This window comes from Cibotium barometz, chromosome 20, assembly GCF_041138505.1.
Source record: "Cibotium barometz isolate CiBa-2024 chromosome 20, ASM4113850v1, whole genome shotgun sequence".
Lineage (NCBI taxonomy): Eukaryota > Viridiplantae > Streptophyta > Polypodiopsida > Cyatheales > Cibotiaceae > Cibotium > Cibotium barometz.
The window spans coordinates 51,174,677-51,235,624 of NC_141065.1; the positions used below are offsets into that span (position 1 = coordinate 51,174,677).

Genomic DNA, 60,948 nt, shown 5'->3' on the forward strand with positions numbered 1-60,948 from the left:
GGTTTCTTCACGAAGGCCCATGCACAAAAATTGAGTTCTCTCCATCCCGTTATGCCTACGCTGATCCAAACATATCTACACTAAATCCAAAATGAAAAAAACAAACCTCCACCTTTGGATCACTAATGATTGGCTTTTTAATATAAACAATAACTATGCTTACACAAACTATAAACAATGACTTTTTAATGTAAACAATAACTATGCTTACACAAACTATAAATGTTAATTAAAAGATACCTACACTAAATCCAAAATAAAAATAAAAAATAAAAATTACAAAATAAACCTTCACTCTTGGATCACTTGTTGATGATTAGCAATGGTCATACAATAAGGTTCCTCACTTTGGTTCACACTTGAAGATTTTTTTTAGCAAAAAGTAGTCATTTTTCACTAAAAACTGGCTAATCTCACCCACTTGGCAAAGAAAATTGACATTGATCCCTTCTAATAGAACTTCACACTACTAGTCATGCACTACATATGGTTTGATCAAAAAACACTTAGCAAAGGAATTTGACATTGAGCTCTTCTAATGAAACATCACACTTTTAATCATACACTTAAACATATGGTCTAATAAAAAATCATAGTTTTTAAATGCCAAATTTTCTGCGTCACAAATATAGTATATAAGGTATGTCCCAAACTTGAACAAGTAGACAATATGATTATAAAATATAGTGTATATGGTATGTCCCAAACTTGAACAAGTAGACAATATGATTATAAAATATAGTGTATATGGTATGTCCCAAACTTGAACAGGTAGATAACATGCTCATAAAATGTTAATAACTTCCTTGTTTTAACTCCAATTCTATCTCCACTTTGTACATAAGAAAGGTATGTAATGATGATCATAAAATGTTATGGTGATTTGTGTGAGATTTGGTTTAGAATAGCTCTCTTTTTTGTTTTTGAATAGAATGCTTTTTGCTTAATTTTTAGATTAATTCGTTATTTTTGTTGTTGTTTTTGTGGTTTTTCATGTTCTTAGGACTTGCACATAGTTTGTATTAGGCTTAGTTTGTATTAGGCTTAGTTTGCATCCATTGCATCAAACAATGCAATAGAATGCAATTCTTAGTGAATGTTAGCTCTCTTTAGTTTAAACATTGTATTAGGCTTAGTTTGCATCCATTGCATCAAACAATGCAATAGAATGCAATTCTTAGTGAATGTTAGCTCTCTTTAGTTTAAACATAGATCTAAGATCATTAATTTTAGTTTAATTATGTGTTTTTTGTTGAAATTGTTTGGATTAGAGTGTCAGTAAGCATTAGGAGCAGCTTAATATTTTAAAAAATTTCTTAAAACCCTAAAAAAACCCATGAATTTGACTAATTTCTCTTAATGGATTGGTTTTTGTCATTATGGGTGATTAATCTTGTTCAAGAGGCCAAAAATTTAGAAAATGTGTTAATTGGGGTCTAACTAAATTGATCTTATGAGTAGTCAAAATTGAGGTTTTTGAGTGTTTTGAGAGCATGTAGATGTATCAAAACACCTAATCACTAAAGAACCACGAAAAATCGTAAAAAACAGCACGAAAACGATGACAAGCCATATTCGAGCTACTTTTTGAGGGTCTAAACGACAAAATCACGGACGACTCAAGGAAACAAAGTTGTAGTACTCTAAAAATACTAGAACTTCCTCACACAAAGTTTTTCAAAATTCTTTTTGGAACACCCTAAAAAATATGCTGCGAAACAGGGAAAAAATTCTTGGGAAAATTTTTCGTCTTGAGACAATGATGGAAAATAGGTTTTAGGACCTCCTCTTCCATATGGGAAGTTCCTAGCATACGTTTTTTCAAAAAAATATCTCTTAGAGGTCGTTCATGTGCCTATAGCGTGCCTAAGCTAATTGGGACGAACAGACACCTGTTTGACCTAACGAAGAGTACGCCAAGCCTCTTGAGGCTGTAACAGAGTGTGAGAGAATATAAAAAGCAAAAAGAAAGAAAAAAAAAAGAGCTCATTAAGGAGCGTTTAGGCACTCTAACATGACCACGATAGAGGGATTGCCAGGGATCACACAAGGACTGAATCCAATGGCTAACATCTTCGAGCCATTGAGATCTATGCCGCAAATTCATCTCCCAATGCCATTGCCCATGCCTATAACAAGCGTGTCATCGAGTTTTACAACCCCTAGCACCTTGATCCCACTGGGCTTTAGTCCCTTGTCTAACATCCCGCAACCCTATAAGAACCAACCCTTTCCTGGATGCCCACACCTTGGATATACTGACTAGTCTAGGAAGGCGAGTGGCCCAAGGACTCACTGAGTCTCTTCCAACAAGAGCACTCACATACGGCCTCAGGGACTCATACAGAAATACGACCGTACAAATTTTTAAAATTATGGGCAAATATGACGGAACAACAGACCTTGTTCAATTCATTCAAATGTTTGAACAGAGATGTGAAGCCTTTGGAAATCCCAACTGCCCACTAAGGTACATGCGTTGAACTTATGCTTATTAGAAGGAAAAGCTAGTCAATGGTTCATCATATTGATGAATGCGATCAAGACCAACTTCAAAACCTTGAAATCAGCCTTTATACAGGGTTTTTCTAGACAAGGTGATCGGTGGAGTGCAACAACAGAACTCTATTTGATTGAGCATCAACCAAATGAATTCATTAGAGATTTTATCCTTTGAATAAAACTCTTGGACTCACGTTGTGAGTCATGGGAAAAATGAAACGACGTTCAATTAAGGAGATGTTTCATGATGGACTTAAAGAATAATAGCTTACACAACTTGATCATTGTTTCCAATCCAGAAACATTCGATCAATGTTGTAAAGAAGCAATACGTTTAGATGTGACAACATGCTAGAAGATGATCATTCTACGAGGTGTTTCTCATCTAAACCAAATGAAGCAATGGTGACAAAAGAAAGATCGATCTCGGAATTGACATTCCCAGAATTTTATGCAACCTTGCTTAAAATCTTACAGCCCCAACATCTCTAAGAGAGGATAAAAACCTTCAAAACCAGACATCCTTAATGCCTCTAAAAGTGAGGAGCGAAATGCCTTGTGTTGAGTGCAATCACTACGACCATCCTAATCCTCATTGTGCATATAAGGCACCTGTTCTTCTATACTGCATGTATTGTAAAACCTTTGACCATGATAGTAAAAAGTGTATGGCTTCATCCACAATGGACTCAAAACCTCCATCTCTCGTGCACCAAACAAAAACAGTCCAAAGGGTAGAAACTGCTCAGGAAGCAGTTAATCGAACACTTTAGTGTTTCTATTCGTGGACCTCACAAGGTCGTAGACTACACAGTTTGGAATACTTCCATGCCCATAGTCACTGACACCGATCACATTGAAGACATTTGTGTGGGGAGAATGAACCAGCTTTGTTGATGGCTTCGATGTTCAATGGTCTTTGTTTCTCTGGAAGGAATAAGAAAAGCTAGTTAATGAATGAAGAGGTTAGTGGTGTATTGGGAATTCCTAACGGGGTGGGGGGGGTTTTTTTGCAAATGATTGTATTTTTATACTGTGTGAGCCCCTTTTTTTTGCTCACTTTGTTTTTGACAATCATCGGCAAGGTTACATGTGATTTTTGTTAGTGGGGATACTAAGAGATGTTAATAATGGGAGAGAAGAGAGAGAAGGATCCGGAGGAACGTAGACTTAATAATCAGAATGAGATGATGATTCTCAGTTCCTCATTTGATTCATCTAAGCGACATTCATCATTTGAAGTAATTGGCTTGTGATGATGTCCCTTTGTGTGGCAGGATTCTTGTCAAATGTTGTTGAGTAGGACTTGATCTTGTCTTTTTCTATCCATGTGCCTTTTATGTTTTTATACATATTTAAGTGCTCTTATGAAGCAGATTTACATGAAGTACAAGGATTAAGTCATATAGACTCTTATTAAACTACTCTGTGTTGAAGTAGCCACTTGTTGGTGGGGGTGAGGATTGAAAGAATTACGTCAACTTGCGAGGCTAATATAGATATCTTCACTAAGGATTGAGGATTATCGATTTGTGAAGTTGGTGGTGTCGTTTGGAGAGGTTTGTAATTTGAAGGAAAATTCCAGGCGATGGGTTGTACCATCATTGACCAAGCTTTCGCTCACCATGGCTCCCCCATCTAGAGATGTACCTGGAAGTTGTTGATGGTGAGGCTTTGGTGTGCAAATGTTCTCCTATGCATGAGTATGGATATGTACTCATGGAGCAACTACTACATTAGTTGAGCCAAAAGAATAGTAAGCAATAAGCTTAACAATAATATAGTGGTATGGCCTAATTTGGTAAAGTTGCAGGTTTTGACTCCGAGGGTGTTTTCTTCTGTCTTTTTTTTTTGGCTTTTATAGGTCATCTAGGTGATGATTTGTAAGCAGCAGCTTCTTGTGCACTCATTTCTCACTTCTAAAGGGGTGATAAGAGCATTGTTATTTTGTTCTTGATGTGCTCCTAAGTCTCTGTATTGCTTCTTGAATTTGTTACTAAAATGATGTCGAGGCAGTAGGGAAGACTGCAGATTGTTTGGTTGAATAGACAAGCTCTTGTGTTGGTGTTGAATGCACGAGAGTGGTTGAGTGATTTTTTTGCTGTTGCTTGGGCTGCCATTCTTGTCAAACTATAGGTGAAGTTGTTGGGGTTGAAGTCGGTGGTGAGGTTTTCTTCACATTGTTCGATTTTGGCAACCATATGATGGAATTACCATCATAGTATCCTTGTTGGTTGAGGGGGGAATGTTAATCTAATTCTAGGATTAACAAGAGCTACCACCATTATCTTATATCAAGGAGTCATGGTAGATACACCAAAGGGTCATACATTCAAGATATGAAGTAATAGTGTCCAAAGCTACAACTTGGACGAGCGCCTGTAATGGTGTGACGGAGTATTTATGGCAATTCCCACTTCAAGAGTGTGTGGTAGCACGTTAGGATGAAGTCCTAAGTGATGTGCTTCATGGATATATTATGAGAGTAGTCATTGTAATAGCATTAGGCCTCTTATGAGCCTAAAGTGTCCGACCGGCCATAGTTTAAGTGAGTGTGAACACTTATGGCCATGTATATAAGTGAATTTCTCTCATAATACAACACACTCTCCCATTGTGCAATTGAGTCTGCTCTTGCTAATCCTCTTACTAATCTCTCTCCCTAATGCATGCTAGTGAGTATGTGTGTGAGTGAAGTGAGGTGAGAGGAGGGACGAGGACCTGTAGTACAACACGACGGTGTGATAATGCTCGTGGCGGGAGATGCGGTGGAATTGCTTCTCAAGGAGTTGTAGAGCTTAGAGACCTCAAGGGTTACGGGCTCGGCCATTGGAAAGATCCTCATGATAGTTGCGGTTCACCAGGTAATCTATTTTTGGATGTGTTTCAAGGAGGGTTAGGGTGAGCCATAACAATGTGCCATCTCAACGTGCCACTTTATTATGCCACCTCATCATTGATGACATGGCATGCCACCTTAGTATTGATGATATATCATTAGATTCCATGTCACATGCATTAACACATCGTCAAGGAGGGAGAGCTGCCACATCACTCAAATTGCCACATCATTAGTCTATGTCATCAAAACACCCACCATGGATATATCACATCATCTTGAGTTCGTGCCACATGTCACACAAGTGTATGCCATGTTAATAATCCCTTCACATCATCAACTCGAGCTTCCATGTCATCATCCATTCATAGTTTCCCATACATATAAATATATATATTTGAGATAATCCATATATATGTATGTAAAATACTCTTATGATATCTAAATTTTTTAAATAAATATACATTAACAAATCTAACCAAAGATTACAGGTAGCTTTTGCATCAGTTTCAGTCAGTGGCCATGGCTGATAATAGCAATGATGTATTTCGCATGTTGTCTGCTGAAGATAAACTGGGGATGGAGACAGCAACTACCCACTTTGGGCATACATGATGCAGCATGTTTTGGTTGCAAAAGGAGTGTGGAACATTGTGCACGGTATGGATGTACATCCAGGTTCTGTGGATGTAGGATCTATTGAGGATGTTGCAGGTTCTAGCAGCTCTACTATTGCTACTATTTTACCCACTGCTGAACAAGCTCGTTGGGATGGTAAAGATGCGGAGGCTCATGCCTTGATTGCACTTTCTATCAAACGTAACATCACCCCACATATTCGTTCAGCTAAAACAACAAAACAGGCTTGGGATATTCTAGCTGGTTTGTATATGCAGGTCATAAACGAGACAAAAATCTCTTACATGCGTAAAGAGCTAGAATTGAAGATTATGCAGGAAGATAATGACATGAATGTTTTTCTTCCTGAGATTAAAGATCTCAAAGAACAGTTGATTTCTGCAGGTGAGATTATTCCTGATCATTCTCTTGTGCAGACTGTTCTTGATGCTTTACCTGAGACATATTAGACTTTTGCTTCCACGTGGAGACTTCTTACTGAGGGATAGACCTAATGCTGTCAAGTATGATACTTTAGTCAACAAGCTCTTGCAAGAAGCGCAGTCCAGGCAAAACAGGGCCAGGCAACATGCAGTTGATCAAGCATTTATTGCTGCCCACCAACAGCAGAGAAGAAGTGGTAAGGCAGCCCCTTCCACTGTTTCTTCTCCTATTAGTAGGTCTGCAACTTCTTCTCCTTCCACAGGTAGCAACAATAAGTTTGAGAAGGCTCTTAAAGGTAAGAAAAAACACCAGGTGCAACTATTGTAAGGCAAATGATCATGTCATTAAGAATTGCCCTAAGCTAAAGGCTAAAGAGGCAAAGAAGAAAGAGTCAAATGCAGCCACAATAGCGGATGCTTCTACAAATGCAGATTCTGCAAATGTTGTGTAGGATACAGAATGGGCGTTTAGCATGCCCAGACTAGTCCCCAAAGGGAAGTAAGTTTAAAGCTTTACACAAATTTCTCTCATGGGAGAGCCTTCATGAACAAATCCACCAAGTTGTCCTGTGTTGGCACATAAGCCAAGCTGATTTCCCCTACTACAGAGCATCTCTCCCTGACATAATGATAGTGCACCTCAATGTGCTTTATGCGAGCATGAAAAACTAGATTCCTTGCAACTATCATAGCGCTCTGACTATCAATGAAGATGGTAATGGCTAAGGACTCGCCAATACCCAAATTAGCAATAAGTCACTTGAGCCAAACACACTCAATTGTAGCTATAAATGCTACCTTGTACTCAGCTTCACAGCTAGAAGTGGCCACAATGGGTTGCTTCTTGCTGAGCCATGATATACATGAATCACCCAAGGCAAAAGTTAAAACCACTCGTAGACACTCGGTTGTTCATAACATCTAGCCCAGTCTGATTTTGTAAATGTATGAAGCTATGATTTACTGCCCTTGGGATAAAATAACCCAAAGTGCTTGGTGCCCTTTAGGTAACGAAACACCCGTTTGGCAGACTGCCCATGCTTTGTGCCTAGGCTATGCATAAATATCTTCAATATTGAGACCACATACTAAATATCAAGCCTGGCATTATATAAAAAGATAAGGCATCCAACGGCTTCTTGATACAAGCAGCATCAAAAGGGTCACTTGTATCTTCAAGACTTAGTCGTCGTAAACCCAGCTCCATAGGTGTAGCCACAAGTTTACAGTCTTCAAGATTGAACCTCTTCAACAATCCATCTATGTGTTTCCTCTGCAGCATGATAATGCTATCATTACGCTGCCAAAACCCAAATCCCAAACAATAGTGCAACGATCCAAGATCTGACATCTTAAAATACTTCTCTAAATCAGCTATAAAAGAATAGTGCAACAGTCCAAGATCTGACATCTCAAAAGACTTCTCTAAATTAGCTATAAAAGTTGAAATATAATCATCATTAGGGCCTATGAGCAGCATGTCATCAAACCATAACACGATGACCAATAAAACATCCTTAGTACTCTTTATATAAAGGGTATTGTCAGTTAGGCTGTTGCAAAAACCATGTGCAACCAAGTATGCATGTATCTTTTTGTACCATGCTCTGGGAGCTTGCTTAAGACCATATAAAGCTTTCTTTAATCTGCATACTTTTGATTTCTAACTTTTTTGAACGAAATCACAAGGTTGAGATACATAGACCTCCTCATGCATATCTCCATTCAAGAAGGTAGTTTTGATATCCAACTAACATACATTCTAGCCTTTATGTGCTACTAATGCAATGATACTTCGCATAGTAGTAATACGACATGTTGGTGGAAAGGTTTCACCATAGTCAATGTTGAGATATCGAGCTCAACTGTGCTACGCGGATATGGCCCACTTGGGTGATAGCTTTTGCACTTATGTCATTGGCATGGTTGGTGAGATTATGGTTGATATGCTGCTAGACAAGTTGTGTGACAACCACTTTGGAGTACTAGAGTTATGGCATAGTTATAGCGCCAGCTCGTATAGTTGGGTTCACACTATGGCTTAACCATAGTATGTTATTATAGGAGAGTAGTTTTCCTTTATGTATATACTCTTATCTTTTAGTTATATGGTTGTAGAGAAGAGAAGAAGATAGAAGAAAATTCAGCCATCCATCTCTCTCTCTCTTGTGTCTTGCACTCTCTTGTGTGTATGTGTGTGTGTGTGTGTTTGCTTACAAGGAACTTGAGCTCTCCCTCTCCCCCACATTCTCTTTAGTCAATTCCTTTTTCCTGTGCATAACCCTTTGCAAGCAGGCCTTGCATTGTATCACTCGACACTACCTTCATCTTTACGTTTAAGCTCGTAAACCCATTTCGTGCCAATGGCCTTCTTGCCACATGAGGCAAGTCTACCAAATCCCATGTATCATTTTTTAGTATCAAATCATTCTTAGATTGCATAGCAGTCATCCAATTTTCAAATTCCCTTGGGAACATGTTCCTCTTCATTATATAAACTAGCCATAAGAGTATGACATGCGTCAACATGAGATGCATGATGAGAACCTGTACGTGTTCTACTAGGCAATGAAGTGGTCAATTTGCTATCATGTAGTGTTTGCACCAGTCATTTTGTCATACTTTTTGACTTCTTAATTTTCCTTCTTTCCTCGTCAACTATATCATCCACATTTGCCTCATCAATAAACTAACCTATGGGCTTAAAAACATGTTGATTTGTAACCTATGTGGGCTGATTTTTAACATTCCTTTGAGTACCCAAATGCTCTACATCAATGTTTCATGCATTAAACAATGGAAGGAGAGTGTTGAATATGTCCTGCGAACATACATTTTGTTGTTTTTTACATGAAAGCAAGGTCTGAATTACATCTTCCACAAATACAACATCTCTACTCACAAGAATCGGCTTGGTAATAGGATGATAGAGACGATAACCCTTACTTTCAGAGCTGTAATCCATAAAAATACTGTTAACAACCTTATAAACAAGCTTGCAAATTTGTTGAGGCACAAGTGCATAAGCAAGACAACTGAAAATGCATAAGTGAGCCACAGAGGTCTTTTTGTTATTCTCCAAGCTTCAAAAGGCATAATTGTGTGCAAAGCATTTGTAGGACACCTGTTCAAAATATATGTTGCACACATGACTACTTCTAGCTAGAAACCATGAGGTAACTCTTGACTTTTAATCATACAATGTGCCATCTCCATGAGAGACTTATTTTTGCGTTCAGCTACACCATTTTGTTGAGGTGTATAGGGCACAATACATTAATATTTTATCCCGTGATCAGTTATGTATGCATGAAACTCCTTAGACATATACTCCCCCCCCCTCGATTAGTACGCAAGGTACTAGTCTTACATGTAGAAACATTTTCAACCATAGCAGCAAAGTGCTTAAAGCATATAAAAACCTTTGATTTTTGTTTCAATGGATATACCCAGTATGTCTGAAATAATCATCAATGAAAGTAACAAAATAGAGGTAGCCCCCCCAATAGATGGTGTCCTCATAGAACCACATACATCACGATGTATAAGCTACATTTTTTGGTAAATGATGGCCCCTCTGCATTTTTCCAATGCAGCTCTCGTAAACATGTTTGATAGGGGCTTCAACATGTTGCAGCTTAGACACCATGTCATGCTTATGCAAATGCAACAAAATGCCAAACCTCGTGGACCAAAGCATGCATGCCACAACTTAGCATCACCCATTGCCTTTGTGGCAAAAACTATACATACAACATGCCTTTGTCTTTCTTCATATACATCTAGCTTTTAAAGACCATGAGAAAAAAGTACCAAAAGTAATTATTATCTTGCTATTCATTGCGATCGTGAGAGCAATACATCTATCATCCACAAACTGAACCACTAAGCCAACCTTAGTAATGGTAGCAGAGGTAGATAACAAGTTCTTCTTGATCCCTGGTACATATAATACATCTAAAAGCATGATTATTCCATCATTTGCAGCACAGTGAGAATAATTTTACCAACTCCTTTTACTAACTCCTTTTACATAATATAAGGAGTTGTTTGCACATGTTATAGTGTTTCCTTGTGGATCAAGTTCAAGTGATGAGAACAAACTGTGATGAGAAATAATGTGCTTACTAGCACTACTGTCAAAATATTAGACATGTACATCTGATAGCCATGCATACATCCTTATGTGAAGGGTCATAATTGCATTGCACAATGAAAGCCCAATCATCATGTGCATAGTTTGCAGATTCTTTGTTTTCTGCATTAGAGGATGATGCATCAGCTCAACCATACCTGAGTCTTTCTTTTTCTCCTTCTACAATTGTTTCCTACACTCACTATGTAGTGACTAGGTTTCCTAACAACAGTTGCATTTTTCCTTTTTCTTTAGCTTGTCTTGCCTTCCTTGTTTATAGGCTTGCCCAATGAATCTGATTTTGGCTTGTAACTACCTTGAGGAAAGGCTTTACCTTTGCCTTTTTGTTGGCTCACAACAAAATCTTAATCTCGTGTATGCATGGCAGATCTTTCTTATTGGTGCAAGGATCTCTTGTATGTATGATGCTTGCCTAGAACACTCTAGAAACTCTGTATTAAGCTAATAATGATGCACGAGTTGTGTTTCTCAAAAGGCAACTTGATAATGATAAAATGCAAGAGAAGGGGTCCATGAATAACCAAGTTTCGTGAATTAAGAGATCAACTTCTCAACATTAATGAGATCATTCCTTATAAGGAAATGGTTAGCATCACCCTTAAGTCTTTGCGTGAATCTTATTTGGGATTAATACTTACCTCCGGCTTTCTTTAAATGGAAATGCAATCCCTCTCACGAGCTTGTTAGCTTACTGTTGTAGGAGGAACAATGCCTTTGAGAGTTCTAGCACGCTCTAGCAGCCAAGGATAAGGGTAGGAAATTTCAATGGAAGAATAATTCAAATAACACTTTGAAGGCTAAGGGGGATTCTAAAAAGCCAAAGAAGGTGACTTGCCTGTTATCACAAGAAGTCCGAACATACAAGTGAAAATTTCTTCAAACTTCAAAATAAGGAAAAGAAGGTGACTTGTGTAGTATCACAAGAACGTGACTTACCGATATCACGACCATACAATTGCAAATTGCTTCAGACTTCAAAAAAAGGAATCCAACAAGGGTTTCAGCAGCTCTTCTTCTAACAATAAGAGTTCTAAGAAATACGATTCTGCTAATGTCATTATCCATAAAGACTAATGGTGTTGTCCCATGACAACTTCTCACTACGGCTATTTGTAGTTACTTAACAAGATGCATGTCTCAGTGCAACTATCTCTGACAATTGGTATCTTGACACTAGTGCTTATAAGCACATAACTTCTCCAAGAAGTTTGGTCAAACATAAGGAAATTGTCCAAGATGGTCACATTATTATGTGTGCCAATAATTCCTCTTACCCCATCAAAGGTATTGGTTCTCATCACTAATGTTATTGGTGAGCAACTTTGTCTTCAAAATGTACTTTTTGTTCTTCCAGGAATTAAAAAGAATATGCTTCTCTAAGAAGGGGTCTTAATGTTAAATTTGCAAATGATAAATACATTGTCCCCACCATTGATAAAGAACAAAGACAAATAGATTGTACTTATTGAATCTTTAACCACCACTAGTGGTTTGTATAAATTGGACATATATGACAAGTGTGTTATTGCTTGTTTGCTAGTCAGACACTTCTAATTCAATGAAAGATGCCTAGTTGGCATCATGGTAGGCTTGGCCACACTTATATTGGTGGTTTAATGCTTTTGCAAAAACGTAGGATGTTAGAGGATCCTCCTCAACTTGATCCACCACCAAGATATGTTTGTGAAGAATGCATGCATCCTTGTAAACTTTCTCACCAACCTTTCCCAAAGAATGCACTAGATAGAGATAATTACGAATTACAACTCATACATAGTGATGTGTGTGCTCCAATGAGAACTAGAGGAAACTTATATTTTATTACATTCATTGATAACTATAGCAAGTGCCGGTGGTCTTATCCTATGAAGAAAAAATTAGAGGTATTTTCTCATTTTCAACACTTTGTTGCTATGGTTGAAAATGAAACTAGCTTAAAAGTTCAAACTCTCCATTTAGACAGAGGAGGGGAATACATGTCTAATGCATTCAACGATTTTTTGGCACAAAAAGACACTGAGCATAAGTGTATAACTTCTTATACTACACCATAACAAAATGGTATTTCTGAGAGACAAAACATGACTCTCATGGATATGGTTGAATACATGGTTAAAGATCAGTAGCTTCTACACAAGTTTTGAATGGAAGCAGTTCTTTGTGATACTTATGTGTTGAATAGGTGGCCCAATAAAGCTTTGAAGACGACCACTCCTATGAATATTTTTTCAATCAAAAACCTAAGATTGAACACATGTGTGTTTTTGGTTATTTGGCATATGCACATGTACCAACACAAAGCAGAACTAAGCTTAATTACAAGGCAGTGAAATACATTTTTATAGGTTATATCTATTGAAAGCAAAGGTTTTCATCTCTACAATCCTCTAGCAAGATAGAAAATTATGCCTAGATAGGCTAGAAGCACCTTGCACGAGTAGCAAATTATGTGCTCCTTTGTAAAGTAGAAACAAATTCAGTGTGCTGGAACCAATTCTTAATATTGCTGAGTTTGCATTTCTTAGTTCTCTACATGATATAGATGAAGCCAAGTCTTTTAAAGAGGCTTAAGAAGATCTAAATCTAAATTGGTAGGTAAAATCCATGCAAGATGAAATTCATGCCATTAAGAAAAATGGTACTTGGGATTTAGTGGATCTACCACTTGGCAAGAAAGCTATTGGTAATAAGTGGGTTTTCAAAATCAAGAGAAATGCAGATTGCTTTGTTGACATGTTCAAGGCTATACCCAACAAAGAAAGGGATTAATTATGATGAAACGTTTTCTCCCATTCCTGTATGACCACTATCCAATCTATTATTGCTCTAGCATCCCATCATGGATGAAAAGAGGACATCAAAACAAAATTCTTGAATGGTGACTTACATGAAGAAGTTTATGTGAGTCAACTAGCTAGATTTGCCTAACCTAGTCAGGAATAGAAGGCATGCATGCTAAATAAATCTTTATATGGTTTGAAACAAGCTCCTAGATCTTGGTACTAGAAGATTCACGCATGTTTGATTGGACAAGGATAGTCCCATGGAAAGCACTTTATATGTGAAAAAGGACAAGCAAGATTTGCTTGTCATTCTCTATGTAGAGGACATGCTAGGGTAGGTCACCAATGAGAATTTCATTATAGCTTTGGCTGACCTTGCCTCAAATTTTATGATGTTAGATCTTGGTGTTTTGCACTACTACTTGGGTATGCACTTTATATAGCAAGATGATGATATATAGTTGTTAAGCAGCCAAAGTACATCAGGCAGTACATCAAGGCATTGCTAAAGAAGTTTAATACGAAAGTACATCAGTAGGCATTACACCAAGGCAATGCTCAAGAGGTTTAATACGAAAGTACATCAACTATATCAGGGCAATGCTCAAGAGGTTTAATACAAAAAATTATAAACCAATCCCTAAACCATGTAATCATTAAGTAGTCAAAGTACATCAGGGCACTACTCAAGAGGTTTAATATGAAAATTGTAAACCAATCTCTACACCAAGTAATCATTAAGTAGCCGAAGTACATCAAGCAGAACATCAGGGCACTGCTCAAGAGGTTTAATACAAAAAATTATAAACCAATCTCTGCACCAAGTAATCATTAAGTAGTCAAAGTACATCAGGCCAATGCTCAAGAGGTTTAATACGGAAAGTTGCAAACCATTCTCTACACGAATGGAACCTGGTGTAAAGCTTAGTCTGCAGGATATCGAGTGAACCATTTAACATAACCACTTATGATCAAGTTGTTGAAAAGTTTCAAACCAATCTCTACACCAATGGAAATTGGTGTAAAGCTTAGTCTACAAGATGCTAGTGAAAGGATGCCAGTGAACCATTTGACATAACCACTTATGATCAAGCTATTGGGGATGCCTAATTTATTTGTACAACTCATAGCCAAACATCTAGTATGTTGTGTCACACTCTCAAAGTTCATGCATTGCTCAGGCAATAAGCATTGGCAAGCAATCAAACATATCTTTAGATACTCACAAGGCGGCACTCAAGATCTTGGATTGTTCTATGCCAAGGGGGTGATTTAGATTGTAGGGCTTCAGTGATTCTAACTAGGTAGGTGATTGATACACGGCAATCCACATCTCAAAACTACTTCTTTCTCAACAATTTATGCATATCTTGGCTCAGCAAGAAGCACCCACTATGGCAACATCATCTTATGAAGCTGAATATAGAGAAGCATTCTCATTGTGATAGATGAATGTGTATGGTTGAGAAGATTGATGAAGGATATTTGTACCCCTTCAAACACCCCTACTCCTATTATCATTGACAATTAAAGCACAATGGAAATTTTCAAGAATCGTGTCTTTCATGATAGGACCAAGCACATTGAAGTGCATTACCACTATGTTAAAGAGAGGCTCCATGTGTGAGAGAGATCAATCTGATATATTGTAGTACACATGACAATGTGCCAGATCTTTTCACTAATGTCTTATCACCTAAAAAGTTTGAGGCCTTCTGTAAAGCTTTGGGCCTCTTCCCTTTCAGAGACTAATCTGTAATCTCTTTCAACCTCACATGTGTAATACAAAGGGTTTTGTTAGATATATCATAGTACTACACTATCAGGACGTATACTATAGGGGGGTTTGTTAGATATATCATAGTACTACACTATGAGAACATATACTTATGCCATGGGCACTTTTGTCCCACTGGGTTTTTTCCCATGGTCATCCATGTGTGAATAGGCACCTTAGGGTTAGCTAGTATATAAGTAACCTCGTCCTTAGTTTAGGGGCTCCTCAATTGTAGTTTCTCTTTGTACTTGCAGAGAGCTTCATGTCTCGCCTTTGAGCTTACCAATCTCTCTCACACTCTATATCTCTGTGTTCTTGTCTTTGAGCTGACTAATCTCTCTCACACTCTACACGTCTATGTTCTTATCTTTGAGCATTTTGTGTGTGTGAGTCTAGCTCTATTCTATGAGCTAACATTGACTCCTCAATTATGAAGGAAATTCCTCTATCCTCATTTATGACTACTCATCCCAAGTTTCTTATTCTAAAATATAATTTTGTCTCGTTTTAAAAAATACCCGTAAACTCAACTCCCATCACCCACTTTCCAATGTTTGATCTTTTTTCTACTTGAAATAGATCCATAAGCTCAATGTAGCCCCATCTAATCCCATGTGAACTCACACATGTAAACTCATGCACCCATAATCAAAATTGCCATTCACAATGCCTAAGTAAGTTCAACATGCACTCCTTTGAAAAATGTCCTTTCATAAAAGAAAAACATAACATCATAGGATTCCTTTCATATCATGCATAATTTCATATGTCTAATCACATATCACAAGGTAACACATCATTGTCACATCATTGATATATATCTCCTTGCACCACAACCATGATTCTCAAACCACGAGATGGCATGCACCATTGAGCCTGATTACTTCTAGACCACTTTGTTGACCGGAGGAGCCCGCACATGTTTCACATCCACCTCTCTAATCCTTGTTTCTTCTAAATTTGGTCAAACCTTCTAGTCTTTGATTCTATGACCCCAGCTTATCACACTAAAGTGTATTTAAAATATGTATATTAATGCACATAGGTCTTTTTCCTTTGCAATTTCCTAAAGAAAATGATAGATTTGTACTAAGCTTACTAGTGTCAAAACTAGATTCACATGAGTCTTATTTTTATCATTTCTTTTCCAAAAATTTCCTAAAGAAAATTATAGATTTGTACTATGCTTACTAATGTCAAACTAGTTTCACATAAGCTTTATTTTCATCATTTCTTTTCCAAAAAATATGGAGATGGATTTGCACATCTTGAGGTAGATAATGTGCTTCAATTATCCTTAATTTATGGAGTAAATATGACTTTCTCTCTCTAAACTCTAAGATTATTATTGATTTAATCTCTACCAAAAATAATAATTTTTCAGGTTTCTCTAAAAAGGTAATTTCTCTTATGCTACTTTATCCAAATTAAACCCTAATTCATCCATGCACATGTAATGCATAAAAATCATTTTTCTTTCTATATCACCTCTTGAGTATTATCTCTCTAGAATTCTAACGTATATTTATAAATTGCATCTTACTTTTTTCTAAAGGATCATCTAAATTTCAAACCTAACAATCTTAAGAACTTCTAATAAGTTTAGGGCATCACCTCATCTCTCTACTACCCTTTCTCTCTCGACACTATTAATTACTCCTCTCTCTACACATGGGGTATCCCTAATCCTTAATTTGTATCTTAATCTCTCTTATTAAATTTAATCTCCCACATACTAAACTTGGGAATACCCCATCTATGCATACTTGCTAAGCTAATTTTGTCTCTCTAGGATTAATTAACCTAGGACTTGTTCATAAATTAATTAAATATTAATTCTCCCTAGATTTTGTTTCAGCTCATCCTAATCCTTGTATTCATTTTGGTACTAAACACCAAGATAATTCCTCTAATTTAATAAGGTATCCATAACGGTAAACATAAATCTAATTTTCATAAGGATGTAACGTCAAACTAGAACTTTAGGAATTCTATTCTTGGGGGTTGTGCAGAAAATGTGAGTCTATTAATTTGATTTAATCTAAGCCCAATTTTATGGAATTAATAATTAAAATGCAAGAAATGAAGGAAATTATAAAATTTGAACTGAAGCTCTAATTGTACCTTGATAAATGACTTGTAAGAGTGGTGCAGTACCCTTCCTATGTGCAGTTGATGATGTCTCATCCTCCACAAAATCCCACAAATGATTTGTTAGAGTGGTGCATTATCATATGCGCAGTTGATGGATTTCCTCCTCCACAAAAGCCCACAATTTTTTTTTAAATGATGCCAAGAGCTTGTACAAGTCCCAATTGTCTCCTTTTTTACGTCTACTTGATGTGTAGCTATGAGCCCTCAGTTTTGAAGACATCAGAACCCTTCTTAGGCTTTTTACTCTTCAAATAAGGACATTAAAAAATTTACCCTTCAAAATAAAGGCTTCAATTTAAATTTTGCTAAAGGTAGTCCAATTTTTGCCCTTCAAATGAAATAATCGGTCTGTCCTTCAAAACCTAGGGCTACTAGGTATTGCAGTCATACGACTAAAACGAAAGTGTAGCACAAAATTCTATGTCAAAGTACACTCTCTTCCCTAGAGAAAACATGTGGATTTCTCATGGACTAGGTGGCCTTAATATACTTGAAAATGATGACTGACCACTCCACAAGCTCCCCAAAACTCAAGGTTGGTATACCACAATATCTATGCAACTCAACCTTAACCTTCATGTATCCTCTTATTTTTCATACATTCAACCACTCTCTAACTCTTACATCAAGTTAACTTTCATTTGAGCACGATTGGAGTTTTCTATTAATCTTCAAGCTTATCTCCAAGTTATTCCTAAGGTTTTGCACTTTACCAGCCAACCTTATACTTTAGATTTTTACCCATTTAAGCTTAGCCTAATTAAAACGTGTACTCTTCTCTATTTATAATTTTTACCAAGGTTAATGCTCACACACCCATTTAAGCTTATTAAATTGTGTACTCTTCTCTATTTACAATTTTTACTAAGGTTAATGCTCACACACCCTAACATATTTTATTTACATATGGAATGCATTATTATTTATTTTTCTAAGAAATAACTCATTCATTTGCTTTCATTAAAAAAATCAATATTATCTTTCTCTTTCTAACTCCTAGTGTAAGCAAGGGGTGCATATGTGCACATGAGAAATCCCCAAATATGTGTAGGGGGGTGTACATGTGCACATGGAAAATCCCCAAATAAATTTGTGCATATGCCAAATTGGTGAGTTAACAAAAATTTTGTGTTTGTCTAATCTTATTGTCTTGGGCTCCCAACAAGTATCTCTCATTAAATGCACACCTTTTAAAAAAATCCACATTTTCTCACTAGAAAGTATAGTTTAGAAAAATAATACCTCAGTTAAAATTATGGAATAATAAGAGGGATCTTACATTCTCCCCCACTTGAAGATTTGAGATATCCTCATCTCACAAACTAGGGATATTCTTTCTTCAAATTCTTCCTCCTTCAACACGACCTGGCCGGTCTCTCTGCCTTCCTAGCCTCCCAAATCCACATGCCCATTGGAACCTTGTTAAAAGGTAGTCCAAATTTATGGAATGACCTTCGAGATTGGATGGAACACAAACTGCACGCTATGAAATGGGCTCTTTACTAATCAAAAAATTAGTGCTAATCAAGATATCCACCAATGGGAAGGGGGGGGAGTGCACATTCTATCCACTAGCTTTAGCTATAAAATATATGGTAGTTATTACATTTCTTAGCCTTGTCCCCCTTTGTGAAAAACTTTCATTTGACTACATTCTCTTTTAAGATCTTCTTTCTGATGTCTAAAACTGCTTCTGGTTCCAATTCTACTTGTCCTCATGTGAGAAAAGCAAGTTGTTTACCACCCAATATATGACTAGGATTTGGGACATCTTTTACAGACTAACAGATACAACATTATGGATTTTCAAGTAGAGAGGAAGTAAAAGTTCTTTAGCATACTTCTTTAGAAAACTAACACAAAAAACATTATGGATTTTCAAGTATGGAGGAAGTAGAAGTTCATAAGTGTGATCTCTAATTCTCCATATAATCATATATGGTCCACAATATCTCGATGACAATTTCTTGTACTTTCCCAACAAGGAGAGAGACTTTCTCTTGGGTCAAAAAACCATATCACCTTCATTGAACTCCATGATATACTGTTTTCATAAAGTGCTTTAAATGGAGTCATCTCGATACTTTGACAATAAAAGGCATTATAAGTACACTCTACCAGATGTAGATAGTTCATCCACCTTCTAGGTTCTTTTCCACATAAGTTTGAAGGCATTATAAGTAAACTCTACCAAATGTAGATAGTTCATCCACCTTCTAGGTTCTTTTCCACAGAAGTTTGAAAATATCTTCAATCATCTGGCCCACCATCAATTTCCAGATGATAGGCAATGCTAAGATCCAGAGAGGTACCTATGGTTTACCCTCTCTATTTGGCCCACCATTAATTTCCAGATGATAGGCAATGCTAAGATCTGGAGAGGTACCTATGGATTTGAAGAAAGTAGTCTAGATAAATTGGGACATAAACTTAGCATCTCAATCACTGACTATCCTTCTAGTCAATCTATGTAATTTAAATATCTTCTTTGAAAATACTTTAGTAACATCTAGTGCAGTATAGGTCTTTTTCTGCTGGGATCAGGTGCATAATCTTTGTTAGACAATCCACCACTACTAGGATCGAGTCTAGTGGTGAAGACATTAGCCACCTGATCCACTATGCTTACATATACCACATCCACATCACCTACTAGAGCCTTCTCCCTCATAAAGTGATAATGCACCTCAATGTGATTTATCCTAGCATAATAGATTAGGTTACTGGCCAGCTATATGCTACTCATGTTGTCATAATAAATGACAATAGCCCTATCCATGGACACATCCATATCACAAGTAGCTTCTAAAGCCAAGCTACTTCACAAGCTACCATAGCAGCACCCTTGTACTATTTATGCTTTTATAATCAATAAGGCAACTGTCGAGTGTTTCTTTTAGTAGTCCAATTCACATTAGCACTCCCAAAAGAAAACATAAAGTCACTAGTAGATCTTCTGTCTATAACACTACCAATCCAATTAACATCTGTGTACCCATGTAGCTGTGTCTTTATGCCAATCTCATAGAAAAGTTTATAATCAAGTGTAGACATTATTTACCTTAGAATCCGTCTAGCCACATCTAAGTGTAGCTTCATGGAGGCTTTCATAAATTGACTCACAAGTCAAACAACTAGCTTAAGTTTGGCCTAATAATTCTCATGTAGATCAAGCTATCCACTATGTGTTTGTACATAGTGGGGTCCTCCAAAAGCTCACATGTATCTGATATGAAAAGCTTTGTGTTCTCCTCCAATGGCATTGAAATAGGCTTACAGCCTGTTATACCATACTTGGACAACAACATGTTCAAGGGATACTACCTCTATAACACACAAAATGCCATGAGGTGATGTCATCGCCTCTACATCCAAGAAATATCATAGTTCACCCAAATCTTTTATCTCAAACTTTTCCTTCAAGAGTATATTGACATCATGTATGTCAGCATCACTATCACTAGTGATAATCAAGTCATCCACATGAAGCACTAATAGCTATTAGCAAAATGATATGCTCTACGCTAATCTACCTAGGGTAAAGAAAATCAATCATCATAAGACTATTAATTGAATATTAAGATTGCAGAATATAAATTAGAACTTAATCATGAAAATGAAGCAAAGAGGCACACATTTTCCATTAGACATTGAGCCTATTTATAGGCTTTAGGTACAATGGCAAGCCCACAATCATGGCCTTGATTAAAGGCAAAACGGTAGAGGATAGATAAGCTAAAATGGTGGAGAGGTGGAGCTAATTGAGAGCCTAAAAGGAGGTGGAGAGGTGGAGCTAATTGAGAGCCTAAAAGGAGGTGGATATGATTCCCCTAAATCAAGGAAAAGTGCTAGGGTAAAGTGAAAGTAAAAGCTTGATAAAAAGGTGGAAATAACCTTAGGGAAGACAAGCCATGGTTAGAGCACTATTTCTAACACCCTCCCATGACCCAAACATGGGTAAAATGAAATGCTAAAGATAAACTAGGCTTGAATCTCCTCCCACAATAAAATGATGGATAAAAGGCTTGAGATACAAATAGTATTGATGACCAGGGTGAGGACCACAAACAAAAGTGGTTGTCTCACAAAAGAAAGATGTCCATGTGAAAGATGGTACATCAAAGCAAAACCTTGGTTTATAATGTCATAAAAAAAGTACCTAAGCTTTAAACAAAATGTGAGAGTAGAATGGGCCAAGTCCATCAAAAGGCATAATCACAATCATCAAAGCAAAGGTTGGCCTCATGGGTGGCCTTTGACGATGGAGAGTCTTCTTCTTTCTTCTCTTCAGGAAGATAGGCTTTTTGGGCCTTCTTCTTTGCATAACAAAACTCCTCAAGATGTCCTAGTTTGCCACAAAAAGTGAACTTGAAGGTCTTCATGGTTTGAGGAGTGGCTTTCAAGGATGAGGCTTTCCCTTTGACAAAATAAGCACCATCAACATGGTACTCATTCTTCTTTATTAGAATCCTTTTTTCTTCTTCCAAGAGAGAAGCTTCAATGTTGATGAGGGATGGAGTTGGAAGATTTAAAAGAGTTGTTACAAGGGTTGAATATTCATCAAGATGTGACACACTCTTAATCAATATAGCAATTTTATCATCATCTTCTATCTCCTTCTTGTTTCCTATGAGTTGTGTTAAGAGGTTTTTAAAATCATTAATGTGGGCAGGCATAGTAGTTTTGGGGTTCTTTTGAAGCCCAAAGAACTTCAGTAGGAAACTAATCTTGGAGTGTTTGTGGCGCCGATTCTATTGCTAGCCAAGTCTAGCTTCTGATTTTCACTCAAGAGTATGTGAATTGCTTCTTTGCTGCTTTAATAGAGATGGCACATGAACTGAGCCACAGAGACTATACAATGGGCCAAATCATATGCTGTGAACTGAAGTTGTTGAGCATTAATGAAGAGCTAATAGCATAGGCTTTTGGTGGCGCAAGTAGGGAACAATGGCATTGTTGAGAGTTTTTCACAAGAAAAATATTTGTGCTCGAAAAGTGAGCCTAATTAGTGACTAATAAGTACAATTAGTGCACAGGGGCCAAAGAGCATGGGCTCTGATACCATATTAGCAAAATGATATGCTCTACACTAATCTACCTAGGCTGTTGGATTAGAAAGAAAATTAGCCATCATAAGACTGTTAATTGAATATTAAGATTACAAAACATAAACTAGAACTTAATCATGAAAATGAAGCAAAGAGGCGCACATTTTCCATTAGACATTAAGCCTATTTAGGTACAATTATAGACTTTAGGTACAATGGCAAGCCCACAATCATGGCCTTGATTGAAGGCAAAATGGTAGAGGATAGATGAGCTAAAATGGTGGAGAGGTGGAGCTAATTGAGAGCCTAAAAGGAGGTGGATACTATTCCTCTAAATCAAGGAAAAGTGCTAGGGTAAAGTGAAAGTAAAAGCTTGATAAAAAGGTGGAAATAACCTTAGGGAAAACAAGCCATGGTTGGGGCACTATTTCTAACAATAGCATGATCTCTTTATCTATCTTTTTCACATAAATGACTAATAGCATGGTCCCTTTATCTGTCTTTTTCATCTAAAGTAAAAAATCTGCTTGGATATCTGAAATTCAAAGGTAATAAGATACTCTCAATCTTGTTTGACCATGTTGTGGGTTGCTTTAACCCATACAAGGCTTTGCATAACCTACACAAAATCTAGGTGTTCATCACTCTCATAAGGTGGTTACATCATGTTTACTTCTTCTTACAAATCACCATACAAGAAGACATTCTTTACATCCATCTAATGTAAAGACCAACCCTTTGCTATAGCCATCGACAATGACATCTCTCATAGTTTTCCATTATAGCAATGGGGCTAAATGTCTCCTTATAGTCAATACCATAGATCTGCGCATAACCCTTAGCAACCAATCTGACCTTATATATGCTAATTGATCCATCCAGGTTATGCTTGATCTTATACACCCACCTATATCCAATTGTCTTCTTTTTCTTAGGTAAAGGAACTGAATCCCATGTTTCATTTTCATACAATGTTGCCATCTCCTCATCCATGGATCTTCCTATTGTTTATTTCCAAGTGTTCACTCAAAACAAGTGGACTCCAACTCTTGTATTTATTTAACCCATGAAATCATAATGATGCACTATATATCCATCATATCTCAACCTATCAACAAGGTATCTCTAACCCTTGTAAAGACATGGCGTATACTTGGATCACTCTACCAAGTGTCCTCAACCACAAGGTATCTCTAACCCTTGTAGAGACCTGTCATATTCCTGGATCACTACCAAGTGTCCTCAAAATAACCTCGGTTCTCCTTACACCAGGTGTAACACCACTAATGAAATGCCAAGTTCCTTATCAAGACTTTGCTCTCAAAGCCACTAAAGTCACCATCTACATATGAGTGACCTATTGACAAATCAAACACAAAATCTTGATCTATCTTTTCATTCCCTTTGCATGATACATACGTACCTATAGCTATTCTTAACCTGCTTAACCATATGTATCTACTGCTAGAGAACTCTCCATGTCCATTAAGCACCTATGATGGCTACTTCTGTACATGCGGGGCTGCGTTATTTCTTCTTACATCTACATCTTCCACTGCCTTCATCACTGGTGCATAGCAGCTACTCATCTCATCAAAAAGGCAACATCTCATCATTACTTCTTACATCTACATCTTTCATTGCCTTCACTGGTGCATACCAACTACTCATCTCATCAAAGGTAACATCCCTGCTTACTCAAGTGGCAGGGTGATATATTTATAACCTTTTCTGATCCAAAGCATAACCAATTAATATGCATTTCTCTATCTTTGAATCCAACTTAGTTCTCACTTCATCTCAAGAACATGCACATGCGTAATACATCCAAACACACTTTCAAGTGAGACACATCTAGTTTTATGTGCATGTAAACATTATGTTCAGGCATCATGCCATGAATAACTGCAGCAGTGGGAGTCCTGTTTAGTATGAAAACAGAAGTTGCTCTACTACTTCAGCCCAAAATAGTCTAGCATATTCTTTTCAGACATCAAGACATGTCCCACTTTTGTAATGTGCCTATTTTTTCTTTCTATGATACCATTGTGGAGTGTACCTACATGTAAACTATTTCTTGATCCCTACTTTCTCAAGAAATCATTGAACTCATTAGAAAAATGCTCTCCCCCATCATCTAATCTTAGGAATTCGATCTACATATATTTTTCCTTCTCGACCAAGGATTTAAATATCTGAAGCCTCACTTTTCTCCTTCATGAAGTAACTTTCTTGGTGTGATCATATCAATGAATGTAACATAATACCTGTGACCTATAATTATTGTAGTCTTGGTCAGTCCCCATACATTTGAATGTATAATGCCCAATAGTAGATGGCCTTGCACTAACCTAACTTTCATACGAGAAAACATGTTTAGCCTACTTACCAAAGCTGGCATGCTTTATATACTTTATGCATACCATCAATCTTGGACTTTGGCAAACCTGCAACAATATTTTGGGCCTGCATAGACTTTAGTTGTACTGTATATTCACAACTGTATATTCACATGACTTTAATCTTCACTAACTAATCTTTTATCTTCTCTCTGGTCACATTATGTAGCTCCTACTTTAGCGGTGAGGGGGATTTTCTTGAAAGTTGGCCTCTATCACCTCCCAAGAGAACCACACTCACAAGACAAACACTAGATAATTTTTTATCTTAAAAAATGAAACACATTGGAAGAACCAAATATAGGCATCCAAATTCATCAACTCGCAATGAAAACAATGCTCAAAACCAAGTGGAGGTAGACCCAAGCTTGCTTATTTTGTTGATGGTTGGAGACAAACTACATGGAGAGGAAAATTTATGGGCTATACACTAATCATTCATGGATGAGTTACACACACCTACAATGGCATGGGAAAGAACCTCATGGTGGAGAAAACACCCCCAAGGCACTAGTACATTGGTTGATAAGTAGAGGGTTGTAAAGAGTTGGGATGAGGGAGTGAACATTGGGAGAGGACTAAGAAATTTATGATGGCATGGGTGTTGGGAAGAAGGAGATTAACATAATCTTGAGGGATAAAGAGGAAAGAATAAAAGATGTGCTTAATGGTGATAGATGGCCCTTTTTATAGATGGAGGGGTACTCCCTTACCAAAGATATAAGAAATGTGAAAATGGTTTGATGAAGAAGTTGTAATTGGACTAGATCTTAGCTGTTGCTAGGTCCAAGGTGGTGGAGGAAGATTCCAAAAGATATTACAATTTTCATTTAAGCCAAGGTTTTCAAAGGTCATATTAAGTAGGTGTCGGGTGAAAAGATTACAAAGTGGAGAGTGTGATTGTGGGTAAGAGAAGAAGTGAGGAAGAGATTTGAGCAAGCAGTCCAGAATTTTTGTAAGCCATTGTTTTGGCTGTAATTTTTGTGTATAGCACGGATTGAGAAGCTTCAAAAATCAAAGTTGAAGTTTGCAACCTGTTCTACAGAAAAAATCTCCATGATCTACAAAGCAGTTCATGAACTTTGATTGCCAAATTTCCAGCAAAAGATGCTCAAAAATTGGAATCAAATTTGCCTACCCCAAAAGAAAAGTCTTCCAACAAGGCCCCTTCATTTTTTGCATTCTTTATTTGGAAGATGCTTCCTTAGTCACTCACCATAAAGAATAAGGCATGTGAATACACATGGTGTATGGACTTAGCACTTTAATGCAAGATCAAATTAGTTCCCACTTGTAAGAGCATGTTAGCACTCCCTTGTATCCATCTTAAGCAAGACATGCATGCACCTCCCAATAATATTATAATATTAAAAAATATTGACTTATTCACTCACTACATAATAATGCATATCAATATTATAAGGTATTTCTCCCACCCATTCTAGACTTCATTTGGCGCACACTTGGTTTGTCAAGAGTTATTTCCCCTTAATAGGTTGAAACTTATTACTCTAGATAAAACCACCCAACAATAGAAATGAAAATACTTAATGTGCATATATATACATAGATGTAGGGGGAACCTAGTGATGTGTATGATAAATAACAAGAAAAAAATGGGAAAAATATGTGATTTGTACATAATTTATAAGGTCTAAAATAATACCCATAGTAATGACAAGGTGTGAAATAATTGCAAAAAAAGGTTTCTGTAAAACACGTCTCATTTTTAGCCCTCCACCTAGCTTAGAGGTATTCATACCTTTTAAGTTGTAGATGAATGGTAAAGATTAGTGAAAATCCCCCACATCAAAGTTTTTTTTCTTAGTAATTTCCTCTACTTCTTGAAGTTCCTCCTAATGAATTGTCATGGCCTCCATTGGTATTGGTTCGAATCTTTAAAAGTATGGCTTTAACCTCCAGCCATAACCTTGGTTTTGTGTACTTTGCTAGACAAATCCTACAATCTATAAATTGCCATTTGAAAAATTTTGCTAATGAAAGGGCCTTCCCCACCTTTGAAAAAATTTATGTCAAACATGTTATCCAATCTACTTTCATATCTCAAGAGCATACCTTCCTTCAAACCTTTTTCCTTGAGGGCCTCATTGAATTTGTCTCTTCATTCAAAGCAGCGATGCAATTTACACCTTTTCATCTAGTGTATGGCCAAGAGGCCTTATTGCCTCTTGCCTCTACAAGTGGAGATTCCAAGCCTCAGAGTTTTGGTAAGGAGCCAAATTGAGCCGCAAAGAGAAGTTTAAGGAGCCGAATTGAGCTGCAAATTGAGCCGCAAAGAGAAGTTTAAGGAGTGCCTACTGGACCTACAAAGGCTTGAGTTTGATAGAGATCAAGAAATTGACTTTTACTACATAGAGTAGGCCACCCATAAGGCTATTGTCAAGTGTTTATCCCAATCCTTAGGTGTGCTCTCCACCTGCTTGGTGATTATCTTGCACACTACTTCTGTCCATCTTGTCATGTAATCAATAGCCATAATAATGTAAACCTTTCTTAACTGTGTTCTCGGGAGGGACCAATTGCATCAATTCCCCATTTCTCAAATGTACCGTAAGAGAAAATGGGATTTCGTGGCTCATAAGTGATCCTCTTATCTCCTGCAAGAAGCTGGCAATCTTTATAAGCCATGCACCAATGCTGAACATCCCTGTGTAGGCTAGTCCAAGTGTAACCTGCCAATACAATATTTATACTTGTTATTTCCTGTGCAAATGGCTGCCACATACTTCATCCTCATAGGATTGGAGAATGTGACAAATGTCATCGGATGATGGAACCCTTGTCTCATCACTAAATCCTTCCCTTTGTGATATAAGTCTTCCCCAATTAGCTAATAAGACAAAGCTTTTCGAACTAACCTATGCTTTTGTACCTTAGTGAGATTTCCTAGAGGTTCTCCTAAAAGCAAGAAGTGGATGATTTCTGGTAAGTGTTCCCAGCCTTGAAACTTTAGTTCTTGGAATTTTGTTTCCGAACTAACCTATGCTTTTGTACCTTAGTGAGATTTCCTAGAGGTTCTCCTAAAAGCAAGAAGTGGATGATTTCTGGTAAGTGGATGATTTCTGGTAAGTGTTCCCAGCCTTGAAACTTTAGTTCTTGGAATTTTGTTGCCCAATCATAACATCCAGCTGTCAATTGCATCTGCACCCCTATTTTTTCTTCTAAACACATGCTCAATTTTAATCATCTCAAATTCCTTCATTAAACTTTTGATTTGCCTCAACCAAATCAAGAGGTTAGAAACACCCTGAATTTGTTTTACTAGTAGCATGGCATCTCCTTTTACAACTAACCTTGTAATTTTTTATCCTAAACAAGCTTCCAATCCCATCTTAAGGGTGGCATACTCTGCTTCATTGTTTGAATGGACATCGTATAGAATTTTACCTTCCTAAAGGACCACCTCTTGCTCAGGGCTTAGAATGATGAACCTTGCTTATGTGGAGTCGGTCTTCCTCTTGTAAGCTCCATCAAAATACAATTTGAATGCATTAGTGAAAGTTTCTTCTACCTTTGGATTTTATGTCTCTTTCCTTGCTTTTGGGGCCACCTTCTTCTCATGATAGCGGTATGTTAACACATCTGCTAAGCTTGCTCGGGTACTATCCTCCACCAAAAAGGTGAACCCAAACTCTTACATTTCCAAGATCCACTTTACGATCTTTGGTGAGATATTCATGTGTTGAACCACATAAGGAAATGTGTTCTCAATTGTTAAAACAACAAAGGGTTTAGGCAAAAGGTAAGACCTAAACTTCCTAACTGCAAACATGAGAGCCAATATCATTTGCTCAACATCTGGAGAACTTCTTTCAACCTCTATCATCACCTTGCTTGCAAAGTAAACTGGACGCATAAAAGCTATCTTTGGATCCTTTTGCATTAGTGTTGCACCAACTGCATGAGGGCCAACACTTGGACAAACGTAGAAAACCAAATCCCACTAGGATGGCATGATGATTGGTAAAGAACTAAGCATGATTTTTACCTCATTAAATACTTCCTCACTCTTATCATTCCATGTAAAAGTACTCTCCTGATGAGTGAGTCTTTGCAATGGTGAAACTATTTGTGTAAGCAAGTGAATAAATCTGGCAAGGTGCCTGGCCTCTTGAAGAAATGTGACCAGTTGCTTTTTATTTGATGGAGATGGGAGTGCTAAGAAATGCCACTAGGGTGGCATGATGACTGCTAAAAGCATGATTTTTACCTCATTAAATACTTCCTCACTATCATCATTCCATGTAAAAGTACTCTCTTGAGTGAGTCTCTTGCAATGGTGAAACTATTTGTGCAAGCAAGTAAATAAATCTGGCAGGGTACATGACCTTTTGAAGAAATGTGACCAACTGCTTTGTATATTTGATGGAGATGGGAGTGCTAAGAGATCTTGCACTTTTGACAAATCAGCCTCCCTCAATACCTTGTGATTGAAGAAACCAAGTGGCGTAAGAGCCTGGCAATTTGGCATCTCTCTGGATTCAACTATCCACCAAGTTGGAACAATCTTTTTAAGCCTTCTTCCACCTTTTGGTAATGTAAAGATATATATACAAAAATCATCTATGAAAACTCTTATGGATGACCTAAAAAATGGTTGGAAAACATAGTTCATGAACCTCTAAAACGTGGCAGGTGCATTTGTGAGACCAAATAGCATAACTCTATAAGAAAAACAGCCCCAAGGGGTGATGAATGTGGTCTTCCTTTGGTCCTCCTCTGCTATTCTGATCTAGAAATATCCTGAGTATCCATCACAAATAGTATATCATTCGTGGCCAGCCACCTCATTCAAAATTTTATCCTGGAATGGTAAAGGGAAATGATTCCTTTTTGTGGCTGCATTGAGGGGCTTGTAGTCAACACAAACCCGTCACTTTCCATTCTTTTTAGGAGTCACCACATAAGAGATACCCATTCATAGTTCTCCATTGGATATTTGAATCTAGCCTTCAATAGCTTATTTGCTTCTATTAACAAGGCATCTCTTTACACCAGACCTAAGCTTCTTAACTTTTCAAGCACAAGCTTTGCTTCTTGCCTTTAACTCAATATGATATACAATATCCCTTACTCCTATAATTTCTAAATAACAAGTGATGAAAGAGAGGGATACCTTTTAAGCATGTTGATGTAGGCCACTTGCTCTTTTGGTGATAGGTCTAATGCCAGCATTTGTTTCAATTTCTCTTCAGTTCCTAAATCTGTTGGTTCCAGTGTCCCTAGCTCCTGTTTAGCTTCCCTATTTTGAAAAGTAAGGCCCATAACTTCAATTTACTATCATTTTCAATGCTAAATGTTTCTTCCTCAATCTTAGTGGTCGGTTATTCACTACTCTCTTCATCTACTATGGTCTCATATCGCAAATCCACTTCTTTACCCTTGCACATATCATAGGTGATTTTTTGGCCCCCTTAGATCCAAATGGATTTAGCACCACCATTCATGTTCCCCACCTTTAACCTGCATTTATGGCTATGAGCCAAGGCCTTCCTAGTATAATTGGGTAGCACTGCCCTTTGCTAGAAATCACATACATGTCAATTTCTACCTCCACTACACAAACAGTGACTCTCATGTCCTTAATGACACCCAAACACTTTATGCTAGAGTTGTTGGCCAAAGTTACCTTGAATGTGGATGGAGAATTGACCTCTAGACCTAACCTATGCAGAGTCCTCTCTGACATTACACATTTTGGCCCCTCCATCTACATACACCCTGGATATCTTGTGATCCTTAACCCAAGCATCCAAAATTGGGACAACATACACCCTGGATATCTTGTGATCCTTAACCCAAGCATCCAAAATTGGGACAACATCTCTATGATGGGGATTTGATTTGATTAAATTGATAGGCCTAACATGCTTTTTCTTGGGGATCCTATCTCTAACAAAAGGGGTGATAACTCCAAGAGTTTTGGATAAGTAATATTAGGCTTTTGTGAACTTAAATCAACGTAAAGATTATAAGATTTGAGACCCTTACCCAAAGGAAAGTCTTCCATAGTAATCTTTCGCTTAGTCTTCTTGATTTCCTTGACTCTCTTGTTTCTCTTGCCTTCCTCCTTGCCTTGTCTTTTCTTCTCTCTCATGATCTCCTCTGAATCTTCTACTTTGTCTTCTATATGTTGAGCTTTGTTCCTCTTGATTGTTGGCATGGCCTCTAGTTCTTCTATGTGTTATTTTTCAAATGTGTCGAGGCCTAACACATTGACCATTCAATTTTCTGCTACTACCGGTGGTGGTTGTGGTGCTGCCAGTGGTACAGGTGGAATCATAGGTGCCTATTGTGGTGGAGGCACATCTCTCTCAGAAGCGGTTAAGGGGGTTGACGCACTGGGTACATACCTCGTTGAGGTCTTCTTGGATATGGGTAGTTGTGCATCCCATTCCATGGTTCATTATAATTATAGCAAATGAGCTCCTGTGATTGCCTTCTTGGTCCTCTTCTAGCCTCTTGTGGTGCTTGTGATTTAAGGTTTTGCATCAAGTTGAGGTTCAAGCTTTCCAACTGTTAAGTTAATTTATGGAGAAACTCACGTTGTGAGGTTTCAACAGGTGGTGGTGGTGCTCCTAAGGCCACTGATGCTCTTTGTGCTAAGTCAAGTGTTGGAGCCTCAAAAGTGTCTTCCTCTCTCCTTCCCATGTCCAAGTCCAATCTAGGCCTATGTGTCGGATATCTCAACTTTTAATCTTTTTCCCTAGCCACCCTAAGTGCCTCTTCAAAATTAGTAGGAAACTTGGATTTTACCTTACCCCTTAAAGGAGGAAATAAACCAATAACAAACCTATCCCTCTTCAAAAAATTTGGTGTTGCTTCTTCAGGTGGAAGAGAAGCACTCCATCTAGTTCACAAATCCTAAAATTTAGTTTTATACCTTTGAAAATCTTGGAGAGACTCCTGTTGATGTACGAGAAACTACTGCCATAGTCTTTCTAGAGTATCTCCTCTTCCATATGTTTGTAAGAATGTTTGGTGGAGGATCTCCCATCCATCCTTGGTAGCCTACAAAAGGGTGTTGTACCAAGTTCTAGCTTCCTCTTTTAGAATAAGGGGGAAATCCCTAACCTTAATGTCCTCGGTGTCTCTCCCATAAATGAGATGGTGGGCCAGCTCGAAATCATCCAATAATTCTAGTGCATCTTCATTGGGTTTTCCATGGAAAGTTGGAAAGGGGGTAGCCATTGATGTATATTTTGGAAAGATGAAGAAGGATAAGAAACAAGATGTGGAAAACAACTTTTAGGACATCAAGATGAATAGAAACACATCAAATGTGAGCTCATATAGTTGAGAAGGGGAAAAATGAAAGGCGGAGATAATGCATTGATTTTTGCCAACTTCTGTACTCCAAAGAGAAATGCAACACGTTGTTGGAAATTGGCTTTGTGGCTTAGAACCACATGAATTGATAGGGTTGGAATAGGTTGATAAGGATGATTTGGCCTACTTGGCAAATTAGGGTAGTTCATCTTGCTAAGATGGGGTTAATTGGTAGAGCAATTGTAAAGTGAAGAGGCTTAGAGAATAATCCTTAGTGGGAGCACCAATTTATGAGGGGGATTTTCTTGAAAGGTGGCCTCTATCACCTCCCAAGAGAACCACACTCACAAGACAAACACTAGAGAATTTTTTATCTTAAAAAAAGAAACACATTGGAAGAACAAAATACAGGCATCCAATTCATCAACTCGCCAATGAGACCAATGCTCAAAACCAAGTGGAGACAGACCCAAGCTTGCTTATTAGTGGTTGGAGACAAAGTACATGGAGAGGAAAATTTGTGGGCTATACACTAATCACATATGGATGAGTTACACACACCACAAAACATAGCCCACGAATTTTCCTCTCCATGTACTTTGTGGGCATACACTAATCACATATTTCGTGGGCTATACAAAATTCGTGAACAACTTTTGTGGTGGAGCGACCCTACCTTCTCTAGTCCAAGTATTGGAAGGCATATTGCTATGCTACTAGGTATTTATTTCCCAATCAACAAAGATGGTCCTAGGAGCTATTGCTAGAGAAGAACTCAAAGCTACAGAGTTCAATTTCCCGTATATATCTCCACTTTGGCCACCCTTCCTTCTATGGATGCTCGCAAGTTCATCCAAATGCCTAGCTCTGAAATGGTCATTACCATTTTCTTTTTTTGGCTCATCCTTTTTTGGTGGAATTTCCAAAATGGCATGCATTTAACGATGAAGATCTTTGGTCATGTCCACATTGACACCAACAAGGGCTCGACTCTTCACTAGATACTTATCTACTACTACAACCGAGTATAGTGGATGCAACTAATGCATGCTCACATTCAAAGATATGTTTGAAACAATATTTTGGGCATCCTACAAGGCCTTCCATTAAACCACCTAGTACATAAAGTATCGCTTTGACTTTTACCAAAAATTCAGTGGCTCTTCTACCACTAGCCTCCCAACAATGAGCTTCAAGTGTCAATTTCGAGGACATGGCCATAATTAGGAAGAAGGATAATTCTTGGTGATTTTCTTGACACCAACACCCACATCCAAGATTGGAGACCATCATTCCTTTATATATACAATAGGTAACACAATGTTCATTTTGTTGCTTTCAAAATAGTACCCTCCCAGTAACCCTTTGTGATTTTATTGATAACAGCACCACCATCCAAGATTGAAAAGATGCAGGAGGGGAGAAGAGAGCTTGAGCTCTTCCAAGCACACACACACTCACAAAACCCTGAAAGAGAACACACAAGGTGAGAGGCTGAAAATCTTCTTCTTCTTCACACAACACTCAACACACCATATACAAAGATAAGAGTACACACTATGAAAAGGTACTCAACCAAATACATACTAGGGTTCTCTATAGTGTGAACCCAACTAAATGAGCTAGCGCTATAACTATGCCAGTCTCTAGAATGGCTGTCACACAGCCTGTCATCCCACTGGCCGCATATCACCCATGATCTCACCAACCATGCCAGTGGTGTAAGTGTGGGGCCTATCCCGCAGGCGGGTCATTAGTGTCCACCGCCTCACTAGATGAGCTCGATATCTCAACACTCCCCCTCGAGCTCAACTCCATCTCATGTACACCAAGCAAAGCCCTGAATTTGCGGAGCTTCTCTGTACCCAATGCTTTGGTGAAGATGTCAGCAACCTGATCCTGTGTGCTGACATAAACAAGGTCAACGTCTCTTGCCAAAACCTTATCTCTGACAAAATGGTAGTGGACTTATATATGCTTCGTGCGAGCATGAAAAACTGGGTTCCTGGCCAACTGTATACTTCTAATGTTGTCACAGAAAATGACAACTTGTCTTTCCACTGATAGACCCAAATCTGCAAGTAGCTTTCTCAACCAAGCTACCTCACATGCTGCCATAGCAACACCTCTGTACTCAGCCTTTGTGTACTGGATAGAGCAACCGTAGGCTGCTTCTTACTACTCCAAGTCACAGCAGCACTCCCCAAAGAAAACATGAAGCCACTAGTAGATCTTCTATCTGAGATACTACCAGCCCAATCAGCATCTGTGTACCCATGTACACATATCTCTGTCCCAGTTTCATAAAATAGTCCACAATGCAAAGTAGACCTCACATACCTCAGTATGCGTCTCAAATGCATCCAAATGCAGCTTCCAAGGAACTTGCATAAACTAACTCACCAACCCAACAACATAGCTCAAATCTGGCCTGGTGATCGTCACGTAGATCAAGCTTTCTACTATGCGCCTATACATAGTAGGATCCTCAAAATCTCTCCTGAATATGCACTCAACTTGCCATTCTGATCCAATGGCACTGAGATAGGCTTATAGTCTGTCATACCATACTTGGACAACATATCCAAGTATGGTCCAATGGCACTCAACTTGCCATTCTGATCCAATGGCACTGAGATAGGCGTACAGCCTGTCATACCATACTTGGACATGTCCAAGCCATATTGTCTCTGCAGTAATCCAATACCATGTGGTGACCTGATCACCTCAATGCCCAAGAAATATCTGAGCTCCCCCAGATCCTTCATCTGAAACCTCTGTCTAAGCAAGATCTTTACATCGAAGATCTCTGCATTATGGTCCCCCGTAATGATCAGGTCATCTACATAGATGACAACAAGCACAACCCCTCTATCACTGTGTCTCACATACAGTGAGAAATTTGCATTGGCTACATGAAAGCCAATAGTGACAAGATATTCAAAAATCTTGTTAGACCATACTCTTGATGCTTGTTTTAAGCCATACAAGGCTTTCTTCAACCTAAAAACATGCTCGAGGTGACTCACATCCTCATAACCAAGTGGCTGCAACTATACAACTCTTCCTACAAATCCCCATGCAAGAATGCATTCTTTACATCCATCTGATGTAAAGACCATTGCTTTGATGCAGCCACCACTACTATCACAACTCTCACTGTTGCCATCTTGGCAATTGGACTGAAAGTTTCCTCATAATCAATGCCATATGTCTGCGCATATCCTTTGGCTACCAATCTAGCCTTGTACCTGCTTATGCTTCCATCACTGTTATGTTTTACTTTGTATACCCACTTGCATCCAATGGCTTTCTTGCTGTATTTTCTGCAGCAGTACTGTACTACACTCAAATGTCACAACTAGTGACCTCAATGTGCATACATACACCCAATGGCAACTGTTGACCTCCTTGCAGCACACACAATGTCTGCACAACCAATCTATCTTCCTGCAGTTCTTAAAACAGAGTTCTACAGAGAATCGATGACTTACCCGCAGTGCTTAAAATCGCTTGCTCTTTGAAAAACGGAGGTCCTAACGCGCTCGAAACGCATTTTTGGCCCAAAAAATTTCGTCCAATAGGACAGTTCAGTTGCCCTATAGCGTTACTCCCGCAAAGAAAGCTCCTCAATCAGAGATCATTTACTGGTGCCTCCCGTAGAGCTCCCGACAAGGGTGTAGTCGCCAACACAAATAGGGAAGAGTAGTTGAAGCTCTTACCCTCGTACCGCTTCTTGTGCTTCTCTTTCTTGTAGCTCAACCCTTAGCATGAACCAGGTTCTGATACCATGAAAAGATGCAGGGGAGAAGAGAGCTTGAGCTTTTGCAAGCACACACACAAAACCCTAAAAGAGATCTCTATAGTGTGAACCACCCAACTAAATGAGCTGGCGCTATAACTATGCCAGTCTCTAGAATGGCTGTCACACAGCCCGTCATCCCACTAGCCGCATATCACCCATGATCTCACCAACCATGCCAGTGGTGTAAGTGTGGGGCCTATCCCCCAGGCGGGTCATCAGTGTCCACCGCCTCACTAGATGAGCTGAGGAGGTGTGTTTTAATGCACTATATTCAATTGTATTATTATTTCCAACAACCTAGATCAGGTTTACACCAAAGGATCTCACTCTAGTGGTCTTATGATGCTTCTTGAAGCAGGTCTAAAATAGAATTCAGATGCGTTTATTCTCCTCAAGCTACAAAAAATAAGTTTTCTTAGTGATTTTTATTAACCTTTTTTTTCTAGGTTCAACTCACATCTCTAGGCTCATGTCTCTAGACTCATACCTCTAGGCTCACATCTATAGGCTCACGGATGTAGACTCATGCCTCTAGACTCGCTTCTATAGACTCACATCTTTTTTGTATTAACTAAACTCACGAATTTAATTTTTATGAAACGGGCCTACTTGGGCATGGACTTTTATGGAAATAGGTCTATGGCAAGTTTGGTGTGAAATTATTCAAAAACATTTATCTTTAATACCTTAATAATTACAAAGTACAAGAATTTTTCTTGGAAATTATAGCTGATACAGATTGTATAATGGACATGAGTAGGTATGTCCTTACAAGTCTTCAAGGCAGTTTTAATTCGGTGACTCGCTCCTCCAAAATCACGACTCACATTTCAAGCTCACGACTCACATCTCCATGCTCATGTTTGACCACACTCACATCTTTTTTCTGTGGGACTACTCACGTCTCCCAACGCGAGAGGTGGTTTGGCTTGGTTTTGGAGTTTTTGGACTTGATAGGGATGATTAAGGTTCTTAGTCTTAATTCACGGATTGTGCAAGTGATTGTCTTTAGATTATTTTTGGTTGATTTTGCATGCTTTTAAGCTACCGATTCCCAACAATAAAATTAACTATCCCACTTTAATCCACTCCTAATGGATCTCCATGGTTATGTTTTCGGAATGGATTTCACTCCTAACCATGACTTCTAAGCTATTTCTTGGCTATGTATGGATTTCACTCCTAACCATGACTTCTAAGCTATTTCTTGGCTTAATGCAACAAGATCAAAGCCTTCTAGGCTTCAAAATCAAGTAAAAAGGCCGAGAAACCAAGGTTTCCCTTACAAGATATGAAAATAGAATGTAACAAGCTTCAAAACTAAATAAAAACAACAAAACTAACACTTCCAAAGCTCTAAAACCATATGCCTTTGAAAGTGTGACCTACTAATCAACACCAAGTAATACTGTGTGATCCCAATAGTCGACATCGGGGGTGCCAAATATGTTGAAGTCAAGTGCTTACCTTAGCTTACCAAATCATGTGTCATTAAGTCTCACCTTCGAGGTGTAATGCAACTTTCCAATGTGGGTGTGCTAGCTTGTCCGTCGCATCCTCACTCTGTTGTCACACCGGAATGCTCCTTTGCTAAGGTGGTGAAGGAAGAACTCTTTATGCCTAGATAAAGGCAAGAAGACAAAGTCTTCACAATGGTTCTCTCTCACAAAATGTGGATAGGGATGAAGCTAATGGAAGAGGGAAACCTACAAACAATGCAAAAAGCAAGAGTAGAGAAGAGGAGATCTCACAAGTACTCTATTGAAAGGGAATGAATATATGTTACTTATTGTTAAACATGACTTCCATACAATTGACTCACACTAGGCCAAAATGCAAAAAGCAAGAGTAGAGAAGAGGAGATCTCACAAGTACTCTATTGAAAGGGAATGAATATATGTTACTTATTGTTAAACATGACTTCCATACAATTGACTCACACTAGGCCAAACTTAAAAATAGTTACTAGTCTTAAGCAAGTATGTACACGAAGTCCTTAGATTAACCCTATTTGATATTAAGCTCATGTTAAGACTGCTTTATATGTTTATCTTACACAAAATATAGGTGCACGTTCTAGTGGGTATGATGGCAAAGCACCTTACAGTAGGTCAGGCAAGTGAACACATGTTAATTTACAAAGTGGTTAGCATAAGTTCAAGGCTACTAGTAGGAGAGAAATAATGAACTTTGGTTGCCCATGGAACCCTCGAAGCACTTAAATCTATTAAAAAAACAAAATAAATTCGACAAAGATCCATTATAGACCATTATGGACCATTAAGGTTTTCAACTCAACAAAGATCCATTATAGACCATTAAAGGTTCTCAACTCAAGGCTTGAAAAAGGAAATAGCATGGTGTCAAGTCAAAGTAGAAGCCCAATACATCTATGGTGTTAAGAATACCCAACTTTGGCTTGGCTTTCCAAGGTACTTAATGAATACATCCTCTTCAAAAGCTAGAAATGGTGTAGAAATCCAATCAAATAGACCAACGAACTTGTATAGATTTAGAACAAATACAAGAATCTATGTATGGGAAGGAAAACAAGAAGTAGCACCACAAGAGTCTACATTGGAGCCCAATGCTGACGAAGAGAGAGAAGATTATTGTAATTTCTTTTTTCTCAACAATATATTCATGGTGTTAATCACTCTATAGTCTATTTTTGACATGGCATTTGCTTTGTCTTAAGCAATATATTCATGGTGTTGTTCATCTTGTGAGCTATCCAATTCTCATTAATCCTTGTCAATGAAAAACTAAATCATTTGTGTAGTCTGAGTTATAATAGTTCTTCAAGGTCATGCCCAAAATATATTATACAACTCCATTATCTTTGACCTACCTTTGAATGGTTATCTTAGGGATTATTTGAGAATGCGGTTGCGTTGCTTAATAAAAAGATAATGCTTCCCCATCAACCTTCGATGCATTAAAGTATATACTTAGACAAGTGTTTTTAAATAGCCTTACTCTACCCATTCATTCGAGTTGCCAATTCTCAACCACGCTAAGTGACTTGTATTATTTTGACAAGAAATACAAATATACTATCTTATTGTCACTAGACTTTGATCCCTAAACAAAATGCATCAGGCTTATCATTTGAAACTCTTTACTTTATAATTATAGTGTTTATGAGCTTCAAGGTTTTCTATGAATAAACTGAGGTATTCCACACATAGGAAGATGATTGTATTCCTACCCTTCTTAGATTAAATAAATATACATTTCATAAGCATCTTGTAAGAAAAATACTTAAAAGGTTCAATTGTACCAATTATACCATGCTCAAGGAGCCTCCTCGTTGTGGTTTTAATTGTGCCATGCCCAAGGAGCCTCAAGTATCCGCCTGCTTGCAGTTCTAATTGAGGAAAGAAAACTTCACATTTGTCTACATCACTATCCATGCAGGATAATACACATTATTACCAATATGATCACGGGGTTAAAGCCTTCTAGAAGTCAAATCCTTCAACTAGCCATAAGTCAAGCCTTATACTCCTCTAAAGATCAAGAACACTAGTACTTTGTTTTAGAGATCCACTTAGTGCCAATCACCTTGTGTTTGAAAAAATGATCCACCTTCATATGATGGAGTCATGATGAACAAGAACTATTATAATGCAATGCCATCTGATTTGAATCCTTCATCACACTTAGATAAGAGACATGATTATCATTCTACAATGCTCTTGCAAAGAGGATTCTGAAGACAATTCTGCACAAAGCACAGAAAATATACGAACATTTTCTTGAGACAGACGTGAATGATAGATCATAACAGAAAGCTAGCCAGTGAGGCACTTGATTATGACCAACCCTTCTTGGCTCGAGGGGCAGCGACAGAAGCTGCTCCGAGGGATGAAGCGCATGAAAACAAGAATGAACTCTATCTAGGCGAGACGGTGATGTTGGAGGCATCCTCGATGAGCTTGCCATTCCGGAACTCGCTGATGGCGGCAAGGGGCCATGTGAAACCCCGCCAGAGGAGCTTGGTGGCGAGGGGGACATCGATGATGATCTCCTTCTCAGCAGGCTTCTTGGCTGTGGCCTTGATTTCGATGAGATAGCTGCGGCCAACCCATCCGATCCAGCCGGCGATGTACAGGAAAAGGATGCCTGGATACACGAACTCGCCCAGGTGGGCTTGGTCGCCGTCCACGATGAGGTGCGGCAACCCGTCGGTTCCACAGAGCAGGCCGGACTTCCCATAGAATTCGAACCTCCTCTTCGTCTTCTCGATGGTGGCGTTGATGGCAAGCGCCGGCGCGCTGTCTGGCGCATACTTATCCAGCCTCTTCGCCAGCTTCTTGATCTTCTTCTCCTCCCTCTTGGCAAACGCCGTCGAGTCCTTGCATGGCGTTAGGCCCGCCACATCAGCCAGCGCCGCCTGAGAGGACACAATCGGCGCTGTGCCCAGAACGGCAGCTAAGGCAAACGCGGCTGCTAGCTGCTTGCTGCTGCTGCTGCTGCTCCCCCCCTCCTTGCCGTCGGACTTTCCTTCGGAGACAATTGAGCAAGTTAGACGAGATTTCGACACAGCAAACGAGCTGAGACGAGAAGAAGTAAAGCTAGACTTGTTGCAAGATGAGAGCTCCTTGAGAGGGGCCACAATGCCAGACGGAGTGAAAGACAAGGTGGTGGATGCCATAGCGAGGAGCTGTGATGCCTGTTGCGTGGTGTGAATCTGAATCAGAGCGTGCTACAGAGGGCAAAGGAGGAGAGCGCTTTGAGTGTTGTCTGCCCTCGTTAGCGGATATTCAAAAGGATAAGGGAGATAAGGGACCTTTTCGTGGTAGCCTTCCCATTGGTTCCCGCCCACAATCCAAAGAAAATTACTCTGTATAGGATAGAAGGGCAGGTCACCCATCACATTGGTAACTGATATATCTTACACATTTGATTGCAACAATCCATGGGTCTTTCCCAAAGGGGTTTATGAAAGGACATGAGCGTCCATTACTAAACATTATTTTCCATCTCAAGATTCACTTCAATGGGGATGATGATGACAATAGCCGAGCCCTTCTCCTCCCAAGGTCTTTACCAAAGGGGTTTATGAAAGGCCACTTGAGCATCCATAAACATAAGTCAATTATTTTCATCTCAAGGTTCACTTCAATGGGGATGGGGACAATAACCGGGTGGTTAAGGCAGCACCATTCTCCTCCCAAGACGTAAGTATTTAAAAAAAATAGCAAAGAAAGGCTCACAAAGAAGCATGCATTTTAACTTCCCATTAGTGTACCAAGGCCAATGTGAGAACACCCTTCATTCTTTTAAGTAAATAGCCTTCAATACTACATGTGTTCTTGTGGTATATACATATATTAGTCAACTAAATTTCATCCCAAATGGCAATATCTTTGAGAGCTTGTAAGGAACAAGAAAAGGGGGAAAAAGAAGAAGCCATAGACACAAAAATATGGATATGTTCAAAGAATAGTCCATGTTTCTACTCTCTTAACAAGGATAAGGAAGTGCTAGCACATGTTAGTCTCCATCTACCCTTTCTACCTTGTTCTCTAATTGGGGGTAGGATGTGCATGGTTTTGGCATTCCTTTATCTCTTTTTTATCAAGATTTATCCTAAAGGCCTTGTATTATTTTTTGAGGTACAATTAGATATGTGTGAAAAATCTTGAATATGGAGTATACCCACTCCTATTATTGGTGAAACAAATGACAATACAATCTAATTAATAGTAGTTGTATGCCAATAGTTTTGAGGATATGCATGGGTTTGAGTGTATGGATGTGTGTGTGTACACACACACTCGTGTATGCACGCACGCGTACGCACCCTGCGTGTGTGCACACCCACATATGTAAAGTGAGAGAGGTAGATATAGATTTTCTCTTAGCTTTGATTCATTGTGATTTTTATTAAATCATAACACAGTGGTAAATTCAATAGCTAAAAATAATAAAAGAAAATGTGGAATCACACACTAAGATTGTAAAATTAAACACATAACATTAGATTTCATTCATCACATAATCTCACTCTAGAAAATCCCTCAATGCAACAACATTGATTGCACCTAAATTTTTAGATATATTCAATCATACATGATCACATATATGTTGCATGATCGATGAAGGCATCTATAGGCTTGTGCTTACTAGTTTCCTTGGAGAATAGTTTCTACAGTGTGATGTCTTTAGGGTTATCGTTATTCATACCACTAGCCATTTCAAGTAGTATTCCTGAATAACTTTAAGCCTAGGATCAATCACACGATACATGCCCTGTAGGTACAATGAAAGAGTGCATCATCCTTGGATTGCAGCCATTAATTATGTAGTCCTTTGATGAAGAAGAACCATGACACTCGAGCTATATGAGGAAATGGTTACTGTACCCTTGGTAGATGAGGACGCCCTGAACCTTTCAACATCCAAGAACTTATCATCCAATTACACATCATCACCTTAAGTAATCCCTAACACTCCTCTCACATCGACATGCTAGCCACCCCCTCCAACCAGTATCGAGATCTAAAACCTTGCCAATAGAGAAAAATACATCCCCCCCAAACATCAACCACAACGAACTGTCGGGGAGGTCACTAGAAGGAGTGGGTAGTATCCTAGCTAGCCAAGGCAGGTATGAACCCTCAATCTGAGCCCCAAAGAACCCAGTCACTATTAGAAGCTCAAGGCTTCTATGAGGAAAACCCTTATCTTTGGTTCCAAAGATCATGCCATTTGCACCACAAACCCCTAAGACAAAGAGAGTTCAACAACAACGCCAACAACAACCATTTCCATCCTAGTAGGCAGCACTATAATGGATCCTAGCAAAGCTGCTCTAGAAGCTCAAATTTTCTACAAAGGGAACCCCTACATGTGGTTTCCAGGGTCAAAGAAACCCATGCCAGGCCTCAACAAACACACCATCAAATGTCAACTGTAGCCATGCTGATGTGCCACCCCCAAAGTGGAGAGCATTGGCTCTACCACCTTGACTCACTTGCCAACACTACCATCAAAGCGATCAAAAGAGTGTGGATGTTTCACGAAGCCCATGTGTGGTGGCCCTACCCCCATAAATTCAAATTGAAGAAGAGCCACCCTTGTGTGCCAAGAGAGCTATCAAGTCACCTCATAGCTAAAAGAGATCACCACCGTCCCACAACACCCCCGTACACTATGTCACAACACCAACTTGCCAACTAGAAGGCCAAATGTCAATCAAGCACACACCAATGAAGCCAGTGGTGGCAGTGGCTTCCAAGATTTCATCATGGATGGGCAAGTGGCTCTCTGCCTTCGCTCAGTGAACCACATGGTAAGCTAGAAACCTTAAACCCCAAGTTGTGCATACTTAACGTAATACCCCCTATCCATTGCACAAATACATATATCGAAAATGATCAGAAAACTAAAACAAGATAAAAACAACAAAAAACCAAAAACACATACATGTACACACACATATTCACACATGTAAAGAACACATGACCTCACATACATAGACATAAAACACCCATGCACACTCTCTGAAATGCACTCATACTTGCATGCTCATTCACAATCCTAAAACACCCACACGTGCACACATCACACATGCATACATATGCATACATGTGCGCATGCACACATGTACATGCACACAAATGCACGTGCACAATCCTAAAACACATGCATGTGTACACATTACATATGTATATGTATACACACATGTGCACACACACATAATATGCACATGCACATGTGTGTATATGCATGCACACATGTGCACACGCACATAACATGCACATGCACATGCACAATCCTTAAAAACCCACATGCTCGCATACCACACCTGCACACATCACACATGCATACATGTGCATACATGTGCGCACGCACACATGTACATGCACACAAATGCACGTGCACAATCCTAAAACACATGCATGTGTACACATTACATATGTATATGTATACACACATGTGCACACACACATAATATGCACATGCACATGTGTGTATATGCATGCACACATGTGCACACGCACATAACATGCACATGCACATGCACAATCCTTAAAAACCCATATGCTCGCATACCACACATGCACACGTGCACAATTGCACAGATGCACACAAAGCACATGTACAATCCTAAAACACCTGCACATCCACATGCAGCACGCATGTTCGCACAAGCACATAATCGCACATACACAAGCAAACAACCGCACATGCACATGCACATAGTTACATGTACACACACACACAATCGCGCATGCGCACATTCACAAATACACACACATTTGCACACATGCATGCATGCATGTGTACCTCCTCGCCATATTTGCCAACATGTGCACACCACTCCCTTGCACACACCCTTTTTAAACAATGCCCCCTTTTCCCTCTATCTTTAAATTTCCCCTTGGGCCCTCTCCCCTAAAATTTTCAACCGCCCTCTCCCCTAGCTTTTTTCTTTTTTATTTTTTATTTTTTGGTTTTATTTTAAAAAAACCCCTCAATTATGTTTTATTTAATTTATATTTAGTAAAACATTAAAAATATTATTTTTTAAATACGTGGCCACGTGGCTTGGATGATCAAGGGGGGGCCATGGTGTTAGCCTTCTATCTCCGAGAAGTTCAGGTGTGAACTAAGCTGATCACGGGCACTTTTTACCCTACGCTGGCAGGGGTTTTTTCCCCATGAGAACACACCCTTACTGTGTTAACAGCCATGTTAACCCTAGTGCTATGGCTACTAGAGTTGTACTCCACTCACTCATTATCCCATTGGAGTACATTCCAGCTATCGCCATAGTCTCCATCGCTCTCTGACCTCATGTGCGTTTTGTCTATGAGTCTGTGTAGAGCATCTTCTTTCACATCCAACATTGGTCTCAGAGCCTTGTTGTTCTATTTTCTTTCTTGCAGATCTTCATCTCATTGTGGCGCCACCAATTGTTCTAGGTTTCTAGATAAGATCTTGCCCTATGCACTTTCAATTAGATTTAGGGTTTTGCCTTCTTTTGTACATTGGCGTTATTTTTATTAATACTGTCGTGCATTCAGGGCTCACCCCCACACTAGCTCTTCACTTAGCTTTAAACACAGGTTTTTGACTGATACTACTCTTGCTATTGATGGTGTTCAGTCATTCAGCTTTCTTTTGACATTGGACTTATGTGTCCGGTCAGCTTTAAACTATCAACTTCTCAGCATTCTTCTTGAGCATTTGACTTTTGCATTAGTTTTTCTTTGTCAGCTCATTTAATTGCGTCAAATAGTATTGTCTTATCTATAGCTCAGCCCTTTTGATTTTTGCATTCAATGTCTAGCTTTCAGTCTTCAGCATTCAGTGCTTTTCTCTCCGCTTTCAGCGCGCCTGGCTCTCGGTTTTCAACATTCAGCGTGTGGCTCTCGGTTTTCAACATTCAGCACTTTGCTCTACATTCAAAAGTCTGTTTTTCTATCTATGATTTCTTGTATTCAGCAGGCAATGCTTCATATTCCAAATTCAACATCTGGCCGGATTTACTTTTTTGGTTAGGTTTACTTTCAGCAAAGTCAGATAACATCTCAGCATCAGACCTACTGGATCCACGTGAGCTTCGAATCTGCTGATGACACATCAGCTTCGGAACTACTGACTCCACGTTAGCATCAAACTTGCTAACGACATGTTAGCTTCATATATGTTGACTCCCACGTCAACTTCAGAAATGCTAACTCCATGTCAACATCATACCTACTCTGCTGAGACGACACGTTAGCTTTGGAGCTACTGAATACACATGAGCATCAGAATTACTAAAGGCCAAGTTAGCATCAGAACTACTGACTCCGCGTTACCTTCAGAACTACTGACTCCACATTACTTTCGGAAGAACTACTGACTCTACAACATCAGCATCAGACCTACTCATGCCACATCACATTTGGATCTACTAACGCTATGTGACCATCAAAACTATTGATTCTATGTCAGCTTCCATCTTGTTGATTCCTCGTCAACTTCGAATTTGCCTCTACGTGAACATTAGGTCCGTTGTCTCCACATCAACATCAGACCTGCTGATTCCATGTCTGCTTTTGTCTTGCTGATTCCACATCAGTTTTTGGTCAGCTAATTTCAATCTACTGCTTCTCCATCTGACTCCGCATCTACCAATTCCACAACCTACTTCTGGTAAGTTTGCACATTCCTCTATAGACATTTAAAGTACTTGGACTCCCTTACAAGTAATCCCTATGTCAGATACACTTTAGTCTATATATTCCTTTGTAGTGTAACATGTCTAGAAACACCAATGAATTATTCGGCATGCTATGCATTGTGGACAAGTTGGATGGAACCAACTATCCCATGTGGGTATACATGATGCATCATGTTATGGTGGAAAAGAACTTGTGGGTATATGTATATGGTGCTCATACCCAACCTACTGAGCTTACATCTGTTGTTGTCAGCACTCCTCTAGATCCACTGTTAGCACCAATGAATCTGGTTCTAGTGGCAGTGTACAGCCTACTCTTGTTCCTCCTACACTAGAACAACTCAGATGGGATGCCAAAGATGCACAGGCGCTTGTACTTATTGCTCTCTCCTGCAAACGACAAGTTATTCCTCACATTCGGTCATGTTCCTCTGCTAAGAGTGCATGGGATGTTCTTGCTTCTCTATATCAGATCCACAATGAAGCTCGAGTTGCCTATCCTTAAAAAAAAGCTCGACTTGGAGCATTTGATAGAGGGTGAATCTATGGATGCATTTCTAACCCGTGTTAAGGATCTGTGGGAATAGTTGATCAATATTAATGAGGTTATTTCATATAGTTCTCATGTCTCTACTGTTCTCAATGGCCTATTTGAATCATATCAGGGATTTGCTACCACACTTTGCCTCCTCCTGATAAAGAGAAATTTCGAATTATATACTTTTGATGAGTCGATGGCTCTCTTGGTTCAGGAAGAGCAGTCTCATTCCAATGGGAACAATATGCTTGCTTCTAATCAGGCAATTGTTGTCTCCCATCGTGGTAAAGGCAAATCTGGGGCTCCACCTTGTGCTAAGCCTAAGGGCAAAGCACCAGCCCAGTCAGATAACCCTAAGCCCAAAGAGGAGCCAGCTAAGAGGAAGAAGAGATGCAATTACTATCGGAAACCAAGTCATGTTTTAAAGGACTGTCGAAAGAGGAAGGAGAGTGAGAAGTGTTGAGATGTCAAGCTCAACATGAGCTGACACTCACGAGACGCCTGCATGATTGTTCGACATTTATATCACTGGCGGGTTTAGCTGGCACCGACATATCTTTGCCAGAGATTCTACAATAAGACTACACTGATTAGCAGAGAAGCACAGGAAGCGGTACAAGGGTAAGAGCTTCATCTACTCTTTCCCCTTTGTGTTGGCTACTACACCCTTGTCGGGAGCTCTTCGAGAGGCACCGATAAACGAACTCTGATTGAGAAGCTTTTTTCGTGGGGAGGAGAGCTACAGGGCAACTGTACTGTCTGAAAACACGTTTCGGGCACGTCTAGACCTCTGTTTTTCAGTTCGCAAGCATTCACAGGCACTGCGGTGGTAAGTTTTGATTCTCTGCAGAACTCTATTTTTGGAACTGTTAGAAGGGCGATTGGTTTTGTAGACACAATGTGTACTGCAAAGAGGTCGCAAAGTTGCCATTGGGTGTATGTATGCAAATTGAGGTCACTTGTTGTGACAGTTTAGGTGCAGTATAGTACCGCAAGGCACGAAAGATCCAGTTGAAGAATGAGCTTCATACTGTGGAGAAAAAGAATATGTCTATGAATGATTATGCCTTGAAGATCAAGGACATTGTGGAATCCCTTGCATCAATTGGTGTTTCTGTTGAGATGATGATGATAAGGTGGAAGTGTGTCTACGTGGTCTCAGGCCACAATACAAGGCATTCAAGACGTCTATTTTCATAATCGAGAGAACATTCCCAACTTCACAGATTTGGTGTCAATGCTAATCATTGAAGAGAAGAACTTGGGTGAAGATCAACAATCTTCACAAAACAAAAACAGTTTAGAGCAGTAGGCCTTCTACACAAGTGCAGGTAGAGGACAAGAGGTAGAGGTCGTGGACGTGGCCAAGGTGGTGGCCGAACAAGTAATCAAAATTATGGTCAGTAGCAACAGTCCCATGATTCATAACAACAACATATACAGGTGGAAGTAGAGGCAGGGAGAGCCAACGAGGTTGTGGTAATTAGCAAAGACAACATAATGATACACGAGGCTGTTTTTACTATGGTAATCCTGGACATGTGCAGGCAGATTGCTATAAGAAATAAAGTGACATGCGAAATGGAAAAGTGCAACAAAACAACTATGCATCCTCTAGCAAAAATAATGAGGATAATGAGAGGTTGTTTGTTTTGCAACATGTGGTTAATGCTATGTCTAAAAATGATGTAGCAGCATATAAGGATGATGTATAGTATGTTGATTCAGGTGCTTCAAACCACATGACAAGTCATGGTGAGTGGTTCAAGGAAATGAAGAGTCTTGAAAGACCAAGTTTTGTCAAAATAGGGGATGACACTGCTCATTCGATTGCCCATGTTTGGAGATGTGCCATTGTCTATGCAAGATGGTAAAGTGAAGTACCTTGCAGATGTACTTCAGGTTCTGAACATTACAAAGAATCTAGTTTCTATTGGCCAGATGATTGAGTAGGGTTTGCAGGTTTAGTTTAACCCTGATGGATATTATGTAGAAGACTTTAAAGATAAGTAAAGGTTGGTTGCAAAAGGCAACAGAGTGGGAAGAATGTTTACATTGAATGTGAATATGCCTGAAGTGAGTGCTGCAATGTTTGCAAATGGTTCAAGAGTTGTTGTTGCAGATACAGACATTTGGCATAACAGAATTGGGTATGTAAATGTGCAAAGAATGAAGTCTATGCATACTAAACAAATGTGATAGGGCTGCCTAAGTTTAAAGTTAAAAGTATGCAGAAAGTTTGTGAAGTATGTTAATTTGGAAAGAAAACAAAACATGGATTTCCACATGACAGAAATGTGAGCAGGAATGTACTAGATGTTGTGCATTCATATGTATGGAGTCTTGCGAAGACTATGTCTATGGGTGGCTGCAGGTACTACATAACATTCATTGATAACCACATGAGGAAAGTGTGGGTGTACTTCATGAAGGAGAAGAGTGAAGTGTTCACTCATTTTCATAATTTTAGAGTTATGGCTGAAAAACACACAAGAAAGCATATAAAGAGCCTAAGGTCAGATGGAGGGGGAGAATACTTCTCCGATGAGTTCTCTGAATTCTTACGAAAGAATGGCATTCAGAGACAATTTACATGTAGATACATTGTGCAGCAAAATGGAGTTACTGAGCGGAAAAACATGCACATTGTAGAGATAGCATGAGCATTGGTGGGACAGAGAAGAATATGCCACATAGCTATTGGGCTGAGGCTGTGTTATCTACAATAGTTTTTATCATGAAGGGGCAGAGAAGAATATGCCACATAGCTATTGGGCTGAGGCTGTGTCTACAGCAATTTATATCATGAACAGAACTCCTACTTCTACAGCCATACATGATGTAATGCCAGAGGAGAAGTTTACTGGCAAGAAACCTGATTTGTCTAACTTGAAAGTTTTTGGATGTATTGCATAATGCATGTGCCAAATGAGTTGCGTACCAAGATGGATCCAAAAGTAGAAAAATGTGTGTTTATTGGGTATTCCCTTGAGCAAAAGGGATATAGATATTATAATCCTACTACACGTGAATTGAGGGTAAGCAGGGATGTTTTATTTTATGAGATGAGTAGCTGGTATGTTGCTGAAAAAGATGTTGTCGAGGCTGATGTAAGTGGAAATGTGGTTGCACAGAATGCAAGTCAGCAAATTACAGTCATTGAGTGGACCAGGAGAGTCCTCATCCTCCAGTGGTTCTGTTAATAGACCATGGAGTGGCAGGCTGCATCATAATACCATTCCTAAAAATGTAGTTGGTACATCACATAAAGGCAAAGAGAAAGTCGTTGAGCCCCTTGGTATGTCTAGTATTTCTGTAAGGCATTCTCTTGTTGATGGAAATTCTAGTAGGATTCCATCAATGAGGACACCTGGTGTGAAGAATGCTATGGAAGCCATGAATGCAAAGTTACAAAGATCTGGAAGAGTCAAAAACCCTGTGCAGAGGTTGACTTATGATGGTTATGTGGCACCTATCCTTATATGGAAAAAGTTGTGCGGGTTTCAAAACCCACATGTTTTGATGAGGCTATTGGAGATGTGTGTTGGGAGAAAGCTATGGATGAGGAGATGGATGCATTGTATGGAAATGAGACTTGGGATTTGGTGCCACTGCCTGAAGGCAAGAAAGCTATTAGCTGTAAGTGGGTCTATAAGGTGAAACATAACAGTGATGGTAGCATAAGTAGGTACAAGGCTAGATTGGTAGCCAAAGGATATGCGTAGACACATGGGATTGATTATGAGGAGACATTTTTCCCATTTGCAAAGATGGCAACTGTGAGAGTTGTGATTGCGGTGGCTGCAGCTAAAGGCTGGTTCATGGATGTAAAAAATGCGTTCTTGCATGGTGACCTGCAAGAAAAGGTGTACATGGATCAGCCACCAGGTTTTGAGGATACAGGTCACCCAGAGTATGTGTGTAAGATTCGTAAGGCCTTGTATCGGCTGAAGCAAGCTCCACGAGCATGGCATGACAAGATTGTTGAGTATCTTGTCACTATTGGTTTTCATATGGCAGATGCAGATCACTCTTTGTATGTACGCAAGAGTGATAAGGATATTATGATCATCACCATATATGTAGATGATCTTATTATTGGGGGTGGCAACTTGGATGAGATTGAGCATGTGAAAAGTCTTTTTAAAAGGAAGTTTAAGATGAAGGATTTGGGAGATCTGCGCTACTTTTTGGGAATTGAGGTCATTCGCACACCTAAGGGTATTTGGCTATCACAGAGATAGTATGCATTGGACATGTTGTCCAAGTATGGGATGGCTGATTGTAAGCCAATCTCAATGCCATTAGATCAAAATGGCAAGCTTAGTGCGGATGTGAAAGGTGAGAAGGATCGAACAAGAGAGCACGGAGATGAGAGCTATGGCGGGATGGAGCAAGAGCAAGAGAGAGAGACACACCAAATGTGGGAACTCCAACAATCACAATGTGTGACCGGCCTTCCCTTTATTCAAATGTCACTGAAAGAATAAAGAATGAAGTGACAGTGATGGGCGCCCGCCGCCTATAGTGTGCAGGTATGGGTACTGTCAGTGTAGTAATACACAGGCGGCTAGGCGAAGGTGCCTTTACCCACAACAACCTCCCACTTAAAGGTGAATCTGCCTCAATGAGGAGTGAGAAGAAAAAAAGAAAAGACAGTACAACATGTACATAGATACAAGAGGATGAGGAAAGACATCATCTCATCCAACGCCCATCAACTTCCTAAAAGGAAGGCAAAGCGCTCTGTAGAGAGGCTTTTCGTGAGCAAGTCTGCAGGATTCTGGTCAGTTGAGATCTTGACAAGGTCAACAGACTTGTCCTCAATGACCTCACGAACGAAGTGATATCGCACCTCAATGTGTTTTGTCTTCACATGGAAGACCGGATTCTTGGCTAACTGGATAGCACTCATAGAATCCGAATGCAGTGTAGGGATAGCATCTACAATACCAAGGTCAGCAACCAAACGACCCAACTAAATGGCCTCCTTGCAAGCCTCACTGGCTGCAACATACTCGGCCTCTGTAGTAGAAAGGGCCGTGCATTTTTGCACCCTGGACATCCATGAAATAGCACCTCTAGCAAAAGTGAACACATAGCCAGAGGTGGACTTCCTACTATCTACATGTCCTGCATAGTCAGAGTCAGTGTATCCCATGACTTCTATATCTTGGCTGTCATAACATATGCACATATCACCAATGCCCTTCAGGTACCTCATGATACCCTTCACAACATCCCAATGCCTCTTGCCAGGTGTAGCCATATAACGTGCTCAACACCACAACTGCAAAAGCAATATCTGGACGGGTGGCTATCATGGCATACATAAGACTGCCCATTGCGGATGCATAGGGAATCTTGGCCATCTCGGCCCTCTGCTCATCTGTCTATGGACAATCGGCCTGTGATACCTTCACATGAGAAGGCAATAGGCTTTACATCTTGCATACGAAAGCGCTCAAGGACTTTATGAATGTACTCTTAAGCACCAAGAGACTTGAAAAATCCGCACTGGGCGCTAATTACTAATCCAAACATGCTCCGATTGTGACCAAACTTTGCAAGCATGTGGGTTTGGGTCCCCAACACATGCTTGCAAAGTTTGGTCCCTATCGGAGCATGTTTGGGTATGATGGTATGGGGAAGGCCCGGATTTTCCATGGCCTCTTAAGCACCAAGAGACTTGAAAAATCCACACTGGGCACTAATTACTAATCCAAACATGCTCCGATTGTGACCAAACTTTGCAAGAATGTGGGGGGGTGGGTCCCCCCTACATGCTTGCAAAGTTTGGTCCCCATCGGAGCATGTTTGGGTATGATGGTATGGGGAAGGCCCAGATTTTCCATGGCCTCTTAAGCACCAAGAGACTTGAAAAATCCGCAATCTATGATAGATAGAGTAGTCCCTGATGCCTATCACGCGTAATGCGCATACCAAGAATATGAGAGGCATGTCCCAGATCATTCATCTCAATTCTCTTCTTGAGCTGAGCCGTAAGAGCATCTAGCTCATCATGAGCTTTCCCTACCAAAAGCATGTCATCCACATAGAGTACCAAAATCAATAAAGATCCATCACAGGCTTTCTTCGTGTACAAGCACGGATCCATAGCACTATGGCTATAGCCCTGTGTGATTGCATAAATGCATCGAACTTATGATACCATTCCCTAGGTGCCTGCTTCAAGCCATAAAGGCTTTTCTTTAATTTGCACACTAGGTGTTCCCTGCTGCCAGTCTCTGCAAAGCCCTTAGGCTGCTCCATGTAAATCTCATCATGCTATGTAAAAATGCCATCTTGACATCCATTTGATACAAGTCCAAGTCAAGCTGTGCAACCAAAGCTAAGACTAAGCGCAGGGTGGTCATCTTAACCACAAGAGAGAAGACCTCATCAAAGTTAACACCATGCTCCTGCTTAAAACCCTTTGCTACCAATCTGGCCTTGTATGCGGGCCTGGGGTGTCCAGGGGTACTTTTCAACTTGTACACCCACTTGCATGGTAGAGCCTTCTTGCCACTAGGCAAGGAAACCAAATCCCAAGTATGATTCTTATGCAATGAATCTATCTCAGACTACTGCATAGCCCTCTCCCAGGAGTGGCTGTCACCCCTACGCATAGCCTCATCGTCATAGGTGAGAGGCTCTCCTACATCTATAACCAAGACATAGTGCATAGAGGGCTCAAAGCGGTTAGGAGGGCGTCTATCTCTAGTAGAATGCCTCACTGTGCAGGCTGTGTTGCCCAACATCATGTCTAACATCCTAGCCATGAGTACCAACTGCTCTGCAGACTATCCAGCTGGCTGTACGGGAGCAGGCGGCTCCTGCTGAAACATAACCCTGCATATCTCCACTACCTTCTCAGGCTGCCTATGCATTTTGTCCTCATGGAACACAACATCATGGCTGTGAACGACCTTCCGTGCGCCTGCAGATCCCAGAGACGATATCCCATCTCACCTGCATCTCCATAGCCAAGGAATATGCATTTCACACTTTTAGGATCCAGCTTATTGTGCTTGTCCTTGGGCACATGGAAAAATGCCTCACATCCAAAGACACGCAAATGAGTATAAGAGGAAGGCTTTCCTGTCCTACAACCTGGAAGTCAATGCCACTGCAAGGCGATCGATTAATGATATGCACTGCAGTCGCTCGTAACTGCCTCAGCCCAAAAATGCTGTGGTAAGCCTGCATGGCTAAGCATACTGCATACTCTCTACTAGATAGTCCTATTCATGCGCTCAGCCATACCATTCTGGGGAGGGGTGTAAGGGGCGGTCAACTGACGCTTAATACCCTTCTCATCACAAAACTGCTCAAAAGTGCATGAGACATATTCACCCCCATTATCTGTCCTTAGGCATTTCAGCCTATGCCCAGACTAGTTCTCTGCTAAAGCAAGCCAACGCTGAAATACTGCCAAGACATCAGACTTCTACTTTATGGGATAAGCCCAAACCTTTCGTGAAAAGTCATCAATAAATGTAACGAAGTACGTCGCACCCCCTAGTGACTGACAGTTCACAAACATTAGAATGCACAAGAGCCAATGGCTCACCCATGCGTGACATACCAAACTTCTTATGCGAGTTCCTAGTCTGCCTGCCATATAAACAATGATCACATGAATCAAAATGCAAGTAGTCAAAAGGCAGTAAGTACTGTAAAGCACTAAGCATTTTCATTCCTTTAAGAGACGTGCCCCAAACAGGCATGCCACAAAGATACATGTGGGATAGAACCCACATACAAAACATGATCAAGAGTAGAACCAGATACAACCAAGGGGTAGAGGCTGCCAGACTTGGCACCTCTTGCAAGTACAAGCCTGCCCACGAGTAATTTTCCATGCAGAGTCCCCAAAAGACACATGATATCCTGCATCATCAAGCTGTCCAGCTACTACGGGTCAATGTAGCTACATGGCGTACATCATGCATAATAAAAGTGCTGCCAGAGGGAAACTACAGCATAACATCACCTATGCCCACAATATCAAGAGACCTATCATCACCAAGACGCACAGAACCAGAAACAGTGCGGTATGTATGAAACCACTCTCTGCAGGGTGTCACATGAAAGGACGCACCCGAATCCAAAAGCCAACACTGTGCATACATAGAGTGAGTGTCAGTCATCTGTGAGGCATCACATGAAGAGGCTACAAGAATATAATCTCCATCAGAGTCTTCGGGCTGCATAACATTAATTTCCTCAATCTTAACACTAGACTTTGCAGGCAAAATACTACGATCAGAGGACCTCTTGCACTTTCTCTTTCCCCTTTTCTTTGCGCCTTTCATTGCATAGTTCATGACATTGTGGCCTAATGTGGCCCTTTTTCCCACAATGATGGCATGTAACATTTGCATTCCTGCCATGGATTTACTGCGTGATTTCCCCACGAGACTTGGAGCGGGATCTCTGAGAATCCCATCCACGGCCACTGCCATTCTTTCCATTTCCATCATTCTTGCCTCTAACTGTCAATGCATGAGAGACACGTGAGGCATCCAAATTTTTTTTGTTTATCTCTTCTTGAAGAAGAGCACTCTCAACATCAGATAGCTTAAGTGTAGTAGCAGAGGCACACAAAGCAGTACGAAAGATATCCCAAGAGTCATTAAGAGTGCCAAGCAAGAACAAGGGAGTCACATCCTCCTTAAAATCAATGCCCTGTGAAACCAAATGCTTTAAGATAGCATGAAACTAACTCAAGTGAGCAGACATAGTCACATTCTCCTTCATACGAAGATCCATGAGCTGTTTCAACCAATACATCTGACTAGCAGGACTTTTCTTATCATACAAGTTCTTGATCTTCTCCCAAAGATCCCATGCACTCTGTGATTCCTCAACTACATTGTAGTGTACCTGTTCTGTGAGAGACAGTATGATAGTGAACTTGCACAATTCATCAATCTCAAGCCATTGCTCATTAGTCATCGTTGTGGGCTGCTGCCCACTCAATCTCTGTGGTTTAACCTGCGATTTCTGCACCAACACTTGCCATATTTGGCTTTTCCAATAGCCATAGTTTGTACCATCCAACTTAGTGATGTTGAATATAGCATTATCAGTGGAAGAACTAGCCATAATGCAAGCTGGAAACAATGCAGACTGTCAAAACTGCTTGTTGTATATTGCTGTAAACAGTCCAAAATGCCACCAAATCAAGACAAACGAGCAAGGTACAAGTGATCAATGCTGTTGTCCACCAAGTACTAGTGAAAGTACATCAACAAATGAAAGTGATTCAGCATGATAAATGCATGTCAGTCCAAAGCAAACAGCTTGCTGTAATAACCTACAACAGTAGGTAAAAGAGAGCTAAGAGTGAGCAAATGAAGATCCAAAGTCAATCAATGACTGCCAAATCCAAAATCGGCATCAAGCAGGCATAGCATAGGCATATGACAGCCAAAATACATGAACCAACACCCAAGTATGTCAAAGAAGTCGGTGTCTGCTCAATGAAGACGGATCCAAATCAGCTCATAAGCATCCAAGACGGACCAAGTAGCATCAACCAAGCATCATACACAGTGATATCCCAGTCTCAAATCTCAAGTAGCTCAAGTATATGACCCGCAAGCTCTAGGTATGGCCAATGACAATAGGCATAACCTCTCCCACTGGCACAAAAGTCGGTAGGCAATCAAGCATCAATGCTCACAGAAGGCATGTAACTGCACCAGTGATCAAGTATCCACGATCGTACATCAACCGAGCATGAAGAGCATGTAAGCAATCAAGCATCTCTGATAGCATCCAAGTACATCATGTACAAACCCAAGTCAATCTCTGACAAGCCAATAATCATCCAAAAGAGGCTCCAAAGTATCCAAGTACAAGCCCAACTGAAGCTTCAAGTGGCAAAGAAACTCCAACAATGTATGTAGCATGCATCTCCGGCATAGACCATAGGTATAACCAATGTCACAAAAGCATACCACAGTAGACCAAAATCGATCAAAGGCCACTCGATACGGAGCTCAATCGAAGCTCAATAGGCATTTCGGAACCATCCAAGACATTTGCCAACCTCCATTTGCATCCAAATAGTCATAGGCATCACCCGCCGGGAGGCACCCCCGAGACCAATAGGCAATAGATAAAGTGAGTGAAATAGCTTCAGCCTTGGTGTACTATAGTAATAAAATCACTGCTAAACTAAGCATAAACAGGGCTAAAATCAGCACCAAATCAATGGCATATCATATGCATAGCTTCCCATAACATCTGGGCATCATTCAGGTAGGTATGAGCATCCGATGTCAGTGCCAACCAAGCATTAGCATCAAATGTCAATGTAGCACTGCCTGTAAATGACTGTGGACTGTTATGACAGTCCTGGACTAAAGTCCAAACCCTTCAATGTCAATGCCCAAGCTCAAGGAGCAATGTCAGGCCTCAAAGGAGTGTTGCCAATGAGGATGAAGACCACAAATGAGTTGCCAAGCATGAAGAGGAGCTGGAGTTGAATGCCAATGCTAAAACAGGCCTATGGACAGATCATGTGACTGCACTTGATTGTCTGGGAGGGATGGGGGGCTACTCTAGGGCTATTGGAAGGTGGGGAGGGTAGTCAAGTACCCGCACGAGCTCTCTCTTGACCAAAGTCAATGGAAGAGTGTATGCTTCAATGGAAGCAAAGAGCAATGGACTGCCCCACTTCAAAACCCTATGGACTGAAGTAAAAGAGTGGAATGAAAGCTCCAATACATGTAGATGAATGCCATGAGGTTGCCCAAGAAGGCCATATGCGTGCCCGAGAAGGATGAGACCAACTGGAAGCTCGAAGGTGTGGCTATGGCTGCCAAGAGTGAAGACCAATGGTGTAGGGATTCGAATGAATGCTGAAGGAGTGCCCAACCATGCTCAAGACCTCGAAGAGCCAAGCTCTAATACCAGTTGAAAGGTGAGAAGGATCGAACAAGAGAGCACAGAGGTGAGAGCTATGGCGAGATGGAGCAAGAGCAAGAGAGAGAGACACACCAAATGTGGGAACTCCAATAGTCACAATGTGTGACCGGCCTTCCCTTTATTCAAATGTCACTGAAAGAATAAAGAATGAAGTGACAGTGGTGGGTGCCCGTCGCCTGTAGTGTGTAGGTACTGTCAGTGTAGTAATACATGGGCGGCTAGGCGGCCTTTACCCCCAACATGATGTAGGTTATGTGTTGGAGGATCCCACTATGTACAAGAAGATTTTGGGGAGTTTGATCTATATCACGATTAGCAAGCTAGATTTGAGCTACACTGTTGGCTTAGAGAGCCAGTTTATGCAGGTTCCGCGGTGCAAACCACATCTTGACAGTGTGCAACGCACACTTCGGTATTTGAGGGCCACTGTTGATTATGCACTATTTTATGCAGTAGGTGTACCATTGGAGCTATATGGGTACATAGATGCAGATTAGGCAAGTAGCATATCAGACAGGAGATCCACCAGTAGATTTATATTTTCATTGGTGAGTGCTGTAGCAAGAAGCAACCCACACTTTCCTTGTCGAAGTACAGAGGCAGAGTACAGAGGAGCTGTCGTGGTAGCATGTGAGGTAGCTTGGTTACACAAGCTAATTCTGATTTGGGGTTGCATGTGGAGAGAAAGGTTGTCATATATTGTGACAATCTTAGCAATATACAGTTGGCCAGAAACCCAGTTTTCCATGCACGGATGAAACACATTGAGATACATTACCACTTTATCAAGGAGACAGTCTTGGCAGGCGACATCGACTTGGCCTACGTCAACACACAGGATCAGGTCGCTGACATCTTTACGAAGGCCTTGGGAGCTGAGAAGCTCTGCATATTTCGAGATATGGTTGGAGTTCATGAGCTAGAGTTGAGCTTGAGGGGGAGTTTTGAGATGTCAAGCTCAACATGAGCTGACACTGACACGAGGCGCCTGCATGACAGTTCGACATTTATATCACTGGCGAGTTTGTAGACCTCTTTTGTATATACTCTATTATATGTGTTAGTCACTTTATCTTCTTTGTAGACGTCTTTTGTTGTGAAAGGAGAAGAAGAATTTTTAGCCTCTTACCTTGTGTGTTCTCTTCTAGGGTTTGTGTGTGTACTTGCAAGAGCTCAAGTTCTCTTCCCCCCTACATCTTTTCAAGAAGAAAAGAAGTAGTAATAAGGACTTGTTGCAACTACAAGTGACAATGCAAAGGAAGCAAATTTTGCACATGACGGCCATGCACTGACCTTAACATGCAAATATCTGCTTGCCTCTTGTTTGTCCTTGTCAGATGTTGATTGATACTTTGATTCCAATGCCACTAAGCATATTACTTCATGCAAGCAGATATTTTTTACCTTGCGAGATGCTCCTTCAGGTGGAACAATTTTTTGTGGTAACAATGCATCCTATGCCATCAAAGGCATTGCCAATGTGGAATTAACTTCATGCTCTAGTGATCCTTATATTCTTGCTGACACCTTGTATGTAATCAAAATCCGCAAGAATATCATTTTTGTCTCGACACTTGCCAAAGCTAGCTTGAAGATTCAGGTTTTTAGTCATTGTTGTTCCATTCACAATAGATTTGATTCAAATGTGCTTCTCTTGTGTTTGGTACATTGCGCAATGGCCTATATAGGCTTGACATGTCATCAAAGTGTGATAAAATATCTAAACCCTCCTTTTATTGGTTATTTTGGCTCCCCAGTGAGTGGGCAGAGTGTTCCCCCCCATAGAGGGTAGAGCTAGTATACAACTAGGATCATTTATAGGTACACACCCAAATAGTCCAAAGGTATACTCCTAAGAGTCTAAAATCTTCTAAACAAAAGGTTCAAGAACCTATACTGAAGACTACACACATCACTGATCCTAAACTACCCAACCCACACATTCGTGCACAGAGTCCATTCTAGGCTCACATGTAGCTCACACACCAACCTTATCCCAACTCCTTGCATTGCACTCTTTTCTTTGATGTGGGTCCCTCCTATTCTTAAAGTCTTGTTTTTGTTGCGTTCAGCCCTCCTCCTCACTGCACTTCACACAAAAGAACTATGATGCAATCTGTGCTTAAGGAACATCAAATGATGCAAGCGCCATGGTGGCTGATGAAGCCACACCCACCTCTATCCCACTTTGTTTCCACTCCGTCGAGGAACCTAAAAAGTGGCCCTCGGATCTTCCCAGACCATTTGCGAAAATGATAGTCACCATTAGGGATGATTCGTGCTCCCTCGACCCCAAAATGCTTTGCAAAGTCCAAGAAACCTCATTACACCCAAAGGTCAAGACCATCCTTGGGAATCACTTTAGGGTCACAATACAAAGGATCACTCTCACTGTGGATCTCCCTCTCATTCTGCACTTTATTGAGTTCTACCACAACACGAACAATTTAGGAGTTGAAATATACCTCCCAACCCTCTCAACAAAATTCACAACGGGAAAGAAGCTTGGCCAAGTTTCTGTCGCTACCTTATATAAAGTATGATAGGCCTATAGTGTTGCAATTAGCTTGTGTTCCCAATCTGTTCAACTGGCTTCTCTAAGGTCTTGGTTAAGATAGCACATAAAATCTTGTTAGTGTTCTCAGCTTGGCCATTCGCATGTGGATAATAAGGAGACGATTTCCGATGGATTACAAGGAATCCCATGAGTAAATGTTCAATCACCTCATTGATGAAATGTGAACTCCAATCACTGGCTAATTCTAGTGGTCGGGAAATGATTTGTTCATACAAGAACTTGGCTGTAGTTCGAGCATTAGCTTTTTTAGAGGCTCTCGCCTCTGCCCACTTGGTGAAAAAATATGTGGCCACGATGACATAACGAGGTTGTGAACGGATGTGCTGCTGGACTAATGGGTCCAACAAAATCAATAGCCCCCGTAAGGTCGAATTCCAGGAGTAAAAGCAACCATCGTGTGATTCTCCTCATGGTGCATGGTTTATTCACTAGATATAATAAGGTCTGATGATCAACAAAGAATACAAATTTGTTGGTTAACAAGTAATGTCTGTATTTCTTTAACAACATAAACCATGGCCAACCCTTCATGCTCAATTGTGGTGTAGTTTATTTTTGCATCATTTAGTTATTGTGACTGGCAAAGCAAACTGGTTAGTCCAATTTGGATTCTCTAAGTTGTGCCACTACGCATCCTATAGCAAAATTCGATGCATCAATGTGTATATGGAATATGAGGTCTTAGTTGGGTGGTCTTAAAATTGGTGCACTAGCTAGTGCTTTCTTTAACTTTTCATATGCTTCTTGGCATTCTTCAGTCCATTCAAAGACAATGAGTAGTCTGTACAATGGCCTAGCAATTTCAGCATAGAATATGATGAATCGTTGATAATACCCAACGTGTCCCATAAACCGTTGTACATCCTTATAGTTTTTGGTGGGGGTAATTCT

At 39.9% G+C, this 60,948-nt stretch overlaps 1 protein-coding gene across 1 annotated transcript; it reads right to left on the reverse strand.

The window, feature by feature from the left end:
• Nucleotides 1-39,460: 39,460 nt before the first annotated feature.
• On the reverse strand, nucleotides 39,461-40,579 carry LOC147627999 (photosystem I reaction center subunit III-like). Its single transcript, XM_086814969.1, has one exon. It carries the CDS (start codon nucleotides 40,472-40,474, stop codon nucleotides 39,713-39,715), a length of 762 nt encoding a protein of 253 aa, XP_086671095.1. The 5' UTR covers nucleotides 40,475-40,579; the 3' UTR covers nucleotides 39,461-39,712.
• Nucleotides 40,580-60,948: the final 20,369 nt, after the last annotated feature.

Coding starts and splice junctions, on each gene's coding strand:
- LOC147627999 (XM_086814969.1), bottom strand. CDS start 40,474: ATGGCATCCACCACCTTGTCTTTCACTCCGTCTGGCATTGTGGCCCCT.